At 47.3% G+C, this 60,948-nt stretch overlaps 3 protein-coding genes across 3 annotated transcripts in view; all 3 read right to left on the bottom strand.

The window, feature by feature from the left end:
- Positions 1-210: 210 nt before the first annotated feature.
- LOC115335993 lies at positions 211-33,875 on the bottom strand. The gene is made up of 13 exons (XM_041120373.1): positions 33,238-33,875; positions 33,003-33,179; positions 32,093-32,238; positions 30,022-30,159; positions 29,107-29,834; positions 27,494-27,584; positions 27,232-27,378; positions 23,274-27,095; positions 22,275-23,116; positions 8,383-8,431; positions 6,207-6,297; positions 3,583-3,633; positions 211-2,890 (listed from the first exon to the last, which is right to left on the bottom strand). The coding sequence occupies exons 1-8, from the start codon at positions 33,873-33,875 to the stop codon at positions 26,899-26,901; spliced, it is 2,262 nt and encodes a 753-aa protein (XP_040976307.1). The 3' UTR covers positions 211-2,890; positions 3,583-3,633; positions 6,207-6,297; positions 8,383-8,431; positions 22,275-23,116; positions 23,274-26,898.
- AMDHD2 (amidohydrolase domain containing 2) lies at positions 32,102-42,430 on the bottom strand. Its single transcript, XM_030002291.2, has 12 exons — positions 42,048-42,430; positions 41,435-41,571; positions 40,599-40,738; positions 40,174-40,228; positions 39,524-39,736; positions 38,290-38,378; positions 37,800-37,944; positions 37,421-37,528; positions 36,639-36,707; positions 36,086-36,187; positions 35,569-35,713; positions 32,102-32,183 (listed from the first exon to the last, which is right to left on the bottom strand). Exons 1-11 carry the CDS (start codon positions 42,128-42,130, stop codon positions 35,625-35,627), a joined length of 1,230 nt encoding a protein of 409 aa, XP_029858151.1. The 5' UTR covers positions 42,131-42,430; the 3' UTR covers positions 32,102-32,183; positions 35,569-35,624.
- Positions 42,431-50,168: 7,738 nt separating this feature from the next.
- Positions 50,169-60,948, bottom strand: part of ATP6V0C (ATPase H+ transporting V0 subunit c) — a 12,499-nt gene continuing 1,719 nt past the window's right edge. Inside the window, exons 2-3 of the mRNA XM_030001648.2 lie at positions 52,276-52,459; positions 50,169-50,997 (exon numbers count right to left, since the gene is read on the bottom strand). Coding sequence (XP_029857508.1) covers positions 50,793-50,997; positions 52,276-52,459 — 389 coding nt within the window. The 3' untranslated portion in view covers positions 50,169-50,792. The remainder of the gene's footprint in view (positions 50,998-52,275; positions 52,460-60,948) is intronic.

The following is a 60,948-nucleotide window of genomic DNA, read 5'->3' as shown; positions in this document are numbered from 1 at the left end:
CCACTGCACTGCAGCACCGAGGGGTGTGGAGGGCTCCCTGTGGCCGTGGGATCATGTCTGGACAGTCAGCTGTGGCCACCACATCCAGGTAGTCAGCCGTGGCCACGGGTGCCCTGTCCTGCTGGTCGGGTGGCCAAGCTGCCACTGGGCATGTGGAACAGGGACAGGGCATGGGGAGGCGAAGAGAAAAGACATGCAACAAGGCTCAGCTCGCTAATGCAGGCACAGAATGCTCAGTGTTTATTGGTGGTTTCACTCCAAATGGTTTGTACGAGGAACAAGCTGACTCTGCCGCACATGCAGATGCACGCACCTATTGCTGCAGGCTGCCTCGGCAGCTCTCCTGGCATCCTGGAAGCATTGCTCAGCCTTGCAGAGCAAGGCTGTACCAAACCCCCTTGGCCAATGCTGCTGCGCTGCCTGCCAGGCTCTGCCTGCGCCAGTGCTGCCGGTGAGTTTCCAGGCTGTGCCCCAGCCAGCACCCGCAGCAATCACCAGCATGTGTCTGCGCGGGCACCGACATCCCTCGGTGGTGTGGGCAAAGGACCCGGCACAGTCCGAGCAGCACTCCCCAAACATCTGCTCTGCTGTCATGACAGAGACATCTCTGAGCTCCCACCCTGCAGTTAACAGGACCTTTCCATTTTCATTGCTACTCTACATTGCAGCGATACCTCTCAACTAGCGAGTGCTGCCTCTAAGGCTGCTGCTGCAAAGCAAGTCTAACCCACGCTGCCCTCCCGAACCTGGAGACCTCCCCGCTGCTTATAACAAAGTGCTTTTGGAGTTGCTGACCTGTCCCTTGCAGGCTGAAAGACACCAGGCATTTACTGCTGGGTGAGGGGGGATGTACCCATCGGGGGGCCAAGATGTGAGGTCCTCAGGTGGGGTTTTACAGCACCCAGCTGGGAGATGCTCCCCACCCCTAGGATCAGATGTCAGGGCCTGGAGAGACTGCAGGGGCAGAGTTAGGCGAGCTGTAGCCTCCCCCTGTCCCCTTCCCCTTCTGCAAAGGGCTGGCAGGTGGCTTCGGTCACCACCAGCATTCTGCCCAGAAGGACAGAACCAAACACAGGGTGACCCTGACAGCCACTAGTGCTGGGATTGGACAATACAACGAATAAAAACGTGTGACCAAACCTGTTCCATGGGACCCAGGTGATGCTCCCAAGCCAACCAGCCCGGTTCTGGGGGATGCTGTCCCTCCAGGCGGATCTGCTGCCCCAGGTGAGAGTGTGGCCCTTACCTGTCCTTCCTGCTGAACCCACCCCTGCTCCAAGAGCTCCTGTCCTGGCACCTCTCAAGGGCGAGCAGTTATTGTCCGCCTGGAGGCTATTTTAAGCATCTTTATGCTCCTCACCTGCATCCACTCTAGATGAAATCCTGAGGAAATCCTTACTATTTATCCACTTCAACTTTCTTCCTTCCCCAGTTGCTGCCTATAACCATCATGACTTGAGAGACCTGCCGAGAGTTGTTTTGTTTTTCTTTTCTTGGCAGACTACATTCATTGGTGCTGTGCTTCCCATGGGGTCTCACTGGCACACGTCCCAGGGAAAGGACAGTGGGTGTGGAGCAGTTAGAAAATGCTCCTTTGTGTACCTTTCTGCCAGCCCAGCAGCAGGGACATTTAACTGGCAGACCGTCCCAGCCCAGCCATGGGGGGCGTTTCTCATCTCCCACCCAGCTGCGCTAAGGGTAAGACTCCCCACAGGACTTGCAACTAGTGCAGAAAAGCCAAGGAGATCTAGGGGTCAAAGAAGAGACTACTGCCTCTGAGTCTGTCCTGGAGAAGCGTCACCGTACCAGCCTTCGGGAAGGCTCTCCTCCCTCCTCTGTCAGGTCATGGCACAAAGGCAAAAAGTCTGAGGACATCAAATACTCACTGCAGATCCAGGCTGAAGAAGTGAGAGTGCTTTGGGGACAGCCCTTACATTGCAAAAAAAAGGGACTGAAAAAGCCACTGGATGGGGTTTAGCGGGCTAGATGGGATGGATCAGCAGCCCAGAGCATTTCTACCAGCTGTGTTGGGTCTTATCCCCCACTGAGCCCCTGCCCACTGCTTCCCAGCATCACCGGTCACATCCAACTCCTCTGACTTCCAAGTGCTGCCATGTGGGAGGGGGCTTTGGAAAGCCATTGAACTGGAAGAAAAAGCTCTAAGAAGGATGTGCACCAGTGCTCAGCCCCCGCACTCTCTGGCTTCGCTCTCAGGTCACAGACACAAACTGAAGCCACAGGTGACAACCTTGGGCTGGACCCCAATAGTGGGAAGCACATCCAGCCCCCTGGTTCCACCAGTGTTTGCACAAACCCCGTCTCCCCTTAGCCAGAAGGGTCAAGCCAGGCAGCCACCAGCTATAAATGCCAGCAGTCCTCAGGTCATGGGATAGCTTTGGATTCTGCCTGAGACAGGCAACTACTACTGCGCTGGCCAGGCCAGACCATTTGGTGTTTCTTGAGATGCTGCCTTCTCCTTATAGGCATTGCCTTTTCTCTCAGTGCCGCATGGTGCTGACCAGGGCCACCAGCTGGGTGGGAAGCTACGGCTGCTGAGAGGAGCAGGGAAGGGCTTGCTGTGGAGCAGCCTGTCTTCAGTCAGTGAATGTCTGGTTAGATGAAGACTGCAGCTGTACAAACAAGATGGGATGTTTATTCTCAAGAAACAGCAAAGGTACCTGACCTGGCCTCAACACAGGGAAAGCTTTTTGCCTTAGCCACAACAGAACTGCAATGTCAAGCATTCCCCTCACCCAGGTATGCCCCGATCTTTAGATGCCCTGATCCCATCCCACCCCACCAAACCCCTTGGTTCACTCCAGGTCTCCTCCAGGAAGGCTGCGATGACACTAGTTCTGCAAGCTGCCGCCACACACCGTGGAAGCTGGAGCTGTTGGGGAACAGGAAGAAAAAGGAGATGACACCCGGCTGAAGATCACAGGAGTGGGATGTAGACATAGACTCTGGGAGGAGAAGGAAGAGCAGGAGCAAGCACTGACAGGCCATGCCCTGGTAGGAAGGCGTCTACTCAGGGCCGGCTTCACTTCAAGGCAGATGACAATAATGGTGGCAAAGACCATTTCTCGACTGCTGGTTCAAGTGGCTCCAGAAAGCCCTGAGACCAACAACACCTCTGCCAGCTCTGCATTTCTTACAGAGGGCCAGGCTGTGTCTTGGCAGTGCCAAGAGAGTCTCAAACTGGTGAATAGATCATACCCACAGAAACCACTTAAACACGAGGCTGTGGCAGGAACCCTGTGGTGGTGGGGCAACGCAGGCAGATGGGTTCAGCCTCAGTCCTCCTCTCTGGCAGCATCCAGGCAGGGACAAGCCAGGCAGGAAGAGGCATGCAATGGGACTCCAAGCCCACCAGGAATTCTGGTGCAATACAAAGCACAACCTGAGGTTCAGGACATCAGCCCAGTCCTTGTGCTCTGCAGTTTCTTGATCCATGAACATGGTGGATAGACAGGACAGCCACACGGACCACCCACAGACGGGTGTCACAAGCTGTGGCCACATAACCCCTTTAGTCTGATAGAGCTATATAAAATGGGCAGCAAGTGATGGGGGGACACTTACCAGCTACTGCTCTAAGTAGTATCGGTCTCGGGCTGAACAGCTGTTTCAGGCCTGCAACAAAAGAACAAAACCAAAACATGCAGGCAGTCAGTGGGGGGACGACAACCACATCTTGAAGCAAGAGGAGAAACTAAACAGTGGCATCACCCTTGGAGGGAAGGACACTTTCACCAGGGTAGAGCAGCAGTCCTCAGCCCAAGGCTTGCAGATGGGACCTGCTGATGCTGCTCACGGGCTGAGGATGCAGCAGTTCAAAACAAGGTCACTGGGGAGAGCAGAGCAGCTTTTGGTCAACCCAGTTGCAGAGCTCTTTGCACACTCAATGGCTCCAGCCCAAATGCTCATCTTTGCACTGGTGCAAAGCCTAAATGACTTCAGTGCCCCAAGCTGGACTTTACACCAGAATGAACTGTGACAGAGTACAGATGAGCAAAACAGCAGCCGCAGCAGATCAAGTTGTCAAAGGCCCTTCCAGCATGCAGGGGCCCAGTTCCCACTCTTGAGGAGCATCCCAGCTATGAAAAGCTGAGACAGTTTGTCCAGTGAGTGCCTGAACGTTTGCACATACTTCAAAGGGGGTTGAAACATGCACGTAACCCTTGACACCAGGAAGCACAAGAAGTTCTTGCTTTCAGCTACATGCAACCCTGACAGAAAAGGACATCATATTCCCTGCTCATCAGCTCCTGTGAGATGGACTCTCTGAATCTACTTCCCTTCTCTCCTATGTGCTTAAGGCAAAAAGGGGAAGATGCCCGAACATCTGCCTGATCCTGGACGCCAGCTGAGCATCTCCATATGGAGTGGCAGGGCCAGACCCTTGCGCCCTGTTGAGACCTAGCCCTGTGACCAGGACATGGCTTTGCCAGAAGCAATGCCCTGGGGAAGCAGGTCCCACCAAGCTGCCTTCCCCCTGACATGGTGGACAGTGGATGACACGATTAACCAGGGTCCCACACCTATGAGGTATGAACATCCCTCTTCCCCGCTCCCCATCTTCCTCTGAACTGACTCCGCACTGGTGCAGCTGCTGAGGAAAGGGCTCTAATTATAAACGAGCAGATGCTTTGCATGCCTGAGGAGGGTTATTTCAGCTGTCAACAAAACCTGATGCTTAGGGACCCTCGGTCAGCTTGAAATTGCCATGACAGAGCATGTGGCATGACCTACCTTGCAGAGCCAAAGCAAGGTTAAACCGTGTCATTACATATACATACCACACACACAATATAACTCTATATGACCTAATATATTGTATACAGCTAATGCATCACAAATATCCCTATGGGGATACCTAACAATAAGTGTGCATATGTAAACTATCTTCAACTGTGCTTAATTTCATGAAACCAGCACAAATGTTTAACATGTGCTGAAGAAGGTAGAATTGGGCAGAGGATGTTCTAGATAAATATACACACACATCTCTATATATGCACATACATTCGTCTACACACTGTGCATTATGCCAGACAAAGGGCACTACTACAAGGTGCGAAACCAAGCTCCCCCAAGCCATGGATTATAGGACCACTCTCAGACTGTGTAAGCATTGACTGCTGAAATGGAAAAGAAAGAAAATCCCAAGCAGGTGCTTTTTAATGGCTGAACAATGTAAAAAGAGAGCCACACCCCCTTTTTTTTTTTTTTTTTTTTTTTTTTTTTGCATAAACCCTATATCCCCCTTGCTTTCCTCCATTTCCTGAAGTGGCTAGAAGCTGGACAGCCAGCTGCCTGGCAGCAGGAGCCCACACTGAGTTTCCATAGGTGCCATTTCTCCCTTTCCCATCACTTAGGTCATAGTAAACTTTGGAGCTGGACTGAGCCTGCTGTAACATGGCTGTGCAGCTCTGCTCCATCAGCATGGCTCATTTTGACGTCTCTGAGCCCGCAATGAAGGGGCTCAGCAACAGAAATAAACCCATTCCTCTTTGCTTCAAAGATGTAGCCCCCAGTGTCCCTGCACGGTGACTGAGGCCAGCTCAGACAACACAAGACCAAGCTGCAGGGTTGCCTCCAGGGTCTTACTTGCCATGGCTGTTGCAGCCCATCAGGATGCTGGCCAGGCTCCATCAAGGGCTCAGCTGCCACCTAGAGACAACGCACTGGGAGAGGCCTCTCCATTTCCATGGAGGTTCCCAAGACAAGACACTGTCCCATCCCCTAGACACTCACACATACCAGGTGAACGATGGAAGCCAAGTAGGGCCTTTGCTGACACGTCAGCCAATTCAGGCCACTCATGAGACACTCCCTTCACTGGCCCATGCCAAGGAAGAAAATGATGCCACCTCTTCCTCAGCTCTTCTCCTCCCACATGGCCAGAGCTCCTGCCCCACATTAACAGGGGAAAGTATCCCAGAACCATCTTGTGTTCCTCCACAACTCCCATCTTCACAACTTTACCTATCCCCAGCCCACTCCTCTCCCAGGGCCACTGCACACCTCCTGCGGGGAGCCACCAACATCACGAGGAGCTGCCAACAGTTGTCCTCTCACCCCAACCCAGTAAGGACACAGCTGAGCTTAGCAGAAACAGAGTCCAGAAGAGCAGGAAAAGAAAGGACGAAGGAGGCAAGGAGAGCTACAGCCAAAACAAGATGCCCATGGGGAACTGTCTTTACCGGTAACCCTCACGGTATCTCCTGGAAGCAGTCGGGCGCTGTCTTCTTCTCACATACAGATCTGTGTCTACCGTCTCCTGAACCGCTTGCTCTGGAAGCAGGACAAAGAAAGATATACCTCTGTTGACAAGCTCCTTGCAGTTGTCAGCAAGCCCTGCAGGAGACTGCCTGGTAACAGATGCTCGTGGGGGCTAAGCACCGTAAGAGGTTAGGAATGGCACTCCCAAGCACTGGATCTTGTATAATGGTCCAGAAAACCTGTACTGCAGGCCTCTTTCTTTCCTCAGTTGCCTTTATCCTCTCAAGCTCGATTAAACTTTTAAAATTTGGTGCCTTTTTTGGGTGGCATGTTTGGAAACCCAGCACATTGACCTCCTGAAGATCACAACTGCTGCAGGAGACCATCGCTTCTGCAATCTCCAAGACTCAGGAGGGACCTCTCAACCAGGGGTCATACCTGGCCCCACACAACCAGTACAAGGCAGTCACTGGCTTCCAGCACAAACGCAGCCCTCATGTGCACACAGAAACAATGGTCTCCAAATGACTTCATGGACATCCTTCTGGCCTCCCTTTCCTCCATGCTGGGCAACAAGGCTGGCCTTACACCATAGGAAGGCAGCGCATCCTCTTTCAATACCTGAAGCTGTCCAGCCTGTTTTCCTAGGAAGCACATCACGCGCTGTATTTCTCACATGGGTTCAGACAGCTCAGAAGAGCGCAAAACCAAACGGCCAAACCAAAAATCACTCCCCATTTGGAGAATCGCCATCAGCTCATTGCTGTTCAGTCTGTTCCTTGCCAGCTGGTGCAGCTGAGAGTCTGGCCTTGTGCTTTTTGTGTCACATGGTCCATTGTGAACTGGTATACATACTTATTATGTTAAATATGTGTATGCATTTAGCATAATAAGGAGGTATATAAATAAGCTGTGGTTTCCAAACATAAATCTGCAGGGACTGCAGAATGAGGAAGTGGGTAATGCAGTTTTACCTGCATGTGATAAAACAGAGGAAACTAAAATTAGGAGGGCTTCCTTCCCTTCAAGACACACAATACTAAATGGCTGTAGAGCTGGTCAAATCAAATTTTGGCAACAGAAGATTTCTTGTAAAACAAAGCACGGATTTAATTATTTCTTTTTTTGGTCAAAAATGCTTGTTACAAGTATGGATAGAAGCTACATAAGTTTCCAAAAGCTGCCATCAAGAGTAATTGCCAGCGACATTCTGTGGAGGGCAGTTTTGAAACCCACTGACTAAGGAAGGGCTGGGATGGGCATGAACTCCCCTCCACTCTCATCCTGGCAAACCCTCGTTTATTTAACCAGCTCTGTCCACTAATGACTCAACTTCTGGGCTCACTGCCTTCAAGTGAAGGAAGAGTCACTTTATCAGAGGAAAATATAAAATTTGATTTTTAAGTCAATGACATATTTGCAAATCAGGCTGAGCGGGAAAAGCTTAGGGAAGGGTTTCAGTGCCGGGCTCCCCAGCCAGGCGGGGCAGGGCATCGCAGCGCTACCGAGCCGGAGCCCGTGGAGTGGGCTGGCCTGGAGGAGACTGATCAGAGGAAAGGGAAGGCAAGACCAAGAGTATCCAGATCCTCACTCCCATTTGCTCCCTTAGGAGTCCCTGGTGGTGGTGGGCCAGGGCAAGGACCGCTCTTTTCCTTTTGTATGTGACCTCAGGCACAGCCAGAGAACATCCTCCAGAGCACGCCGGGTGCCACATGGCTGAGCATGCCAGCCAGAGCCATACTCCCCCAAGATTATCTGCTAGGCCAGCAGGAGCATCTTCTGCTTACTGTCCCTGTTTTCAGGGCTCTGTAGGCATAGCCACAGTGTTCAAGAGAATGGTCTCTGGGCATAGAGCTTCATGAAACCAATGCCTAAAGACAGCTCTTGTCTTGATTTCCACATAGGTTTGCTTTCCTTCAAAAACTAGCTGTAGGAAAATGCCCACTTGCCTGGCAGATAATACACAGCACTCACAGCCAGACCCTGGGTGGTAACTAAAAAGGAACCTGAATATTTGGCTGGGTGTACAGATATTCACACATGAGATGGAAAAGCCAGGAGTGTTTTCCCCGTCACTCCTAGTTGAAGTGGCAAAAGCAAATGCCTGCACGGGAGAAGATTTCTCTAGCCATAATCTCACAGTTTGGCCCAACTCACCAATCTCTTCCACAATATTCTCAGTGCTTCCAGGAGGAGTGGTTTTCTCCTGTTCAGAAACAAAACAAAACAAACAAAAAAAGAATAACAACCTCAGATGGGTGCCCCCTTGACCTGCCCGTTTGCTCTGAGAGACGAACAGGAAGTGCTGGGGCTTTCCTGGTCATCGCTGTGATTCACACCACGAATACCATGGGGACAGAACTGCTGCCCTCCTGCTCTCAACACCAGCACCTGCTGTCTTCAGCCACTCCACCCAGCAAAGTGGTGTCCATCCCATCCAGCGCAAGTCCTTCAGTTATGCTGCTATGCAACCATCTCAAGAACTAAGTCCTTCTCCTCAGGTTTTTTTTTTTTCCTTAAAAAAGCAACATTCAGACAACCGTGCAAACTGGCACTGTTTGCTCCAGTGTTTGGGAGAAAGAGCAAGAACAGCCGCTGTTCACCCTTCTGAAAAACACTGCTAACGTGACTGACATACCCACAGAGAAACGATGAACAATGCTGCCCCCAAACCTGCAAACACATACTTAAAGTTATTATAAAAGATACATTTAAAGTAAGCAAATATTAGAGATTTGTGTATACAAAAGGTTTAAACCCTAACGATACACAGCCACTGGCACTGCAAACCCGGTTAAACACATGCTATCCCCCTGCAGCTGCACCCATCAGAGCTGTCCGCAGACACGCTCAGGTCTTCAGGAGCTGGATCTCACCATCCTGCATCGAAAGAACGGATCCGGGAATACTCTCACTCTGCTCACTTGGACCTGTAATGCCAGATGAGGCTTTCCTAATTCCAGTGGAATGCTGAATGCAAATAACTCAAAACATCAGATGTCATCTTCTAATCTAATCAACTCAGCAGCCATAGTGTATATCGAAAAAGATTAATTAAGAAAGGAAATGGGGTGAAATGATGTTATGAATTTCCTTAGGGGTTCACAGAGTTTACCAGTGGAAACACCGACTACATTGATCCCACGGGTGCTGGAGTATTTGGTGCTTTGTTATTTGGGATAACAAAGGAAATCACACCACAGAGTCCATGAAGTGGCACCTTATTTAAAGTATTAAGAAAACATTAAAATTTAGAGAGAAAAAATTTAAGAAGCAGGTTTAAAAAATCAGAATAAAGAAGCTCGATTTTTTTATATGGTCATGAGGAGAAAGTAATAAAATCCTGATTTGATTTAATTCAAGTGCAAGCTATCACTTTTAGTCCTGTGCACGTGTCAAGTACATGCTGTGGTTATCTTTTGTGCCCTCTGCTGTCGGCAGCTTCTCACTGTGACTCCTCTCCCATTAGTTTGGCGTGTTTGCTCTCCTTGCCCTGCTGACCACAGGATCCAGCTCAGAAAGTCTCATGCCTTGGGCAGAAAGAAGCTGAAAGCAGTGCAGAAATTATATTTTAATCAATCACAAAATCTCTTCTGGGCTTTCCCCCATGTCTTGCATTTTCTGTACTCATCCTGCTTATGCCATAAACTTGTAAATGCATATGACTTAAGGAGGAGAGCTGTGTTGGAGCAAGAGAGATGCAAGCAGTTAGGAGTCAGTTTGCAGGTCTCCTGGCTGAAGCCAGCCAGCTCCCTTTGCTCATTCTCAGTGACTGCAAGTAGCACTGACTGCACAGTGTCCTGCAGTCTATCAACAAAACTACACACCAGACCTACAAACCAGAAACCGGGGACACGAGTGACTTCTGAGCTCTAGTATTTAAAGTTAAAGCTGTTTTAGATTGTTTTCCTAGCCTATGGATTATACTGAATGGGCTGCGAGTCCAGCTGCTTGGGTGCTGATGCTGGTAACAGCTGGTTTGCATTTTGGTTCGGCTCATAGACAGGGCTTTCCTGTAAGCAGGTACCCTTCGGGGTCATTCCTTGTACGCCTGTAAAATGAACGTCTCTGAACTCAGAGGAGCTCCTGTTAATCTCCTTCTTTTGTCTCCAAGCACAGCTGTGGCTTACTAGGTTTCGTTGTATGTGAGCTGGTGCAAGGATTCATGTTTCTTTACTTGAATGGCAAGCCCGAGCAGCTGAACAGGACCTGACCTTTGAGCTGAGAAAACTTCTGTTCAGTGTGCAGACCTCCCTGAAGGCAGGACTTACTGCAGACCTGCTATTTGGGCTCTTTGCTGAGCACTGCCTGCCCTCCAGAGGTGTCTCTGAACTTTGACACCCATCCAAGAGCTTTAAGCAACCTGAAGAGACCATCTGAGCCATGCAATGGAAAAGTTGGCTCATCCGGGCTTCACTACTGCCCTCCAGCATCCAAAACCTGATGTTCCTCCAGCAGGTTAGGGCTGATCCGCGAGAGGGAACAACCAAACAAAGGAATGGAAAAATACAGAACAGGTGGGAGAAACATATCCAATTAGCTCCCCAGACTGCACTTTCAGAAGCCTTCTTTCTGGCAAAGGTGCGCTGTGACATTAACTTGACCTCTCTGGTTTAAAGACTGCCAACGGCTCCTGCTCTCGGTTTGATATCTGAACAAGTCATACTGGCACGGTCCTGCATTCCTGTGGGGGCCTGACTGTAACTCAATACTGTTCGGGTCAGGCAGTCCATATACTGCAGCACCCTGCCTTTGGGAGCAGGAGTCCAAGACCCCTAGCTCCTGCTCGGAGGCTGTGCACCCCATGAATGCTATTGGGAGAGTGCAGGCGGCAGCAGCGTGTGGGGGTGATGCTCAAAGACAGGTTTCAAACAACAGACAGGTTTTCCAAGGCTTGAAGTTGAACAAGAGCAGTCAGGAAGAGCAGACCAGGGCATCTGACATGCTGGTGGTGTTGAGCTCAAACCAGCCATCTCCCCCAGGTGCAAACAATTTACAGGAGAACCACAGCAGTACCCACTGCCAGGCAAGTACACACAGGATTAACACTTCCCTTGCACCCAGTAGGGTATAACAAACAAGGTGTTATATAGCTATAGCTACCTCAGCTTTCATGAACTTGTGCTTCCTAAATCCAAAAGGGCATCTGCCAAGAAGTGGCACCCATGGATGCACCACTGCTAGTGGACACAGCCAAGTGCAAGTGGTGGTTTTGCTCCATCCTTCCTCAGACTTACTACAGAGATCAACTTACTGCATCTGAATGCTCCACCAGTCAGCTGAGCCAAGGTATACCCTGACTGGAAAGCAAAAGTGACTTAGAACACCTTGAGAGTGATTTAAGCTAACACCCAGATCTCCACACTTGCAGTGGGCTAAAAGCATCCACATGATAGCTCCTGGAGTTTTATTAAAACCTACAGAATCTTTCACCACTTTTTTGTGATTCCCCTCACTGAGTTTCTTCTTGCTCACTTCTTACTGTTCCCCTGTCACCACTCTGGGCTTGCCCTGCTCTCTCCATCCAGCAAGATCTCTGGACTTAACAGCTCCCTGTCCAAGTTGTGCTTTACAGAGATGACCTTCAACCCTCTTTGTTCACGCTGGGGAAGTTCAATTAGCTATTCCTGACTTCCTCCTTCCATCCCTGTTGTCCCATGACTCCTCAAATTCATCTTATGACTCCTCTCTTCCATCCCTGATGAAACCAGTATTGATAGTCCACCAGTCCATAAACTCTGGTCCATAGACTCTTGTCCTATCTGGCTTGCTGTCCTGAAATACCTCCCCTTTCATTCTTCCTCAGGCACACTCTTGTTCACATTTCATATTCATCTGCTTTTCCAGTTTACTGCCCAATTCTATTCCTCACAGTCCTCTAGCCCTCTCTATACTCACATTGCCTTCAATTATTTTCTTCCAGTTGCTGCTGGAAGTCCCAGTGCCAGCAATCACCTTCTCTACTCTTGAATTGCTTCTCATCAGCTCTGAGCCAAATCAAGAGTCTTTTGATTTCCACCTATTACCTTTACATTGACGTTTTATCTTTGTGTCTCTGCCAAGGCATCATCTCTTGGGTGTCTACACCACCTTTGTCAACTTGATGTGCCATAGGCTTACTCTGTATTTTCTTAGGAAGAACTTGTGCCATTTCCTTTCTGTCCTAGTCACCTTAAACTCCCTCCACAACCTCAGCGTATTAATTGGCAACTCTTGTCTTTGCCTCTGCACACAAGTTTTCATTAAGTCCTGGTCATTCACCTTCCTCATCTGATCTTTGAAGAGCTGTCGTGGTTTAACCCCAGCCAGCAACTAAGCACCACGCAGCCGCTCACTCACTCCCCCCACCCACCCAGTGGCATGGGGGAGAAAATCGGGAAAAGAAGTAAAACTCATGGGTTGAGATAAGAACGGTTTCATAGAACAGAAAAGAAGAAACTAATAATGATAATGATAACACTAATAAAATGACAACAGCAATAATGAAAGGATTGGAATGTACAAATGATGCGCAGTGCAATTGCTCACCACCTGCTGATCGACACCCAGCTAGTCCCCCGAGCGGCGATTCCCCGCCCCCACTTCCCAGTTCCTATACTGGATGGGACGTCCCATGGTATGGAATACCCTGTTGGCCACTTTGGGTCAGCCGCCCTGGCTGTGTCCTGTGCCACTTCTTGTGCCCCTCCAGCTCTCTCGCTGGCTGGGCATGAGAAGCTGAAAAATCCTTGACTTTAGACTAAACGCTACTTAGCAACAACTGAAACCATCAGTGTTATCAACATTCTTTGCATACTGACCTCAAAACATAGCACTGTACCAGCTACTAGGAAGACAATTAACTCTACCCCAGCTGAAACCAGGACAAGAGCTAAAAGGCGTAGATAAGCCTTTATTCTCTCTCCTCTTGCAGCCCCATACTACCCTTTCCTTAAGACTTTCTTATGTATGGGAAAATTGGCTCCATTTTCAGAAGGCAGGCTAAGGTTGTCTCTCCCAGGAGCACAATGTACTCCCCAACCTACCTCTCATGCATTCAAAGCCTTTGTAGATGGCCCACGAGCAACCTGTGTGCATATGCTTGCTAGTGACCAAATGGCCCTTCAGTGTTTATCTGAAAAGAGAACATGCTATTCTCTTTGTGAACCTGATCTTGAGGGCTGCCTCCAAGTGCTCTGCAAAATAAAGCCTATAATAAGACTTACCCAAGCTGAAGTGGAGAAGTGGAGAACAAAACCCAGAACTGCTAAGCCCTGATCATAATACTATCCTTCTACTCACCAAAGACCAGGAATCTAAAAAGAGCTAAATATTAAATATTATTACCTTACCATCAGCTCCCAGATCCTGAAAGGTCAGTCCCACCTCATCAGTCTCAATAAAGCAGGACCTTTGGCCCACTGGAAGGAAGTCATATCATGTCTAGTACATTACCTTTAGGCTTATAATGGTTCCTCAAAGGGTTTAACCCAGCTTGGCTCCACATCTTGCTGTAGGGCTGTGTGCTCTTTCAGAGCACCCCTGTAATGCACCAGCATTTTTCACAAAGCCCTTCAGCTGTCTCAGACCTGAAGACAGATATATGATCAGTGGTAATTCTGTCACGCTAAATGCTGGTATCATTGCTCATTACTGAGATTTGGATAGCTAGCAACCATGCTGGATTCCCTTCTGGTGGCCAGAAGATCCTGAAACCTGGTTTGTCAGAAGTGAGGCAAGATGAAACAAATGGCTCTCTTGGTTTATCTGCAAGTTCACCTTATATGTTTGCTAGGACTCAGGAAACGCTTCCCTTCTGGGCAGGACTCCAAAGGCTAAATATTCAGCACACCTGCCATGTCCTGCCTCCATTCAGCCTATGAAATAGTCTACTTTTCAACTATCCCAGTTTCTAAGGGGACACTGAAAAGTCTTTTTCAGTCCAAATCCAAGATGTGACATACACAAGGTAACAATTTTTTGGGGTTTTTTTTTGTTTTTTTTTTTTAAACTAAGAACATGCAGGACAATTAGCTGTCCTTTTGGTTTCAGGAATTCTGGGACAAAAGTGTTTAAAAGCCTATAATGGCCCCAACTTCTATTAATGCATTTAATTTAAAGCAATTAATACATTTTGTTTCCAGGTCATTCTTTGGCAGAAATCCACAGCTAAACTATGTGGTCTGAGAGTGCTGCTCTGCTTTAAATCTGATGCTTGGCAATTTTGTTGGCTAACCCACATTTTTGCAGGGAAAGAGAGATAGTACACAGTCGTTCCCATCTCACCTTCTCTGTCCTTCAGGTGTTACAGACTTTGCCATATTCTCTTCCTCTGACTTTCCCCAAGACACATTTGAAATTTAGATTCATGCTTTCCAAAATGAAATTGAATTTGCTGTTTGTTTAAAAGCACAAAGATCAACAGTGTCAGAGAGCAAAACCCTATGCATGTCTACAAAACAGGCATGGCCTGGACAGCAACAGCTCACTCCACAGCTTGTGCCAAGACTCTGGCAGGTACCAAACTGAGATAAAAATACCTGTTTACTAACAACTAGACTGGATAAAAAAAGATGTCACAGAAGCCACTGGAAAATCAGATGCAAGGGTGTTCAATCACTACCGAGAAGCGGGTATTTAAGGCATCCGCTTGAAGACTACCTACTGTCTAGATACAATTTCCTGAAATAATCAGGAACCTGCTCAAGTCTGTTTTCAGGCATGATTGGCTCCTTCAGAACTAAGGATCTGCCTGAACAGCCTGAAGCATATGCGCTAATACAGCTTAATGAAGTTCACATCAGGGTAATTTCGGCTAACGTAATCTGGACTGCCATTGTAGAAAGCTCACTGATAAAGAGGAATTCATCAAGCGGCAATAGTTCATCACCTTATGATATTATAAATATGTGTCACACACAAAGAAGAAACAACAGAACCCCAGTATTTCCTTCTGGAATCAGTGACAAGGACCATTAGGTCTTGTAAGTCTTTCCCTCAGGAGGTTTCTCTTTGTACAATTGTCAGTTTACAGCAAAAAATCAGCATAAGACATTGAAGATGAACTACCCTACTGCCTTTAAGCCACAGAATAATCACAAGAACTATCCTGACCAAGTAACAAGCATTTTGTTTTAAGGCTAATGTATACATTTGTTAATCTCTTTGTTAATTTACTTAACTGGTATTAAATGGAATGAATTCTTTCCAGAACATGAGTCTGCCCCCAAGACCCTGAACTTAATGGGAGGACTCCTACTCCTTTATTAACCTGTGGGTCATACCAATTATGCAGATATATTGGGCATTTTTATCCCTTTCACGAGAGTCTGTGGAGCCTAGGAAATGAGCAAAAAGAATTCTAAAACGGTGACCTGCAAATTGGGGAGGAATCTAAAATCTAGTGATTTAAAATAATTGCTAAGGAAAATGCTAGGCTAACTAGCTTGAGTGGAGCAACATTCCAACAGAGCCACACCACTTGTTTCCACCACCAGCTCAGATCTCTCTAAACCACACTATGCTGTGCCATAAAGAGGGACGGGACTCATTGCCCAGCTTGGGCAATCCATCTAAATGGAGATGGTGATGCACGAAATGAGTCAGTCTCTGAGGATGCCCATTTCTCTCCCCAACTACAGATGGAGCCATGGTTAATTAGCTCAGGGTTTAGACATCTAACTTTTAGGTGCTTAAGTTTGGGCACTGGAATTCTCCTCCCACATAAGTCTCGAGTTAGACAAGTTAAAGGTTTAGGCTCAGCCTCTTAAATGCACTCGCAGGCATGGCACTGTTGAAGACTTTGTCATCCCTGAGCTGCAAGTCTGCACTCCCAACTCTTCTCTTTTTCAGTAGTAATGTCATGGCTTATTGGAGTGGTGCAGGCTAGGGGCAAGATAACAGAAGGGAGGTGGTGTATGGTTCATCACACCATTAATTTAGGTTATTTTAGGCATTTTATTTTTGCTACTTTCAACCTTTTGCTACCTTTATTTTTGCTACCTTCAATGCTCCAAATCACACCTCTATCCCAGGGCACCTAAGTTAAATGTCTGCAGTTAGATGGTGTGTATACCCCTGAGGTCACTTCTGCTCACCTTAAGAGGTTAGCAGGGATACAGCTCCAGATCTGGTAACGCTTTTGAGCAGACTACAGAGAACATAGTGATCAAAAATTCCTCTCGGTTAAACAGATTCCCATTTATCAAAGGCTGGGACACCACCACTGTAGAGCAGAGCTTGGAGGACAAACCGATATGACTGATATGACAAACTGACGTGAGAACCAGCGAGGCAGTGCTGGTAGACATGGCTAGCTGTGAGGATGAAACCATGCTGATTTTGCTTATATTAAGAGGTCGCTTGCTTGTTTATGGTCATCTGCTGCTGCTGCTCTTATCTTGACCGTGCCTTTTGGAGGTCTGTAAAGCCAACTACAAAGTTGTGTTTAACAACCAGAGTCAAAGACAGAAGCACTGAAATGGTCTCTGGATTTGACATGGCAGATATGACATAGATGCTATGACCTTCCTAACTATAGCCATGAATGAGTAAACAGGTAGTGACAATGGTTGCAATAAACAGGTGGCAAAACTTTAGACTAAAGCTCAGCACCAGCTCAGCTGCAGATGTGGTACCTGCTCTCACCAACACTGCCTAATTCAAACAGCCAGGAAAGGAAACACTGGAAGCTGGCAAGACTCTTCCAATGAACTCTTCTTCGTTAGTTTTCCCCAAAATAACACCAACTCTTTCTACTCTTTTCCCCAAAGAACCAAACTGAGTTGATATGCCCTCTTTCTCTTTCTTCATCTTGACTCACTCAGCTCTATGAGCAAGTGCCACATGATTAAAAATGCTTCATCAGAAAGCACGATGGTGATACCAAATGGATAACATATGCAATACAGTCAGGTTATGAATAACCTGAAGGCTGAAATTTATTTGCACAATGTCTGCGAACAAATAAAATCCAGGGGCAGGGCTCTTGGAAGCCTTGAGCCTGGACAGTCTTTTGAGAGCAAAGGTCCACAGAGGACTGTAAATATCCAACCTTTGCCTTCTAATATTCCTACTAATTTGTCACCTTATACCCTTGCTTTTATCTCCTTTAACCGGAATCTTACATCCACTACTGAAACGGGAAATCAATTCAACAAGCCTAAAAATGGGAATGTGTACAGGATAACAATATTGACTCACTTATTCTCTGAATATTCTTCTATCAAGTCCTGGACAGCAAGTCCACAAAAAAGTCCAACATGCTGTCTAACAAAGCACAAATGATTAAATGCATGTTCTCCTCTTGCTCCTCTTCAGTCTGTATTAATCCTTCTCTCCTAATGTATGGGGTGGATCCACACACACATCTACATTGCTGAGCTCACATTACAAACTGCTGGGACGTCCTGGATTCTTACAGAGCTTGTGGATCACATGAAGTCTATGCCACAACTAACTGTTCAGCCAACTGGAAGTTAAATCTTACCAGTCAAAAAAATCCTAATCTCCTAGACTACAAATATAGATGTTACTTAACTGTCACCAGCTGCTGAGGTAAGGAAAGTGATTAAAGTAGAAGGAAATTCTGTACCTGTAAATAAATGCTTGTTACTGATGATAGGCTTGAAACCTATTGAACCTCTGATTATCTTGCTGGAACGTCCTAGACTTCCTTACCAGCAAGGAAAAGTGGGGCAGAACTGTCTCCTCACATTAAAAGAGAAACTTGGAAGTTCACCATGTTTCGTGTGCTGCTTGGAATATACCTTATTAAAAGTCAGGCCTGAAGAACAAATGTGAAACTTCAATTTTCAGATACACATCCTGATATCTGCCTAAATTACTTCTCTGGGGTTACAGTGTGTGCTAGAGGGTTAAGAGATTGGGAAATATCTAGATGCAATACAGAGATGGAGGACCTGGATAGGAGCAGAGATATCAAAAGAAACAGTGTTGTTCTTTTTCCTGCACTAATGCTGAAATGTTACTGTGTTAGAGGACATCCATGTATCTAGACAGAGATATTAAAAATCTGACTGGACATAGCCCTGGGCAATCTGCTCTATCCGACCATGGTTTGAGCAGAGGAGCTGGTCTATCTGATCTCCAGACACCCCTTCCAAACTCAACCACTCTGTGATTCGACAAGGGACTATATAGATCAGGGGCACCCTGAAACACAAATGTGGCAGATAGATTATCTTTTCTGAGAACAAATGATGTAGCTGGAGGGCGGGGGGGGGGGGGGGACATGTGGCACGGCAAAAAGCAAGCAGAGAAGCTTCCAGGCACATAAGCTCCACAGGTGTAATGACAGATATCCTCTCTGCCTACAAACCTCTATACTTGAAAAATGACAGCTGCAACACTAACTTAAAAAGCAGCATGATGGCAGGTCTTGAGAGGATTACAGAAACACTCCCTAAAAGTATTATCTCAGGTAATGCCATTTAAGGTGCCTATCACTGCAGCATGAGATCCACAAAGACATTTAATCATAGGACTGCGTTAGCCATCTACGTAGTTTTCAGAGCCTGTGATGGGCTGAAGTAGCAGAGTGAATCAGATGACAGACTGAAGGAGTAGAGCCTCTTGCACCATAACTAAAACCACCCAAAATCCACCAGGAATGCACTGCAGAAAGCTTGCTACTCTTGCCAGCTGGAGAAGTGAGGAGGCCCAGAACTACACCACAGAAGTCAACTTTGTGTGGATGAGTAATAACTATTTTTCCTTGCAGTTCTGCCTATTCATGCCATGCTCACATGAATCACGGCTGTATTAGCACTGACATGTCATCACAAGAATTTCCATGTGTATGACTCAAAGATATGCAGGTTAAGGACAGCACTGGAAGTTACTGACTATGGGAAGCACTTCCAGCAGAAGCACTGTTTTTGCTGAACCTCCTGACCTGCATCAAACACAGCATACACAAATACAGGTCCATCAGAGTCAGGCAAGTTACCATGAATTTACCCGGCAGGTATCTCACATGGCCACTGATGACAGACATCTCCGACATGCTCCTTCTGAACTCGAATGCTTGCTGTCATGGGGCACGCACCAGTACTCAGCCAAGCACCTTTGGAAACAACTCTCAACTCACCATCAGCTGGGGCATTGCACTGGCTTTCCCCCCACGGCATGGCTCAAAGCTGGCACTGTGGGTTTTCTAAATCCATGGCTATGTTAAAGACTTCCAGCTTCTGTCTTGTCCTAACAGGCACATGTGCTCTACCACCCGTGGTACGTACTGCAGACTGGCTGGCAATCTATTTTTCCAGCGTGTAGGAGGCCCACGCCTCTCTGCCATCTGCCACCATTCATTTTTCATTGCTTCTGAAAACAACCTGAAAATAACCCTGCTCTGATTAAGTTTAATGAGGCAGGAAACCCTCTGAGTACATTTTTCCCAAATAATCTGTTTACTGCTCTGTCATACCTACTGCCTTTACCCATCTTACCCTCCTGCACTTCTGAATCCATTCATTTGCTCCTGTTTCAGCTGTAACGAGTGGACTGCTCAGTTTCCATGAGAACATGGAGTCAGTGGGAAATGAGGGGAAATCTAGAAATTATTTTTAGATCATTTAATAATTTAATGTGTAGCCACAAATAGGAATTCATAAGAAAATATGGATTCTACCCTACTAGGCAAGGGCTTAGATGAGTGCAATGAATGACAATCCCCCCCCCCCCCCCCCCAAGCTCCTTCTGAACATCTGTTTGCAAGACAAAACAGCTTCCTCCAGTAGAAAATGGGATAATTGAAGGTATCTACATTGATAGCTGACCAACTATGGCCAAAGTCCATTTAATAAGTCCAACGCCTCCCCGAGAAATCTGCAACTAGTATTGCCTCTTGCCAATATGGCTATATTACTCTGAATTTCCACAGATATGGCTCCTGAATGCCCTTGCCCAGGAGGGCCAGGGCTCCAGCTTGGTGGTGTTTTCTCTTTCTCCATCCATAACAGGTTTTAGATCACTCCTCTCTGCACAGTAGTGCCAGCAGAGCTGCAGGCTTTTTCAGAACTGGGCAGAAAAAGTAAGCAGAGGTCCTGGATGTGGTTGGTTGAGAAGACTGGCACACTTACTGAAGAAGCTTTCACTACAAGCCATCCTACCTCTGCTAGACAATGCTGAGGATTTCATTTTCCAGAGATACTAACTTGGCACATCCTAACAACCTACATTCACTCTGAAAGAGACAAAATTCTGAGAAGAAGGAAGAGAACGCTACCCCTGCCCTGAACAAAAGCATCAGTGTCCATCCTTGACCTGGGAGAGACATGAAAGCCTTCGTACATACCCACACATTCTCATGCTCGTGTTCTGAGCTGACTGTGTCTCCATCATGCCGTGCACCCAGGTAACCATGCTCAAATACAGCTCCTGAAACTATCCCAACACTTAGCCTTTGCCTGAGCAATAAACACCCCCCCACACACACACCCCCAGCAGTTTTGGCACTAATACTATTCCAAGTAAAGTTGAAATTTCCCATTTCATTTTTTGACAAGTGCTTTGTTAGGTTTGTTTAGGTGGTGACTTCTTTCTCACTGCTCCCAAAACACAAAGTGAGGAACAACAAAAGATTATTTCTGCTACTTTGCTTTTGCATGATTACTGTTCATTCCATCAAAGGAGCTTATATAAAAGTTTTCAACTGTCAAAAGGAGGATCATCTGCTGTGAAAAAAGTGTACTCCCTTTTTCTAAGCAAGTGAATGCTCACTGAAGCTAACTAGCATTATATTAAACTGTACAAAAATAGTGACCACAGCACTTTTTCTCCTCAATTTGTATTCCGCAGTCATCTTTAACCATAGTAGAAAAATAAGCTAACACTGTTATTTTGCAACACGATCCATTTCCATAATGAAAAATCATTGCTATTTTTTGATCTGTAATAGATCTAATAAAATAGCACGTTCTTCAGTAAATGAAATATGCCAGTAAGTAAATAATCACTTGAATTATTATTTCTGCCCATGTACTTTGCACAACATTCTCATATTTTGTATATTTGCCCCTCTGCCTTCAGCTGGAGGTACTGATTCCTCCAGATAGCTCAGGCAGCTCCTGAAGAGTTAAGAAGTTATAATGTCCTGGCTCACTGAAAAGGCCATTTACAGCAGTGCTTTCATCGCTAAGAAATCTGTCTCTTGATTCTTCAGCAGGGTGCAATTATTGGCATCAAGGTCTGGCTCTCCTCTCTAAGGTGAAGGCTTCATACTGGAGCTCCCACCTGGACCTAGAACGTGCTCAGTGACAGAGTGGGGCATTGGCACTGCAAGATACATGTCTCAAGAATGAAGAATATAAACAGCTGCTAGCATAAAGTAACACAGCCTCGCATAGCTGCCATGAAACTCTGTCATCTCAAGGGCAAAATCTGATGTATTGCAGTGAGGATAATGATAAAAATATAAAGGCACGCATGTTGTTCCATCCCCTAAAAAAGGGCCTTGGCCAAGGCAAAGAGAATTTTGCAGGTTGCCAATAGCGACTTCCATGTTTACAGAGTACACTATGCATGATCATCGTGCATAGCAGAAAAATTACCTAAGTATTTCCCATGGCTCGATAGCATGCGTTCACCACTAGATCAGTGTCTGCAGTGCTCCTGTACGCTACCAGGCCAGACCCCTAGCTGGGCAAACTGGCAAAACACTGCTGTATGTGGGGCAAATGGGAGATTGATAGCAGATGAAGAGCTGCACAATAATTTCTTGAAGTAAGAAATTATACCTATTTCTATTAATATAGGAAGGAATAATTTACATATAGATACACACACATGCATAGATGGTAATGCCAATGTTGACATCTTACACATGTAATGTACATACAATTCATGTCACGTACAGCTGTCTCTGAATGACTGCTTAATGTTGAAATATACAGTGCAAAAATAGGAATGTATTATACTTCAAAATAGTGAGACTTTCCCCCCACCCTCTTCCCATCCAAATTCATGGACTATGCATTTCAACAGGATTCACTAACTCAGCCAGGAGCTCCAAGTCTGGTTGAGTCTGAAAGTCTTTATAACCCTCATACCTGAACCCTTGTGTAGCTTGACAGAGACTGAGAGCGTGCTGCCTCCTTTCCTGAATGCTCCTTAGTTTCGGACGTAACATCAGCACTTCTGTGATGGTGATGGTGGGACTTCTGATCATGGTGGGCATCCCTTTTCTTGGCTTCTGTGTCAAACAAGACGTGGGTTAGCCTGTCCAGATAGTTCTCTAGCTCTTCCTGGGTGTGCTCCAGTTGTTTGCCGACATTACTGGGGAAAAAGGAAGAGGGTGGTGGGGAGCTTTTGCTTTCCCTCTCCTTCTTGGCCTCTTCCACATGTGGGTTATGCCTCATTAGAAGAAGCACTATGATAAGCAAGATCAGGCAGAGATACACGACCCAGACTTCTTCCATCTTGGTGGTGAGATACCAAGGAGCTAGTAGTGCCTGTTGATGTACTCAAAGGGAAGAAAACAGATGGGTCAAATACAGTAGCTGGTCAGCGCTTCCCAGCTGTCAGCATCCACGGGAAGGACTGTTGCCAGTAATCAAATCACTGTGGTAGCTGATGTCAAAGTTCAATTTTCTAAAGCAGTGTGGCTTACAAACCTTCCCGCAGTTCTGAATATGAAAGCAGCACAAACAGTGAGCAGCAAAAAATTTTAAGCAAAGAAAATGAAATAACTTCGTCCTTAGAGTTGAATAACTTCAGCAGAAAGATACACAATGATCTGTCACAGCTCCATATGATCTTAAAATAGCAGTAGCTTTCCTCTTTTTTTTGTTAAGAAACTGCAGGTTCAATGCTTATTACTCTTCAAATAACTTTCCTTCTGTTACAGTGTTCGAATTGTTGTCTTGCTTGAAGTGGTAAGCTTTTCTTCTTTCTAATTCAAAGAAAAGATAAGTTAGGATTGGGGTTTTCCTCCCCAAAGGAAGATAATAGAATATTTTATCCTTTAGGGGACCTTAGACGCCGAGTCCAATAGTCTACCCTCAGCACCCTTAAAAAAAATTTAAGTGTCAGAAGGGAGTATTAGTCACCTGAGTTACAGATTCAGTAGGACCAATTTGTTGGCTTCCTTCTGTCTTTGCTGGTCTTGGGAGAGGGAGTCCTCGTAGAAGTGGCTGCTGGGACTTGGGAGGTAATTTCAGCTGAACTTTGCGGGGATCCCTTGGAGATCCTTTGTAGGCTGTTCCTCAGTGACTCTGCCCCCTGATTACTCAAAGCAGAAGATGGGCAGCCCAGGGACCAATAAATGCATTTCCACTGACCAAGCCCAAGGGAAGGGATTGGAAGAACTTAGCAATTAGTGACCAGCATCCAGGTTAACAGCCAAAATGCAAGCGGGGGCCGAGCAGCTATCAGGACAGGGCCAGTCTGTGAGGGGGGAGGCTGGCCATCGCCTGCTCTCTCCCCACCCCCCCCCCCCCCCAAGCAGGCTCTGTCTGGAACAGGATTGCATTTCCTAACCTTTGCTAGGGGGATCTTTTTACAGATGAGGGTGCCAAGCCTAAAAGGAACAGAGATCACACCCAGATTTCTGCTGCCTCTGTGTGGAAACATTCTTGGGCTCACTCTGCCACAGAAACAACTCTAAAATTCTTCACTTTGTTCCCAAAAGTGAGACCTTTCCTCTGCTTTGCTACAGTGAATGGTCTGAGAAAAGTTATAGTGTTCCTTCATGCCGTTACTCACTTTAGAAATTGATCCTCAGCTTTTACTTTTTCAAGACCAATGCTATTAAGCAAGTTTTGCTCTAGAGGCACTGTTGTACTTCATATCCTCTTTTTGCCTTGACTTTTAACTCATTCCTGAGGTCACGACCATGCTGAAGATCTTGTAAGCAGTTTGCTGCCTACAAGCCTAGGCCTGGCACGGCTGCACTACATTTAGGTGGGCAGTCACCAGAGAGATACGGTACCACAAATCCAGTCACCCCTTTTGCACCAATCATCTCAAATGCACGGCACGAAGCTGAGGAGAAAATGCAGAAAGACACAGGCAGGTCAGAACTGAGCTCAATTTTCTACCAAAACTGAGATACATTTCCTTAATGCAAGAACACTGGAACAGAGAACTTCAAGCAGATGGGAACATCTCCTTTCTCCCTCACTGCTGTACATCATTAATGCCTTAGGGCATGGACCATACCTCCAGTCACATGTATTACAGTAACTAGTAGAGCAAAGCCCTGACCCAAACCTGACACTGCTGTAGTAAGAGACATCACTGAAACCCTAAACAGCATTGAAATCCTAAAGAAAGAAATGCTGAAAGGGGAAAACATAATTTTTTCAAAAATGTCATTAAGACTGCATTGTGGCTCCTATAAAGGGGAATGGGCTGATGCAGCAGCAACAGCATTTCCTAACTTCCAAAAACATTGCTTGTTTCCTTTCAAACAAATGATAATGCAGCAGAGATGCTTCAAACATTGCAAAGCTTAGGAGTGAAGTAAGGACTGCTGTAATTTTGGATGCAAAATACTATAGAGTTGCCTCTTCAAGACACAATCATTAATGAAGTAACTCGGGCATGTCTGTCAAAAATGCAGGAGGCATCACCTTGACTATGAAAAGAGGGAGTGGACACAGAAAGGCAAAATGCCTTGTCCAAGATCACACAACCAATTCGTGGAACTGACCCAGCCGACTCTGGTCTTGCACTCAAGTCCACAGGTCAAGCATGACACTCAGGGCTATGAGTTCATCGTATTGATGACTATTTGCCTTCCAAGTCCTCCAATAATCAAGCGCTGTGAAAGGAATATGGACTGGCTTTGCAGGTCAGCATTATGTGAAGACCTCTGAAAAACCACAGGAGCCATTCACATATTAGAATGCATCTTTCTGACCTCTTTGGAGATAAATCAGCTGGATTAGGTTACACCAAATGTCCACCTCACTGGTATCTTTATTTGAATTGTGAATGCCTAACAAATAGTATAAGCACGAGGCAATTATGTAAGAATGCTTCCCAGAATACTCCTGCAGCCTTCCACAGCACAGGATTTTTATAACGTTTTAGCAACTCTAGCTTTACCTGAAACACGACAAGGAAAGAAATAACTATTTCCCAGACATAGGCTGCATAACCAGCTAGGAAAGAAAACACCTGTAGTTCCAAGGTCGCGTACAAGATGCTCTTTAATCTTAGTAAATAGCATGAAAACACTAAAAGTTTGTCAGCAACACAGCTTTTGTAAGTTTCATATAAAATCCTGGAAATCCAAAAAATACTGTTTAGTGTTGTTCCATACAGTCAAAGTAACAGCAGTGCTCCTCAGCAAGTAAAATAATAATCTGCTAACCTACTCATTTCCAGAAGGGTTAAAGTCTTCTCTGTATATTTCTCCTCATCAGGCATGCTACCCAGGTTCAGTTTCTCCTTAGGCCTAGACAGGCATTCTTTAAAATATTTAAAACAAGAAAAATATCACTGCAGATGCAACTGACTGCATCAGAGCTTAATAATAAAATAACTTTTTTTGTAGCCAACATCAGGTTTTTCGAAGTCTTTCCCAGCAAATGTTTTCCACCATCTCTCAGCTGCTCTCAGTACACCCTGGAATCTGCCTACACTCCCATTTCTCATTTCTCATACAGGATGACTGGACTATAAAAAGGAAGGAAAGCACTGCACCCTAAGGACACCTGATACCATGTTTCCTTTTAAAGGACTTCTGTTCCTTCAGCTTTTTTAGGCTTAGTGGGAAGACTTTCTGCATGAACATAGGAGATAGGTTCAGTGGCTGAAGCAGTATCAAAACACTGGAGACACACACTCAACTGTTCAGAAAGCAAATATTTAATACACATCAAATGCAAGAGAGTCTTTGGGCTCTCACAGTTCATTTCACCACCACCCAAGGTTTGGCATGCAGCTGATTTATCCTCCAAGTCACTGGTGGTTGTAACCGGGCTACTTATAAAGTAAACTTTTTTTAAGAACTGACTGTACATCCTTCCTAGCTGGCTAGAACCTGGCTTCAGCAACAAAAATCTTTCCCTGTCTGGAAACAGCTGTCCTTACATCCCTACGCTAGATTAAATCAGCATTTGCAGTTCTCTTTTAAGTCTATACCTGTCAATTAAAAGAGATGAATGAGCAAGGATGATTCTCACTCATTTTCCTCCAAGATCCTGAACTCATACTCTCTAGATGGCAGTGATGACACACACCACCCAGTGCTTTCTGTATCCATTATACTTACACTGCTGGATCTTCACCGAAACTGGATCTTCATTACAAACCATTCCCTTCTCTATGCATCACTGTCCTATCTGCTATAAAAGGTCTGCTCTATTTAAAAGCAATAGGAGAATGGGAAAATCTCCCAGTATAAAAGACAGATTCTTAGGTTAATGTCAATTCTACAGGAAGAAAACCAGATCCTTCCAGACTCTGTGCTGGTCTTTTGCAAAAGTGCCTTTCTACAGTGTGAGAACAGAGGACGACTATGTAGACTGAGTCTTGGGGTCATATGCGTACTGGGCACATCTGTTTTAAACCTCTAGATAAGGCACTCTGAAAGAGGAACCTTTCTCTAGGAAATACAGAGATTCTTGCATAACATCTTCTACTGCACAGCATCTTTCCACAGTTCTTAAGTTTACGGGAGATTTGGCACAGTTTTTAGCCACAGTTTTAGTCTAAAAGACTTTCCTACAAGAAATTAAAGCAAAACTCTTCTTGGGAATTTATGAATTTGAATGAGCCTGTGTTAAGTGTCCTGGATGACTCTGAAGGGGATCCTGCTGAAACTTGGCTTTTCCTGCAAGCTCCTGAGCACTTCCGGATGAACCGGCAGTTCTTGTTGCGGATGTTTCCCTTCACTTCCACGATCCTGGCAGATTTCACAGCTTAAAGAGGGGAGAAAAGAGCAATAAGAGATGTTTACTCATCTCATATAGCGAGGTCCCACTCTGCAAAGCGATACGAAGGGCAGGAGTGAAGCCTTTTCTTCTTCTCTTCCCCCACCACACAAAGTTCTCCTACCCATTTCCATGAGCTTCAGCTCTTTGCACCACTCCTCCTCCATCTTCTTCCTGTAGTCTCCAAACATGGCTCTCATGAGCTGACGCTTCTTCACCAGTGGAGCCTTGTCATTGCGCAGTGTCTTGATTGCACGGAGAGCCTCCTCGACTGAAGCAACGCAAAAGACAAACAATGCACAGTTTAAGACTCCCCACTGGCTCTGCCCCTGCATGCCTGCCAACCCTTCCCACAGAGGGGATCTCTCATTTACTTGAATGCTTACCCTGCTTTGGAGTGGATTTCTGTGTCTTCAGGCCAAGTTCCAGCTGTTCTACACACCAGTCCACCTCTTTCCACAGCTGGTCATCTGACTGCTATGCAGCAGGGAGCAAGCAGAGTGAGCATGAAGGGATAAGTCATCCAAACGTTAGAGCAGCAGTTGCTACACAGGAAAAAAGGTATCTGCATAAAGTCAGGACTATTCAAAATTTCATGTTCTGGTGATCACTTTATAGACTTAATGACACTTTCCCTACAGTGTTTTTCATGGGATAAACTTAAAGCACTGGACAAATGTTGAGAGGCAACTCACTGCCTCTATTTGATGGATTTAATATTTGGCTGCCATTCAGATGATGCTGTTTTCTGGAAAGCTGTCCAGGGCCTTTCCTCTGAAAGAAGCTGTGAAATCAACTTACAGATGGGAGGAGTAAGCATTAACAACAAAAAACCCCTACCCCCAAACCTGCCCGAAATCAAAAGCAAACAATGGACAAAATTGGAAGCCAAGTCTTGGTGTCTCAGCTCCTGTATGCTTGCTCAACCAGAAATGCATGAGGACAACGAAGCTGAAGCCCATGAAGATGGAAGAAGCCAAGTCCCACCAAGCAAAGCCAGCTGGCTAACTGAGCAGTGGAAGGGAGAGGGAAACAGGGCTGCACCCTGGGGCTGAAACAATTCTTAACTGTTATGTACATGTAAACACAAAAGCCCTCATGCTGTCTCCTTTTCCTTACAACAGTCTCCTTCCAATGGACTGGAAGAGCTTTACATCACCTTCAAATCTTTCTAACTTTCTGGTACTCAGCAGTGTTTACTGGTAGGGTTGTTGGTGAAGCAGCACTTTGGATGGAATGCTTCAAGAGGCAGGTGAACACTCAGTGCAACTTCCATGTAGAATATTAACAAAAGCAAGTCTTTTGTAATTTTGTATGTCAGTATTGCTCAGCTGGCATTGTTTGTTAATAATAATTACATCAGTGCTTGAAAGAAAAATAAAATGAAGACCGGGACCTTAGCAGAACATTAGAAAACCTCAGGGTGTGCCTTAATAGTGTGTTTACACATAACTTGCAACTTCAGTCGATTTCTGGGCCATGCCGTACAGCGGGAACCCTCTCAGAAGCACCCTTAAGCTTTGCACCAGATCCTGCCGCAGCCTTGGCTACACCAGGTAGCAGCCCTGCACCTCAGCTTTGCTATTTGCATTACATGAGCAATCATCCTACCCAGTAACATGCAAATCAGGGGTACAGTGGCTGGTTCAGCATGCACAGATACCAACTTGGCACTGACTGAGGACTGTTACCTCCGTTGTTTACTTTTATTTTTTTAAGAAAATGTGGCACCCAGCTTGCCGGGATTAGCTGTCAAGTCTAAACATGAAATGTTTCGGCACAAGTCTGAAGCAGACAACGAAGGACCATTAACTTTGTTTCCACTAGTTAGGTTCCTCAACCATCTAGCAGAGAAAGAAAACAGCTGCTGTAAGAAATAAGCAGCAATCCCTGTCTTTCAGCTTTCATCTTAAGCCAGTATACTAACTGTTAAACTATGCAAAGAGATAAAGTTTCTCTTTTGCTCAAGGGTTTATAAATTATGAGATCACATCAATACCTGACAGGTCTCATCTTGGTGGGAATTATCTTTATTTTGACATCTATTAGCTTCTGCCTTTGCCTTCCTGTTGATCTCAGTTTCTTCTTTCTCCTTTTTACTGACAGATGTTTTTTGTTTCTTCTTCTTTTTCTTCTTTTGGGCAGCTCCATCTGCTGCTGACTTCTCTGTCACTGTCTCATCTCCAGGAGCAGTCTCTGGTCGGGGGATCTTTAACGTGACATGGCTTCTATCCTCTTTGGGTGCACTATCTGTAATTGGAGTCAACTCAGGCTCCTGCAAGGCTGAAATCCGTGGCATACCCGCTGACTCAGTAGGCAGTGAATTACCCGGCACTTCATGATCTGCTGTACGCTCTGTATGTTGGCTTGCTGGAACTAAATGAACCAGAGGACAGTCTTCATCTGGGATGGCAAAGTTGAAAGCAAACTTGGGTTCTTGTCCAGAGGCAGCAAAACTCAAGGCTCCATTCCAGTTCTCCTGCTCAGTGGCTCTTACATTGGTTTGTATCTGCTCAGCACCACTGACACCAGGGACTGCTTCCAAAGGTGTATCAGTTCCTTCTGGGTCCATCTCAGAAAGCGTAAAATCAAATCGGAAGCTGTTGTCAGATGACATGAACCACTTTGGCTTTGCCTCAGAGGTTTGGTCAGATTGTTTCCCATATACCACACCATCTGAAGCCTGCCCATTGCTTTGCTGTACTTCCACATCACCAGGTTTCACGTCTAGAAAAGATAAAGAATAATGTTTCTATCAATATGCCAGTTTCCTACTATGGAGATGCCACTGCTATTGCAATTCCCTCTGTAAGGTGCTGCCACAGAGCAGCGATCCAATCAAAAGCTGCAGTGTAAGAAATCTACAGAAAAGGATGAAATATCACCATCCCTTGAAGGGATAGTTCCAACTCACCTGCCTTCTTCATGCTCTTCTGATCCTCAGCCATCTTGAGACGATAATCCCCAAACACATCGTTCATCACTTGTTGCTTCTTCACAAAAGGAGTCTCACGGGAGCGCAGGACCTTGAGAATGTGCTGTGTCTCCTCTGCTGCACTCAAGAAAAAGACCAAGAGAGACAAGAAACAGGTTATGGTAGGCCTTACAACGTTACTGGGTGGGATGCTGATGACTGGGTCTCCTCTGAACACATTCTGTGTTCATACCACTTCCAAATAATCCATGACTGGCATTTGATCGAAAGGAAACTCCAAGTGCTTCTAGAAGCTGAAATACCATGAAATGTTCTCAAAAAAAAAACCAAAAAACAACCCCAAAAAAAGGTCTTAACTGCTTATTATATACGGTAAGAATCTTACACTGCAGTAAGGGCACTACTAATGGCACAGAAGCTACAGAGGGCTTAACAACCCTTTACCCAAAGCAACTGACAAATCCAAGAGCCTAGCTCAGTGTCTCTTCTCTAGAAAACTGGAAAAAATCTGACCGAGTAGCAAGCACACCCTGAAAAGCAGGACCCTTGCTTGACTCTCATACAAACTGGCCTGACCACAACAGTAATCCCAATTCTTTGGGTCAGAGCAAATTCTCTAAAAAGCATAGCTGTTCTTCTGTGACAGCAGTCCCCAAAGACCTCAGTTTGGGAACTCCAGAGATGCAGTCTCCTAGTGTTTGGCTCACACATTTCAAACCACAAAAAAGCTTGATGTACTAGACTAGTATTTTGGAATGGGCACACACCCATCTCTCTTGGCTGCAGTGCACCTCTCTGGAAACTCTCCAAATGAGGTGTATCTTGCCGATCCAACACTGAGAGTCCCATGCTCCAGTTCCTAGGAACAAAGTAACAGCATGCAAATGCAAAGCAGAATGCTGCAGTGGGGCCGTAGCCACCCACAAAAGTGGGACATATCTTCCTAGCACCTGGGTGTCAGGGTCCTGAGCACACATTTCCCCCTCCTTCAAGGTGTTTAGCTGGCTGCATTCAAGGCCTGCTCGCTAGTAAGAGCTGTTACAAAGAAAGAGCTAGATAAAGTTTCAGGGGAACCTCTCCCCTCCCTCACTTATGAGTTATTTTAAGCTGAGGATCTCATGCATGGCACTGCTGCAGCCAGATACCTCACTGGTCCAGACCTTGAATTCCTGGCTAGAGCTTGGATCTGCCTCATCACCAGAGACTTCTCTGGTGATCTGGACTCCAGGCAGAGCCTGGTTACCATCAGCAGTACCGTTTTGCTCTCCTTGGTGCAAACGGGCCCTTTTCTGGCCAAGTCATTGCCTCTGCTTGCCTTGTCACTGTGCTCAGCTCCTGCCTCCCCTCGAGGAGCAGCCTTTCCCTGCTGCTGCTGGACACTAGGTACCAAGCACAAGATACAGGTGTAACAAAACTGTCTGATGCTCAAGCATGGTGTGTGGGCACATATTAATCACTGCTACATGCTCAGGTGCACCAGCGAACACTCATCTAGGCATCTTACAAAAGGTAGCCACACCCCTCCTCTAAATGTTAAGTACTAGCCATCAGTAGGAGCAGGATGTGTGTCTTCATATATTTAAAGTTGGACTGACTACATCAAACTGTGATCTTCTGAAAAGTATTTTATAGGATTTTTTTCTTTCATGTAATTTCTCCCTGGAACAAGAACAATAAAGAACAAGCTTTACAAAAATAAGCCTACTGGTGTTTAAGGGCCAGACACACTAATGCAGAATTTCCTTAAGACTGGAAAACAAAAGCAGAGCTGTAGCAGAACCAAACAACAAGCCATTAGATGGGAAAATGAGAGCATGAGAAAGAATACAGAAAACAGGGAGAATGAACATCACAGGAATGAGAGATAAAGCTGCTTCCAGACAGACAGTTCTTAAAGTTCAATGCTTTATGTTGTTTTGTATTTAGAACAAATCCCATATAACAGAAGATTAGAAAACAGATGGGAGAGAAGAAACACAAAAACATTCAGGTCTACTAAATCAGAACTGAGGTTGGAATATGGCTACAGACGGTGGAAGAAGCAACATACCTTGTTTTGGGGTTGGGTTGACACAAAGGAGATTTGCTTCCAGCTGTGAAACACACCACTCCAGCTCATCTTGGAATGTGCCTTTGGGAGCCTTGGACATGGGACAAGGGAAGGCACAATGTTTAAAAGAAGCACAAATCTCTCCCCTGTGAAATTGATTCCAAACCTGAGTTTTCTGAAGCCCTCTCCACTCTTATGGGAGACCAGACTAGCAGGTCATAAACCCCTTTTCTGGCTTTACGCTTGAGGTGTGTTTTGTAACTAGTCCCATTTTTACCATAAATCAACGCAGCACAGGGTGGGACACATGCCCTGCAATATTGCCTATTTGAAGGGCACCAAATGAGCCCTTTTCATTACAAAAATTATAAACTGCTACTCTTACTAGCAGTAAATCACCCACACCTGGCAAGCAAGGACTTCCCACAGGTGTTTGTTTTTTTTTTTCTTTTTTCTCCTCCTCCCTTTTTAAAGGCCTCAAATGGAAGATTTCTCATTTTTCCTGACACTTATTCTATGGCATAATATGTCTCCACAGCAGGAAATTTCCCTCCAGCGCAGCTCTGGCAATACACAGAATTTATCTTTATGCTAAACACAAGTCCTTAAGACTACCTTTGCTGTATTTTTACCCTCCCTGCCTCCTGCTAAGCAGGTGGAAAGTAAGCCTTAGAAGCCCGCCTGTGAACAAGACAGTCAGAAAGTGAAAAAAACTCTTGCCTTAGCAGAATAACGAGGTGACCAGGAATTGGGAAAGGCAGGCACAAGTGCTAGCGAACTCCTTTAAAGAAAACCTGCCGGGAGCGGGGGACGCTGCCGGGAGACGGGTGCCTCGGCAAAGGGCCGGCGGAGCAGAGGGTGCCTCAGAACAGAAGGGAGAGGCAGAGAGGGGGCCGAGCAAAGCTCTTACCCGCTCCATGCTGGGCAGTCTCCGCGCCGGCACGGGGAGGAAGCCGGGCTCCTCTGCCACCACCCACCTCCGGTCACAGAACAGCCTTTGGACGCCCGGACTCCCGCTCCGCCGGGGCCGAGGCCGGCACCAGCGACTGAGGCCCAGGACCGGCCTGCCCGCCCGCCGCCCCTCGGCCTGAGGCAACCGCCGAGGCCCGGGGGACGAAGGCGGGAAGGGCCCGGCCGCCGCGCACCGCTCAAACACCTCCCCCCGCCGCGGTCCGCCCGCCGCCCCTCCGGCCGCTCCCCGGAGCCCCGCGCCTCCGTTCCGCCCGCCGCGTTGAGGGGAAAGCGGGGCCCGCCCGGGCCCGCCTCGCCCCTCGGGGCCCCGGCACCCAGCACGGACCCGCCGGCGAGGAACGGGGAAAGGCCCCGCTGTCCGCCGGGGGCGAGGGGCTCGCCACCCACCGCCACGGGCCACCACGGCCACGGGAGGCAACCGTGGGGAAGGCCCGGCGAGGTCAACGTGCCTGCCCTTGCCGAGGCCCGCGCAGGGAGGGCCGGGGGAAGGCCCGGGGTGCCGAGGCACGAAGCCTTCCTCCGAAGCCGGGTGAGCCAAGGTTGGGGACGCCTCGGCGGGAGGCGGCTCAGAGGAGACGAGCTCCCACCTTGGCGGTGCCATCGTCCCCCCGCCCCCGAAGCTCACCTCCCTCTCCCCCGAGCCCCACAGGACGCTGCCGGGCCGCATTTGCGCCGCCGGGCCGCTGGCTGTCCGGCTGTGGCCTCCATCCATGGGACCAAATCCCCGGGCACCTTCGGGAGCAGCCACGTCAGCGTTATCCCCGTCAAGGCGCCGAGGTGCAAGGGCCACAGTGCAGCTGGCAGCTGGCATCCCAGCCTGATAGACCCCACAATACACCACCGTGGCTAGGTACAGCGTATTTTCAGAAGGCAAAAAGAGGGTAATACACATATACAGGTATTGTCTAATTCCATTTCTATTTTAGACTTCCTTTTGATTATTTCATTTTGTAAATAAAAAAAAGTTAGACACCTTGTTTCATATGCATTTTTTTTCCCTTGGATTTTTTTCAACAGCAGTCAAAAGTGCCCCCGCCGAGATCTGTACTGCTGTAGCACGTCACATGTCACAGCACAGTATTTGATGTCTCTTTCAAATGCTTCAAATCGTGGAGGTTATAGTTTCTGCTGACATTGGCAGTTGATGTTAGAAATTCTCCAAGGCTGCCAGTTATTCCAGCAGGGTGCTAAAGTGCTAGGAAAGCACTTCCAAAATGTTGCTGTTAAAGGTTATAAAAAGGTACAGGAAAAATCGGCACACTTCTGCCAGTCCCAACCAGATTTTTGTCTTGCCTTACAACCTCCACCCTTGCTAAGACTTAGCCCTTGTCTAAGCCCTTCCCTCACTACAAAAACCATCTAATTGGTTTGAGGCTTATCAGAGATTGTCTAAGACTTATCACAAGGCTTTTCTGACTGCGCTACGTTTGAAACCGGCATCAGTCTTCACATAGAAGTGTCCAAGTGTCAGGAAAAGAGCTGACAGTCAAGTATTGGATTAGATAATAATGAGCATGGGAATAATGAGCTATCAGCAACTGTCTTGAAAGGCCAGAATCCCACTGCAGTTCTCTCCCTCAGTCCCTGAGCTGGATCGAGGGCTCATGAGCCTGTCGCCACCAGTCTGGATGCATCCCCTAAAGCAAAAGCTTCCTGTCTGTGGCCTGAGGAATGTGCAAACCCATCAGACGATGCAAAGGCTCTACTAGGTACGGCTGGGCACAGAACCTGCAGAACCGATCTAGCCAGAACAAAGGGTTAAGAGGAACATTGCCTTCTGTGGCAGGATGCTGTCCATGTCTCCAGTCGAAACTACATGCTGTGGACTCAATGCCCATGCAGGGAAAAGGCACAAAGGACCAGCAATGCCTCATTTTTCCTGGGTTTGATCTCTGCCCTGAGGATTCATCCCACATGGATTCACAGCCCCACAACGGCACCGAGTCGGCGAGCTGTGACAGCCTTGCTCTGAGGACACACAACAGTGGGACTGCCGGGGCATCAGAATGTGATCCTCAACTTCTGCTGACACAACAGGAACCTTTTAATATGAAGAGCTGCAAGCTGAGCTGGTGGAAGCTGATGTCTAACCAGCCACGGCTGCCTGGGAGCAAGGCAAACGGCAGGCAGAGGGATGGAAATGGCTTGAGCCTGCCTCAGGCACAGGGCAGGTTAGTGTGTGCTGTATAAAACAGTGCAAAGGCTGGGACAGCTTCACACTGCTGTAAGATGGCGACAGGAGCACCTCTGTCTGGGGACTCCACGCAGGACGGCTGTAATTCGGGTCACTCCAGGGACTGACAATCCCCCCCAACACAGATCTGCCTGCTTTCCCCACTCCACCAACTGAGCACCAACAAATTTGTTGCAGGCATGGCTGTAACTGGAAGCAGCGGTTGCGCTGGAAAACGCAGCTCTTTGGTATGAGGCTCCTTTAAGGGAGTTGCAGGAAGGAATTAAAAAAAAAAAAAAAAAAAAAAAAAAAAGAGAAGTGGAGTGGTTACCAAAGCTGCTAACCACAGTGCCAGGGAGCCTCGGAGGGCACCAGGACAGCCCAGCGTCACATGCCTAACGCATCCTGTCTCCAGACTTCCTCCCCTGCGATGTATGTGGCTTGCACATACAGACCATCATTCAGCATCAGGAAATCTGCATCAGACAAGAGAGAAAGGAAGCAGCTGTCAGAGATATGGAGCAGCTGAAGCTGGCTGGGAAGAGCTGGGCTCAGTGGGGAAGAATTTCTCCCCACCCCAGAAACAGCAGGATGGCAGTGCGGTGCCATCCTTGCTATGGCAGCTCTGCTCCATGCCTGGCTGAGATGTGGGGGTCTCTCCAAAGGGCTCAGGAAACACCACCAGCATCCAAGGGAAAAACCACTGGCGCAAAAGCCCAGAGCAAATCCCAGGCAGAGCAAGTCTCCCTGCAGCTCCCACTGAAGCAGGGGATGAAGATGCGTTCACAGCAGCCCATGCTTTGCTCCAGCACCCGGGAGCCCTCACACCATTGTCCCCATACCAGTACCTGCATCAGAGTCGTAATTTAGTGTCCCCTTTTTGTGTTCAATCCCCAGGAGCTGGGCGGGATGCAGAGACGCTGCCTCCAACGCGGTCTCTACCGAGCACCCTTGGACAGAGAAGAGGGGAGACATTAGGGCAGCAAACAGTCCTGTTGCCAGAGCAGCCCAAACCCCCCTGGCTAAGGCAACTGTTAGCCTGGCAGGGACCCGAGCTGGAACACCCTCACCACAGCCAGATGGAGATGGGGAGGAGAAACATCCCTACAGGAGACAGTGGGAAGAGGAGAACTGAACATCTAGGGTATGGGGAGGGGGGAAAATCATTCACCTTTGTGAGAAAGGAGCAGGACAGTTCAACTCTCATTAGTGCTGTGGGTTAAAATGAAACCTCCCCTCAAAAAGGTGCTCATCTGAGGCCAGTGCCACTGACGCCAGCGCTTCTCATCAAGACTCAGGCGAGAGGGAACGGTCCCTCGTGGAGCGGACACAGCTGGCAAGAGCGAGACTTCTTCCCGCGTCAACGTAGGGAGCAACAGCTTGTAGACAAGGCTTACTTACCTGTGGCTTCTTGGAAATGTCGCACACACGTGTCCATGGTCGCCACACTACCGCTCAGGGTCTTTGTGCCTGGGAGAGGAACAGGATGGCACTGAGTCAGTCCCACAAGTCAGCAAGGAGAAGCGGGGTGGTGGGAAAGCATAACATGACCAGAAGGGGCAGAAATCCTGGGTTGCATGAGGAGAAAGTTGAAGGGCCTGAAGCCATTGCTGCCGAGTGACAGAATGCTGGCAGCGCAGAGAGAGGTACTGGGTGTCACCCCACAGCTCCACCGTAAGACCAGCTGGACTGGGTGAAACTAGCTCACAACGCAGGCATCTGCTGCCAGAGACAAAGGAAGGGAACAGAGAAAGGAATGATCCTTCTCTGAAATACCTTCCCAGTCTCCAACTGCTTGCAACTTAGGGAACTTAGTTAGCAAGAAGTGGTAGTGTTACAGTAAAGACAAGGGACAATAAATATCTGTAGATTTCTCTGTCCTTTCTGGCCCCGCTGGAACCTCTGGCATTCATGACACTGGGCAACAAGGTGTTCAAAGGTGTTGCAGACAGCTACAAATTGACAGATACCTCCTCACTCCATGAAGATGGGGCACTTCCCCTCTTTACGAGGTGCCTCATTCTCCCCATGGCCAAGTCACTGCAGAGCCATCAGGCACCAAAACCCAAGCGGGTGGCACAAGTGCTGCCTCACACAGATAAGCACTGCAAGGTGTGCTGAGCTCTTCAGGAACAGGCACGAGTGGCAGCACTGTCCCCAGCAATTTAGCCAGAGACAGTTACCTGCAATGTAGGTGTTCAGCCCATCGATCTCCACCACCTGCTGACCCAGCGTGTGCCGACCTGGTGCCAGCCCCATGCCAGCAATTGCATCTGTCACCAGCACCAGGCCTGAGGAATGTAAGGAAAGAGGCTGCGTTAGCTTTGCAGCTGACCTTGCTGCAGCTCCAAGCACTGCGCCACAGTGGCCCTCCCACAGGGGAGCCAGGGTGTCTCTAGCTGCATTCAACCAAAGCAAGAGGGCTAGTGGATCAGCACACATGGCTATGACCTCTTTCAGGCAGTGAGGGCAGCACGCCACAACACTTGCACAAGTGTTTTGTGCGAGATGGCACAGCGCTTGGGATGGCTGGTGACACTGCATGGGCCTGGCATGGCTCACCTTTGGGGTGGGCTCGGTGGGCGATTCGCAGGGCAGCAGGGTTGGTGTGGATGCCATCAGAGATCATGCCGTAAAAGACCCTCCGCCCAGCAGGAATCTTGTCACTCGTCAGCAGCCCCACGATCCCAGGGTCACGATGGTGGAACTGCCCAAGGGGAGAGAGAACAAGCTGTGGATCATCACTAGGATTTGTGGGCTGAGACCCTTCCTGTCAGGGGATGCAGCTGCCATCTCTATCAAAGAGTGCCTGGCAGCTGGGTGCTCTGTGCTTTACCGGACAAGTCTGAGCATTTCCTTGAATTTCAAGTCTGCTACAGCCTTGACTCTCTTTTAGATCAGGCAGGAGAAACGCGAAGCCAGAGGTTTAGTGCTGAAACCTCATTGCAAGGCCTGTTATGAAGCAAGCTGGGGAGAATATGCATCTGTGGAGAGCAGGAGACAAAGCACCAAAAGCAATACCAGTGCAGGGCAAGTGCCCTCAGCTACTCACCGGCAACATGGCATTGAAGAGGTGAGTGATGAAGGTAGCACCGTGCTGCACAGCCTCCTCAGCCTGGGAGAGATTAGCCACCGAGTGACCTGGGAACAAAGACAAATGCATGATTTTTCTGCCCATCCCTCCATTTATTTCCCTACAGGAGTGAAGACGCTCTGTCACTATGACTCTACGCTGATGCCCCACCCTGGGCCAATGTCTGAGATGCCAGCCTTGGCACAGAGGTGTCTGGCCATGACCGTGAGGGACTCTGGCAGTGCATGTTTCACCTGAACATGTTCACTATTCACATCACAACTGTCACAAATGCTGCCTTGCTCACAGAGAGTTGCCTTCAGGCTAGGCTGGAGGTCCAAATACATGCCCTTCTGCTTTCCTCAGATATTTAAAGGCTTAATAGAGAGGTGTCAAGGGAGTAGAGACAGTGGGGACTTTGCCAAGAAAGAATATGGGGATAAAACTACCCAGAAGGAAAATTCTGTTTTCCCCAACATGCACAGCAGCTCTAATGCTGTGTGGGCAAACTTTGCTTTTCTGTGGTTCTTTGCTTTACGTGGCTGTGAGATAAAAGATGCTCTGCTGTATGAATGCCTTCTTATTTAAGGTTTAATTTCACCCTGAATAACTCCCCCCCTGCCTTTTTTTTTTAACAAAAAAAAAAAAAAAGGATTTCTTTAATGGTCTGAGGCAAAGAAGAACTTGTGAAACAGAGGACAAGAAAAATGCAGCCAGTTTTAAGTCAGTGGCCTGCAAGGCAGTGGAGTGAGGTCTCCTACAGCACTTCTGGTTGAAACAGAGTTCTCAAAACTCAAGAGTAACCTTTGGAAAATTATTTCACCTGTCAAACAAGGCCTAAAGCAGTTGAACCTCAGAGTTTGAACTTTCCACGTCATCAACCTTCAATTACATCTTTATTCAAGTAACACCGCTATTCTTTCCTGCGTATTTCCATCACCAGATGCTGCCTTGTGTTAAACTGCAGGGGCTTTTCAATCAATATGAAGTTTGGCCCTTACCGTACAAAGGGTGACAGATTTGCAGCATCAAGTGAGGTCCCCATTTGTGACAGGTCTGTCACCTCCATATAGGCCCGGCAAAAGAAAATCCCACCCCGTCCAGTCACACTGAGACACCATTGGAGATGCTACAGCCCCAAGAGAGGGGCTGCCTGGCTCGCGTGGCAGAGGGAAACGGAGCTTCCCTAAGCCTCCTCCGCCCCAGCCCTTACCGAGCGAGACACAGATGCCCCGCTTGGTGAGTTCCTGGATCACCTCACTGCTCCTCTTCATCTCTGGGGCCAGGGTGACTATCCGGACACAGTCCAGGGACCCGTAGGTGGCAAGAAGGTCCTGGAAAGCACCTGCCTCGAAGGTGCGGAGGCAGTGCTCCGGGTGCGCCCCTTTCTTCTCCTTGCTGATGAACGGTCCTTCCAGATGGGCCCCTGCCCAAACAGGAACACAAAGCCATGACCCTTCCTCTCCCTGCCAAGGACCAAAAAACCTGCTGTGCCTACCCTGCTCCAGTCAAGCTCTTGCCATTCTCCTGCAGCAAAACACATGGCTCTGGTAACTCTGAGCACAGCACAGTGAAAGATGCAGTGCTGGCAACTGGCCAAGCCAAGCCACCCCACTGCCGTTACCCTGTGGGGCCCAAAAGGGCTGGAGCAGTGCATGTATGATGGCAGAGACCATGGCAAAGGCCAAGCACAGGTTGAGGGAGAAAGCGGGTCTGTGCCCACCTGTGCATCCCTCCCATCAAGAGAGCTCCAGCCCCCATTTGTGCTGTCCCTACAGTAGCTTCCTTCTCCTTAACAATGAACAAGATAATTGCCTACCTAGAGTAGCACCAGAGAGGACAGTGAGGGACAAAACCACTTACCCAGGATACCTGCTCCGTGGGCTCCACCATTTCTTATGCTGATCTGAGGGAGAACCTAGAGAAAGGGGTTTGTCAGACATGGCGCCCCAGACACAGCTCCCCAGCCTGCCAAAATAAACCCAAACCTTGGGTCCGGAGAGAGCTTTGTAGCTGGACCACTTGGGACCATCAGCCAAACACAGCCCACAAAAAGTCAGCTGCAAGCCTGATTGTGCAAAGCTGGTCTGGGAAACATCGCTGTCTCAGTGGTCTAAAGGTTAAGGGCAAGAAATCCAGGGGTAGTGTCCAGCTCCTCATGCCCATGGCTTTTCCGCCAAGGCAGCTATCCCAGTCTCTGTAGGCCCAGCCTTGGCCCTCTCACCTCTTGGTACCAACCTCTCAGCCCTTTATCACCTTGAGGATGAGAGGGGAAGAAAGGCACTTACCTGGTGGTACACAGATGGAGGAGAGGTCACCAGGGTGGGACAGAAGGAGGTCACTCCATGGGACAGGATTTTCTGACTGACCAGGTCAATCCCTGATTTGAAGTCATCTGTAGCCAGGGAAAAGTCCACCCCAAAGCCTCCTGCACCATGAGCAAAGCAGAGATGAAATTGCAGCTTCCCCAGTGGACGTTTTCCCACCCGAAAATGCCAAAGAAACATTTTGCATGACCAGAGTGAGCCTTTCCATTTGTATGGCACTGACCAGAAGCAAACGGCTCTTCCAGCACTGCTCCTGTCCTATATTCACAAGGCTCTGCGAGTACAAATCCATCCAATGCTGTCCTCCTGAAGTGCTTTTCCCCACAGCATCCCAGCATTTTGCAAGCAACAACTTTTCCTTTTGATGCAGGGCAAAACCTGAGGATTCCCCACTGAAGAGGGGCTCTGACTTCCAACAAAAGCTACCTTAGAACAAGCCCCTCTCAACCCTCAGGAAAGAGCTATAGCAGGTAATGTTTGTTCCCTTGAGAAGTCCTGCTCTGTCCTCCCGGCACCATGGAACATCCCTGTGCAGGGGCAGGATAAAATGTTGATAAAAATGAGGTTAAGAGGAAAGCTGGGCTGAAAACCCCACCGAGCCAAAGGGGATCAGTTATGTGACAGCAGCAACCACGGGCAAAATTGTTCTTTATCATTAGTTCAGTGACTCACATCTCCCTCGAGCAGCTGAAATGCATTTGGTCACGGACAGTATGCACACAGCAGGGTTTGAAGGTCTGGGATGGACAAACCCGGGACTCCCCACTCCCCTGCAAGCGCACATGGCTTCACCGTACCATTGATCTGGACGTCGATGAAGCCCGGGGTGATGATGCTGTCCTTGCAGTCCAGCTGGATGTCAGCAGAGCCCTTCTCGTCAAAGAAGAGTTTCTCCGGATTGAGGATCTTCCCCTCTCGCACCCACAGGTCCTCCCTGAAGGGACAGTTACACACTCACCAAGCTCCAGTGCCATCTGCGGTGGAGCACACGGGAGCAGGTGGCCGTGGCCCCAGTGACAGGGGTGGCCTCGGGCAGAGCAGACCCCACCAGCACCCTCCAGTCATGGGCTCTCCAATGTCTACTAGGGCAAAGCTGCTCTTCCAGCAGCTTCCCTCTCTGCCTGGCCTCTGGCCTTACAAAATTCACGGGAACGGGGTTTTCATGGGCTGCCCGTCAGAGGAGGCAAACGAAAGACGAGGGGAGCAGGGAGGGGCCGTAGTACTTCACACACACCTCATCTCCTTCAGAAATCAGGCGGAAGGGACGAGGGAGGGACGGTGGGAGCGCAGGGGGCGAGAGCCGACGGCTGATGCACCGGGGGACCTGGGGACAGTCGCTCCAGGTTCCAGGTCAGCTCTGCAGCCCGGCCCTGAGCCCCGGCACCCCCCGGCACCCCCGGCAGCCCTCACCTCTGGAGCTGGTGGCTCCTCAGGATGCGGCAGTTGGTGAACTGGACGATGGGCGCGTCCGAGACGGATTTGTTGGACGGCATCGTGGGGCCGCGGGAGCCGGCGGGAACGGGGCACCCAGCCGGTGACCGGCGTCAGGGGCACGGGGCAGGGACCAGGGGTGGCGGAGCGGGGCAAGGCCGCGGCTCCGGTGCGAGCGGCTGCCGCGGGAACGGGGAGCCGGTGAGGGGCGGAGGGGCCGGAGCACCGCCCCGGGGGCAGGCGGCGGGTAGGCCGCCACTCCTCCCCGGGGCTCCGGGCCGACGCTATGAGGAAAAGGCCCCGCCGCGGGACCCGTTCAGGGCCGGACCCGGTGCGGCCCCCCCCCGCCCTCCGCGGGGCAGCGGCGGGGACCGGGACACCCGGGGGCGGAGCCGGGATGCGGGGGCGGGGCGTGGAGCGGAGCGAACGCCGGCCTTACCCCGCAGCGCCGCTGGTTCCCAGTCACGTGAGCCCGCTCAGCTGACGCGCCGGGATTCCCCACCCGCCCCGCCGCACGTGACCATCCCGCAAGGAGCCGCCATCATGGGAAGGGCACCGCCATCTTGAGGAGGTCGGCGGCTCCGCAGAGGCTGCCGGGCTGAGGGGAGGGGGCCGGCTGCGCGGCCACGACCTTGCTTTGAAAGCCGGTGGCGAAGGAGAACCGGCGGTGGCGGAGCTCACGGCCACAGCTGTCCTTGGCCCCGGCTCCCCCTTCGGGCCTGGGGGTCTCCTGCCGGCCCACACAGGCCGCTGGGCCTGTGGTCTGGCATTGTCGCTGGCACGGTGTCGGTGTCGGAGGTGGCTGCGGGGACGACACCGCAGAGAGATGCCTGCTCTTGCCTGGGAAGCCAGGGAGGGTGGCAGGTCCCCCCTGCGCCCTGCAGGCCTGGGGTCTCGCTCGGCCCCTGGCCTGCTGCCCTCCCTCCTTTCCGGGAGTGTCTCAGGGGATTTGCTCTATCTGGTTTAATCACACTAAGCATTAATAGAAATGAATAACGTTCCCTATCGGAGCCTCTAAGGGGGCTGGCAGCAATATGTGCTGGTGTTCCGCTGTGGCGTGTTAATGCGGAGCTCATGAAATGCTCTTGAAAAGGTCTGGTACCAGTGGGGAGTGACACATGTCCTAAGGGAACACATCTTACCCAGGGAAACTCCAGACCTGGCGAGCTCAGGAAAGCTGGAGAGGGGTGGGGAAGAGCTGCTGCGCTGACCATGCAGGTGTCAACATCTGCTCGTCACAACCACCTCCCCAAGACCTTCTTCTTGCCAGTCTGCACACACCTCCTGCTGCCTCTTGCCTTATGCTCTGATGAGAAATGTTTGGGGCAGAATCTTTTTCCACTGTGTCCACTGACTCCAAACCGGAGCTCCTCAGCACAGGTGGTCTAGAGCATCATCACTCAAGAACCATTACTCAGCCCCAGGACAGACTAGAGTAAGCTCAAGCCACCTTTGCATTCACAAGTTCACTATTACCCGGCATCTTCCAGCCAAGGATTCTGCAGTCCTTAGTGAGCCATGATGCAGCTCTTGTACAGGCACTGTCACCGCTAGCTGGGCAGCCACGTCACACTCCAACAGGTGAATGCCTTTGTGGAAGAAAATGTTAACTTCAAAGTATTACTTTTTATCAAAAAAACTTGAAAGGCCTGAGAGGTCAGGGAAGATGAATTAGTGGTTCCTAATGTTGTGTGAAACTTAATGTCTCAAACATTGTGGTGGGGCAAGTTCTGTCCAGCCCGGGTCGTGACACTTTAAAGTCTGTGAATTTGTGAGTAAGTAAGCTTGGCTTTAACAGCCACAGTGGACTTGTTCCTCTTTGGGCAATGATTCTGCCTGGATGAACTGCTCTGCTCACTTTGCGGCACACCGCACGTGCATGGCACAGCACGCGCGCAGTACTGTGAGGGGCCAGCGGGCTACATCCACAGTGCAAGGAAGCAACTCTGCAGGCCTTGCTTCATCTGACTCATCATTATTTACTTCTTGAATGGCAACCCCAGGCAGACCGAGGTGTGCTGGATGGACCTGTCACAAAGGACCAGCTGATCCTTGCCTCTAAGAGCTGGTAGACGAGTGTTGCAAAGCGTGTACCTGCTTGGAAATCTGGGTGGGCACAATAATAATTACACTAATAAAATTAAGTTTGAACTGTTTATTGGCTCAGGCAAAGTAAGATTTCTGGAACCCACCCTTCACTGTTCTTTTCTCAGTCCCAGCTATAGGGAAAAAGAGTTAACTGCAACCTGGACAGGTAAGTCATTACTTCTTTTAAACGTTACTTTCTAAGCTGACAGCATCGCTGCAGGCAGGCTCCTAAGGTCATCTGACAAGTCAGCAGCAGCCTGGGAGAGAAGACAGAAAGCTTGTTCCGTGCTCCGCAGCCAGGTCCCTGCCTTTTCTCTCCAGCAGACCATGCCACCAGGGGTCCTTATGTCTGCAGTCTCTGTGGCCAGAAGAGCAACAATGTCCAATCTCCAAAACATTACAAGCAAGAACTACGCACTGTTCAAATTAAAGCCCACATCCTCGACAGTCGATTTACTCGATTTACTCCTGATCATCTGCTGGCAGATGCTTCAATTTCCCCTCCATCCTCTGCTCCACAGGGACTGCTGGGTGCTGCAGCAGTCCACCTAGCACTCTCACTCGCGTGTTTATCCTGTTTGGTGTCCCACGGTATCGCAGAGAGAGTCAACTGTCTCATCAAGGACTGTGTCTAGGCAGGGTGCTGATGTGAGCTCTGTTGATGAATCACACCGAGAAAAGATAAATGATGGGGAATGCAATTGTGCATGAACATAACATCCCCATCTGGCCAGGAATTGAATTTTAATGAGGTTTTATGCTGTACTTATCATTCCATGATGTCAGTACTTGTCCACACTACAAGCTGCCTCTTACTGTCAGCAGGGTGACAGTAAAGGCCCCTGAAATGGAGAGCTGAGAATAATGCTAGTTGAGGCCAGGAAAACTACATGCAGCACTGTTTTGGGAATTTGAGGCTAAGAATGGCTTCAGGCAGGTTTTCATCATTGTGGCTGAAATTATCCATGTCTGGGGCACCCAGCAGCATATTGGTGGGAATGACTTGTGGCTTCAGTACAGGTGAAGTCAAGGAGACTCCAAAACTGGAAGATTAGAAAATGAATCCTAAAAGCGGATCTCAGGCATGCTTATTTGAGCAAACAACTCTGCGAGGAATAAGTACCCTTCCAAGCTGCTAAATTGAATTCAGATGTCAAAAGGCATATACAGCACCCAAACTGCCTGTGGCCAAAACAGGGCACCTTCATATGAACGTACCAACTAACAGACTTGTGACAGTAACTTTTCTTGGCAGTGGAAGAGTCATCTAGGTAAATGCAAATACTGACTGCTTAGAGATAGTAACATCCACTATAAAAGATCCTGCCACGGGGTCCACCCCATTGACACAGCTTCACCAACCCTTCAGCAATAAAGAGATCCAACATTTTTCTAGGCCACCAGCCCCAAAGTGAACCACTAAATCAGAATGCTGGAAAATGGCCCGGACCTTCCCCTGTGCTGCTGGGAAGAACAGAACAAGCCTGTGCTGAGATGCAAGGTATGGAAATTTGCCTCATCGTTGCTGTAGGTATGTCACCCAACCCAACTTTATGTCACTTATCTGTCCTGCTTTAAGTCTTATCCCTTTGGATGTTCTTCTATTTCTCACTATTAAATTAACCCTGTCTTGCATCACCAATAATCACACACTCCCTCTCTAATAATTGCATATTCTTTCTCTCTAGAGCCCCAGTAATAGGCTGAGGGAATCACAAGCTGTAGTTTCACTTGCATTTTCTGTAGGAAACGTTTTTTTTCTTCAGGTTGAGTTATTTTTAACCTGGCTCAATTCCCAAATTAGATTCACTGCCTGGCAGCATGCAAAGTTGTACCAGCGCACTTGGGAGGAACAAGGGAGTGTGTGCTACAGATGTGAAAGAAGGTCTAGGTGTCCAGAGGGAGGGCTTGGGCTAGCACTGCTGCCAAATAAAGTGCTTGTGGAGATCCAGCCTTGGCTTCTAATTTTTCACATGCATTCAACAAAGAGGTCTACGAAATTGTCCTAACGCACACAAGAGCCAGGGAGGCTGTTTACATCTATAAGTTGAGAACACACTGCCCATTTTGGTAATGTATGTGATTTCCTAAGATTTGTCCTCAGCCATTAGGTGTAGGTGGTCATTATCACTCTCTGACACCTGAGATCACCGCTTTACCCTCTCCCAGAGGCAAAGGAGGAAAGCAATAGCACCGCTTAGGTGTAGGTGGTCTATCACTCTCTGACACCTGAGATCACCGCTTTACCCTCTCCCAGAGGCAAAGGAGGAAAGCACAGCTCTAATAGCAAGGACAGTTCAAAGTGCCAAAAAAGGGTCCAGGACTGAAACAGCCACCAGTATCCTCTTGGTAAATCCAGAAGAGCCAGGACTTGAGCCTGTGGTGAGTGCATCTCATCCCCTCAGCAAAAGGAAGATGGGAAACAAGCCACTGATTCTCCAGGAACATCACCCTGCCCTCCTGCTACCCGGCTTGTACTCTCACAGGTCTGTAAGACCTCTCAGTGGTCTGTAGATGCCTCGTGGGACACGCTCAGCAGTTTGGCCCCTAGGAGCTTCCAAACATACGCACTGTAAGGTTGGGGGAGGATTTTTTTCTGTGTGCTTTGGCACTGTGATAGAGCAACTAGCTGGACAGAAACTCAGTGATGAGAGTTGCAAAGCTGTGACTGTCTCAGGAGCTAAATGAAGCGTGACTTGCAGAGAAAAGGAACAGCATTCATTAGTGAGTAATAGGAACAAAAATGGAGAAGCTTTTTCGGGACACAATCTTTTGACCATAAAACAGAAAATTCCCACTCCAGGGTAAGTGGCACTGGGATGACTTACTCTGGGTTTAATTTAATTACATCAAGACAAAAGTATGTTTAATACCTGTAGAGCAGAGATATGCTAAAAGCAGAGGTGGCAAGTCCTGTGTGTCAGAGACAGAGGTAATTCTCACCTGAGAATAGTGATGGTTTGTACAGTAAGGCCAGATGGAAACAGCAAAAAGCCATAAAATCAATATCCCCATGGTTAGACTGCGAGGGCAACAAGGTTTACTGAGAGAGTTGTTTTCATTAGATCTGCTCTTACCCTGTAGTTGAAAACAGCAGCTTAGTTTCTGGGATCAGTTTCTCTTAATGAGGTTTTTATTTCCCCAAAGCTTATTTACTTTTCCAGGTTACTACGCTTCTCTGTAAACCAGGTCTCCCAAGGAAAGACAATCCCTGAACAATCACAGACAAAATCCTACTATTTAAAAATGCTTCTCCAACAGAGCAGTAAAAAAAAACAAAACAAAAAACAATCTGCAGCCTTTGAAAAAAGGCCAGTATGAAAGAGTTAAAAAAGCGAAAGGTCAGCAAGCTCTATGAAGGCATTGTCTATGCAGGCAGCATCTGGCAGCAGGCATCCCTTAACCTTACCTAGCCTGAACTGACTGCTGCTGCTGCAGAGCCACCCTGCTCCATTCTCTCTGCAGGGCTGACTCACTCTGCAGTGCATACTCACAGGCACGCAATCTGCCACATTACAGAGGACTATTTATGTGCCAGCAGACACCACCTCTTTTAATCAGGCACTCTACAAGTCCTGTAATTTCATGCTCTGAGGCTGCCCGTTCCCCTTTTCCAAACCAAAGTCAATCCCTGCCAGATGGGACTGCACTGTGATCTAGCACGCTGCTATCAGTAAATAAAGGAAAGGGACCAAAAGGTCCATTATTTTCTTAATGCTCTGAATCACTTCAGAAATTTGCTGATGCAATAGCATCAGTGAAGGACTTGAAATGCAAGTTTTCACCTGGGAGTCATCAATGAGGATCTAGAGCATCACTGTCAGGAAACACTTGGCAAGGCAACATGCTCAGATTATTAATTTTACTCCCAGCGTATTTGCAGGTACTCAGCACAAAGCATTTCTCCATCTCGGCATGCTAACCCCAGCATCTGCTTTATGCTCTGTTCTCCTGACTTGCCTGGGCTTATATATTAACAAGGAAGGCTTGATGTTCCAAGGCATGAACCAAAACGCTGTTGATGGGATTTTGCCTGCATTTAGTTACGTAAGTATCCATCACCATCCTAAGGCTAGTAACTGCCTTCTGCAAGCTACAGTGTCACCAAGCTACAATGGGACCTTAAGAGTTCCTATAGATCAGTGCCTTTAAATTCCTTATTAATCTTAAGAGATGAGAGCTACCACCAGCATTTAGTTGCTCTCAAATGCAATTTGCTCATATTCTTGTAAATTGGCAAAAAAGGCTGGCAGCATGTTCCCCTTAAAGAAGGGAAACCCAGATCTTAAAACGTATTTGCAGCCCCAGCCAGGACATTCTCCTGTCCTGCTACACAAGCGAAATACAATTCCTCTCACCAGAACTGCAGGATGTAAGTGGCATGCTTTCCAGAGAGCCTGAATTTGTGATTCACCCCCTCCCAACTACAAGCTCTGTCAGACTCTGCATGAAAGTACTGGGAAGGTACTCACTGCAATCAGTGCTGAGAGAAAATTATGCTATAGTTTCCATAAATGTTTATGACCCCTGGGTAAAGTCCAATTCAGAAGTTTAGAGTCTACTACTTTTGCTGAAGAAAAGAATGATCAACACAATTCAGATCAGGAATTCTTCCCTTACCCCAGGCAACACTTCAGCATACATCCAGGATTTACCTTAAATCAGCTTATGCCTCTATACAGCCCAAGCACCACCACTGCTCAGACTGCCATGAAAAGCCCTTCCAAAACACCAAACCAGCAGTACAGCCCACCCCAAAGCCAAGCAGCTGACAGGCTATTAAATGAATGCAGACAGATCAGCTTTTTAGCAAAGAGAATAAACCAATTAATTTGTTAATATTTATCAACAATTATTAAAACTACATCTTCACAAAAGTCTGTGAAAATCCATACTAGCAGAATGATTGGCCCATAGCTGAAGTATCTGGAATGGTCCCCAGTCTGGAGACCAGCTACCCAGAAGATGCACAAAGTGCCACCAGGCCTGGGCTGGTGAATGCTCCTACCAGGTCAGAAGCTCCAGACACAGCTTCAGTTGATTCCTCATGCTCTGGGCATAGCTCTTCATGGTACTTACACCAGACTTGTTTGCTGCACAGGTATACACAAGATACACAGGTGAAATACACATACAGCACCACAGTTCCCTTCCCAACCAGGCTGACAGAAGACGTTCTGACAGATCACCCAGCTTAGTTTGATCACCAAGGCACCACTAGTACTAGGTATCCATAATACTAACATTTTGGCTGGAACAAGGTAAAAAGCTCAACCTGTCCTCCAAACTATACAACTAAGATTAAGGTGATGTGCTTCCCAAAGGCAATTGGAACAAACCCTATATTCACAAGGGTCCAACATCTATTTCCCATATGAGTTTCAGCATTGCTTTGCAACACTCAAATCCTCAGGACAAGAGAAGATTGCTACAGCAGTCACTAGCTGCAAAAGCACAACTTTTCAGCTCAAGTGCTCCTGATTTACAAGTTAAAAAATACAAGTTCTTGAATGAACGAATTCTGTTAATGAGACTATTGTTCAGGTACTTTAGAGGCAATTGCTGCTAACAGCACAGCTTTCCAACCAGCCAAGTTTCTGCACAGCCATCACAAAGACAAGCTGCCTAAAGGCTCTTCAGCAGCTCCTACTCCTTGTCACATGCTGAAGCCTGCACCCTTGCTCCCTGACCCTGTCTGCTCAGGCCATGCTGCACAGCCTATTACATGTCATTACCATGTGCCAGAGCAAGTATGTGTTGCTTGATCAGGGTGAGCATAGCACTGCAACAGCCTTGCATTCCTGCTCACCACAAGTACTACCCATGCACAGCAGTTGGAAACAGCATTGCTACTTGCCCAGGAGAAAGAAGGGAATGTTTTAGCAGTGATGACAGCATCACTTCTGCATGGTGCTCAGTCACATCAAGAACCTGCCTCCCCGCTAAAGGAACCCCTCCTCTTCCTAGAGAAGCAAAAGCATGAAATCAGAGGCAGAGGACTCATTACAGCAATGTAGTGAGGAAGTTTTATTTGGAAACATGGTATAAGTTTGTAACCCAACACTGGGTGCACGACTCTGATGCCGGAGCATACGCGGTTACTACTGAAACACAGGAGTGTTTCGGACAATTGCTGTAATAAAACACAAAATTCTCATACTCCAATACCAGGACACTACAGCAATCTTTAGAATCAAAGTTACATCCAAGGAATTCTCTGCACTTACAATTGACCCCACAGTGTAATCTACCTATATATAAGATTAATATATATAGCATGGGAAATTGAAAATCCTTGCTCCATAGATGTATGAACATGTCAAGTCTTTTATAAATAAACATCCAGTGAAGAGAAAAAATTACATTTCTAGTTCATATTTATACATAAAGTACTAACAGCAATGGGTGGAAAATTGCACACAGGCCACCCCAAGCCATGCAGCAGGCTTGGAGCAGCCCATCCAATTTAATATTGAAGTACACACAGGACAGACAAGTCACTAACATACATTGCGCATTTACAAGAGATCAACTACCAAATTGGGACAACTGTACACATTGGAGAGACCATTTTCGTTCTGGAGCTTTTTTTTTAAACGTGGATTTGTTACATCTCTTTACATCATACCGCAGTGTTTACTTTGTGGAGAGGATAAGGGCAACAATGAGGCCATAGAGACCCAAGACTTCAGCGAAGATCAAGATCAGGATCATGCCCACAAATAACCTGGGCTGCTGTGCTGTTCCCCGTACACCTGCATCACCCACAATACCAATGGCAAAGCCAGCAGCCAGACCACTGAGGCCCACACTCAAGCCAGCACCCAGCTGAAGAAAGCTCCTGTAGGACAGATATGAAAAGAGTTTCAGTGGCAAGTAACAGGACACCCAACCCTTCAACTTCAGGCTAGCCTTTCTTTTTTTTTTCCCTCTCCCCAAGGCAAGTAAGAATTAACATATAAACATTTAAAGGGAACCTTTTTCCTGCAGAAAGAGCTTCTATACTCTTTAGGCAAGCACAGTATTCCTCACAAAGCAGATGCTTCCTGAGACTCCTAGCTCTGATACTTAAAAACAAGCAGCTATGCAAGATCTTTAGCTGATACTGAGGCATGGCTCATACACTAAGCTAAGCTACTAGGCCTGCAAGTTCACATGGCCACCCGGCTTGTCTGTAGCCACTTCAGTCAGCTGCAGGCTTAGCATGCTGCCAGAGCTGTATTTACTCCAGCCATGTGGGCTAGCACTTGCAGTAATGCCTGTCCCACTGCTGTGTAGCCTGTTAGTAGCTGCTTTTGTCTCCCACCTTTAGTAAACTTATTATGCAGCTATAGCACATCCAGGTGATTATTAGGTCTCTTGCACTGCAAGAGTTGGACAGGAAAGGTCTGGTTTTCCAGGCAGGGGCACCTGAGGAGCAGTGCCTATCAGAATCTGGCCACCTGGTAACTGCAAAGGAGCATTTGTACCTGTGTGTCTTAGATCATGGCTTATTAGGCCAACCACACTGCTCATCAGCTATAGCTTGTACAGTGACACAGATATCTACTTTAGACCTCAGAAGCATTGTTTCATTCTGAGAGGTCTCCAAGCCAGTCCCAGCTATTCTCAAAAGTCAAGTAGATTAAGTTTCAGACTGTAGTTGATGTAGAGGCCTGATGTATAGCTTGAGGATTGATTTACCAGCACATAAAGCAGCAAGCAATATTAATTATTCACTTGCATCTCCCAGGCAACAGAAGAACTATTTAGACAGTCTGATTAGACAATCTTGGAAAGACCTGTGTATTCCAGGTCTAAAATTTGGCACCATGAAACAAGCTTAGCCTCCTATCCCAGTACTGCCTGTACATTGTTTCTTTCAAGCCATAAACCACTGCATTATCTCTACTAGTGGGATGTCTGATCTGTTAGCTAATACAGCAAACTAATCAGGCAGCACTACCACTGAGGCTAAGACATCAGGTAGGACAGCTGAAATCCAGTCCATACTGCTAAGCCTAGGTTAGGAGCATTTAGCATCGACAGTACTTCCTGGAGTCTTGAGCAAAACCCACCCACTCAGAAGCATCAAAATAGTGACAGGACAAACTTAAAACTGACAGATGCAGTAACTTACTTGAATAGTGTGATAGAAGGTGAGAGGGCATTGGCAATGAGGACTGCCACTACGAGGCCATAGATAGCTATAATACCCGCCATGACAACAGGGATGATTGACTTCATGATGAGCTCAGGCCTCATGACAGACATGGCTGCAATACCCGTGCCACTCTTTGCTGTTCCATATGCAGCTCCCAAGGCTGGAAGAGAAAAAAATGCATTAGACACATCCCCAAATACTGCAGCCTAGTGAAGGAGATTGTATTAGAACAGTTGAGTCAGCACAAGGAAGAATTGTGCAAAACTAACATGGTCACTTGACTACTTCGTTTGTCAGCCAGGGATATTCCCCGAAAGGATGAGGAAGTGAGCTATTCAGAGTCCTAGACCAAAGCCAGACCAATAAAAAGGTCCTGTTCAAACAGTACTGATAACAGCATGCCCTCTCCAAGCTAGCTTCACAGCAGCGTATACTCCCTAGCTGACATTCATTCCCTATTTAGGAACCAAAACCCAAGGTCCAAATCTTAACTCATTACTTCAGAGTCTGTGCCCTCACAGAGCTCACATTGCAAGGATCTACTCAGCTGAACTGCAGAGGAACACAGCAAAGCACATCCTTCTACCACAGCAGGATGTAACCCAGCTGAAAGCCAGGTTTTACAATCACTGAACTTTGAGCCACTTGGGCTGAGTTCTCAGATGCACCCAATGTTTAACAAGTCACCTTCATGGTACCTCATCTTCCACAAAACCTATTATCTGCCTATACTTTGGCCTGGGGTTAAACATGCCATTTCAGCTTCATCAGACACATACTGAGATAGCAACAAACTCACATATTATTGCTGCACTTAGTTCCTTGGAGAAAGGACACCCTCTTCATGTGTCAATAACCCCATCTGTGAAGGATTCAGGTCCCAACACATGTTAATCCAACCACTGGAACCACAGAGTAGAGTATGGCTTCTAGGTTAGAGAGGACCACAACCACCTTACCCCTAAGGTTTGCTGATGACCCATCTAAACACTTGAGCATGCAGAGACCAAGACAGGAATCCAAAGCTTAGTTTTCAAAGCAGGACATGGTTTTATCACTTCCAACTGAGAGCTGCCAGAAGAGTCCCAAAGCACTACCCCAAAAAGTAACTTCTGCCTTTAAAACTTCATATTAGTCTCACAAAAGCTTTCACAAATACCTCATTCTTTGATTCTGAATTACTCGGAAAGACCTCTTTCCTTCCAGCCTTGCTCTGGAGTACTCTAGGGTCTCCTTAACTCTGAACACTCACCATCACCTAAGAGATGATATACAGGTCAGCAGCCATCCCGGACTAAGTCCTTGAAGCAGCACTGCAAGGTGTGTGGAAGGGTAGGTAGTCTCCTTTTTAGACACCATCAGGCTGATATTCAAAGGTAACAGCCCTATTTAGCATGAAAATGCTCATGTCTGCTCTGAAAGGCTACTGTAAAACATTAAAACCATAGTGATTTCAAATCTTTGTACTGTTCAGAGACTTAAATATTTGAGTTTGCTCCACCCACTTAAAAACTAAGGTTTCTACAAGGAAGAGAGCGCTGCTGGTTCCACAAAGATCTGTAGCTGCCTTACACAAGGATCCAAGCATGAGACTGTGCACCTTGCCCAAAAGAGTTGCTGGGAAGTAGTCAAAGGATTTAGGATATGTGCTTTCCTGCTTCTCACTCAGCATTTATATAAAGCCTATCTTTGAGCAGTCAAGAACTGAGCAGTAATCCTCCTGGCTCTGCACTAAGAAACTTAAGATTAATAAAGATAGCACCACTGCACTAACACAAGACTCACTATCAGAAGGAAGTTCAGTTATAGTTACAAAAACTTGGAGAAAGCCTCATTATCAACTACAAATTGGTTCTGTACTAGGAAAGCTCTTGAACCTTGACTGCCACTGAGCCAAATGTAAAGGGCTGTTCAGTGCAATTCAGAGCTAGAATCCAGCTTAGCAGGAAGGCTGAGCCAAGAGCAGATGACAGGTTTTACATGCAAATGCAAGCTGAGCCTGGAAACTAGCACACAGACTTAGCTAGCAATATCAATGATAGTATTGTTTGAGGGTCTAGCCCCTAGGAAGTCTTGAAAGAAATCAGTAACTTGAATTAGGGACCTTTTCTGTTAGATGAAGCATCTTCTGACAACTGGAAATAAGTGGAATCAAGATTCAGGCTATGTAGACTTCTAGACTGGCTATCATATTTAGCAGAAACCACTTATCTTGTCTGGAATCTTTTATAAACCTCTCCAGAAACACAGAGGCTCATGAGGGAAGTTCATTATTTAAAATTAGATCAGTCATTACTTCCTCCAAGTCTGAAGTTACTCAAGGGTGTTGCAATTAATGCAGTGATGGATTACAAAAACTGATTTTGTAATCCCACTTACAGAAAGCCAGCCTGCTTAAGCTTTTGGGGAGGAGCAAATCAGCACAAGTTTGTCAATTCCCAGTTAAATCCCAATTCTAGGCAACAGGCAAGAGCTTATGCCTTGAACTTGGTCTAGACACATTAACAAATAAAGTCTACATGTACTCTGTGGCAGCTAGTTTTCAACATTGCAGTTTTTAGATGGCACTGAAGATCTGTTGCACTCCCACCAGTGGACAGTCACAGGTGCTACACATACAGCTTCAGAGCTTGGCACATCTGCTCCTAGTGAAGTCTTTATCAGCATCCTGATCAACAGGCTTACACTGGAGTCCCCTGCAGCTGCATCTCCAATACCTCACAAGGCAGCTTGTCTTACTGCTCTTCACTAGCCTGAGAAGTTCTCCTTGCACCTTTGACAATACCCCAATGTTAACAGTCCAGGTGGCAAAGACAGCCACTTCCCACCACAACACAGCCATCTAATGGCACAGCTATTCAGTTATGGGCTGTCTAACACTTAGGTCAATCCTCCCGCACATCTTGACTTGTACCTCTTGCCAGGTGTGAGTCTGAAGCACATATGCTACATTTAAATACCCCTGAGTCGGAAGGACATGTTTTCCAAAATCTTCTCAGTGAATAGGGTTTAAAGAGATCTATGTGGAAGACAGTGAAAGTGGAACAAGAGCTGTACCACTGTTACACACCAAGACTCCATGTACTTGCTTCAGATCATACAGCTCCATCACCTCTAACATACAAACCAATTAAGCTGCAACACAACCTTTAAAGCATACAAACAGGGCTGTCAAAACATTTACCTGGCAGCCAGAGAACCAGCACTTTGCCTACCTAGCTTTACCACAGAAGAAAGCCACTGTGGTCTATAACCAGGAACTGTGCCATTTTTAAGTTCAATGGTGTTGTAATACAGAGAAGTTGATTTACACACATCATTCAAGACCATCTACTCCCAGTAAGCCTGTTTCAAAGGTGAACTTCATTTTTAAATACTTCCAAACAGTAACTCCTTGAACTCACAAGCCAGAGTTGATTTAATACTGCTTCCTGGGGGCAAAACACACTCCCACCAGGCTGTGAATATGCTGCCTGGCACCTTGCCACAGCTGTTACTTTCTATTAAGCAAAAGTGGAAGCAGAGGTAGTGTAGCTGTGCAGCTCCAAGAAAGTATGAACTAGAAAGTAACTTGCCATATAGGCAACAGCTTCAGTAAGGACTGAAGGCTAGTTGTAGTCTTGCCGCTGCCAGGACTTCCAGTAGAGCTTTGCCTCAGATTTTCACCTACAGTACTTGAGCAGTCTATGGTTTAGATCAAGTGCTAGTCTAAGTATTAGGACCAAACTTTTGTAGCTACAGTTACAGTGCTCAGTAAGGTCATGCACCAAGAACATTAATCTTTCAGCTAAGTTAGCTGCAAGTCACCTCATGCAACACTCCCTCAGTATAGAAAGAGGCTACTGCCAAAAGCCTGGCATCAGTTTTGCCAAGCTTTGCAGACAGATATGCACCTATGGACAGTGACCATATTACCAGGGGCCTTCAAACCAGGGAACCATGTGCACAGATGCAGTTTCAGCAGTTGCAATACATTCAGACATGCTCAGCCCAAGATTACAGAGGCTCAGAACCAGCCACAGGCACTCCAGCAGCATTTGGTCCATTCAGAGGCAGTGATTCCTCCTGTCCCCCACCATGGAGAAGCACGTTTTCACACTGCAACATCAGAGATTTCCAGAGCACTAATAGGCAGAATTTCCCTGCGTTAGGAAGTGAGCTAGTAACACAAGTCAACTTTCAATTAAGATACCATGGGTTACTATCATAGCAAGTCTGAAAGAGCATTCCGGATGAGTACTTACATCTGGAGCCTTTTATAATTAATCCATTATCAAATGGGCTGCCCTCTGCAGCCAGTAGGCTTCCCTTGAAGCAGACAACAGGCATCAATTCACCTCAATGCCTGTTCATCCTTGAGCAGGTTGTTCTTAAATGGTTGGAGAACTGTTAGAGATGATATCCAGGTCAAGTACAGTCCTTGCTTTGCCATGCCAGAAACCTGGGCATTTTCAAAGAAACAGGCTTCTTCCCACTGGTATTCTAAGGTCCCTCCCACACCACCACATTTAACACACAGCTCTACCTCAGATTACAGTAATGGATACTCCATGGCTGCCTTGGAAAAACCCTGTTGCTATGTCTAGTTGCATCTCCGCAGAAGAGAGAGCCACATTAGCGGAACTGTATCTGAAGCCTATGCAAATTCAGATCACGCTGACTGAAGACTGGCTATAGACAGTTCCCCAGTCACAACTGGAGGGGTAAACAGATAAGTTACCCTACAGGAAGTTGTAGACTTTGGAAATCTTTAGTGAGTCACCTGTTATAGGATTAGGGACAGCATGCTTTTTGTTCTCCCCTGATGTTATGAGAGGGTGTGAGGATTTCAAACAAGTCTAGCACTGCCAGCTTACAGCATTATCAAAAATAACCTGCAAGGCTAGCAGGCCATTTGCTCCTCTTCAGTAAATTTGAGAATTTAAAAGTCTACCAGCTCCTCAAGAGGCTGCAGCAATAGCAGCAGTCCAAAGGAAAAAGGAGCTACCAGTCAAACAGCTGGGCCTGCTGCAATTGGTACTCTGGATTGTCTGACATAGCACACAAAGCCAATTTTTTTTGTAAAAGCACGGTAAGGCTGACACTTTACAGAGTACAGGCTTCCTCTTCTGCAAGCAGCAAAGTCCAGTCACTTGTTATTTATCTTTCTTTATCATCATACAAACTCCCCTGCAACCTTAAAGATGACCCATTTCACAGACTGGGCAGGCCACTGTAATCCAGGTACTGACTAGCAGAGTAGTTTGTTGTACCAGTTAGCAGGAGCCCTTTTCATCTAGTTGGTCGAACAGCAGCTTACATCACTCACCAGCAGGCATCCACTGCTAAGCTGCCTCATTTCTGAAGCATGGGAAAGCCAAGGTCATCTGACTGCATCCAGCAGTGGCCAGACCAGCCTGACTTGAAGCCTCACACTCACAAGATTCACAGTCTGAAGGAAGGAAGCAAGTTCAGCAAGTTATGCCTTGCTGTTTGGTGAGGACAGCAAGCAGGTGGAAGCATACACTTCTGTGAAACCACTGGTTTAAGAATCACCAAGCAACCTGATCAGGCTGGAGAGTTTTTCAGCTTGCAACTGCTGCTTGAAATCAGCCAGGCTGTCTGGACAGATGGAAGAGGCTAGTTTTAGGAAGGGAAAAAGGAAGTTGACTAAGAGGTCCTGAGGCAGGGGACATTCATCTGCACTGCTGCTCTGAATGTTCCCATCAAAGGGAAAGTACACACAGACTTTGTAGTCTACAGTGACTTTAGAGTAAGACAGAAGTTCCAGTTCCAGGTACACCTGGAAGCCATAGTACAAGCAGCAGCCTATTTGCTTAAGCCAAGTTTTGTAGACCCAATAGTTTATCCAGATGCTCGATCGGGTTTTCAGATGATCCTAAGACTAGAATTTAGTGAGTGGAAATGATACCCTTGTTGAGATGTCTTCCCTTAATTTAACTGAGCTATAGAAATACTGCCTATCTGGCTTACTTCTGTTACAACACTTATGTCTTAATAGGCCACTAATCTACCTGCTGTTAAGGATGAATGCTTAAGCTAGTCTATCCTGTAGACAGTCTGGTAGCTCAAACATCTGACCCACTCAGTTTTTCTGCTCATACCAAGATGCTCTTGAAGTACTCTTTAATGATTTGGAACAGAAGACTACCTTGAGCTGCACTCTTCTGCCATTTCATTTTTACCTGCAAGCTACAGCTAATGAGTCCGCAAGCTCCTCTTAGGATGGGGTCTACAGCTCCTTACTGAGAAGCAAGCAGCTCTCCTCTCTACCACCTCCCCACCCCTCAAGAGAGTATTTCAGGAAGCACAGGTGTAATTTGCCTTCAAAGCTGCAAGCTGTTTATAGTCACAAAGCCTTCTAGAATCGGACTGCACAGAGCTGTCAGCTGCATCAAGCTAGATGTTCTGAGCCAGCAATTTCACTATGGAGGTCCCTTAATAGCTAACCAACTGCTACATATCTGCAGCCCTAGTTTAAAATAAGTACTATTTTGTTTGCTCTGCAGCAATGAGAAGGCAGACACAGGACTAACCTTAACACTGCTGGCTAGAGTTCTCTTCATTAGCAGTCTTCCAGAAGCTTGATAGTGAAGCAGTATTGAAGGCACTGAATGCCCATCCAGAGTGCAGGTCTAAGTAAAACTCCTTACCATATTATGGAGGCCACAGTGGGGTGTGCCTGGGGCATCATGCTTTTCTACATGGAGCATCAGCAAGCACAGAATCAGACAGCTTTGCCCAATACCATGCTTTTCCATTTTGGCATGCCAAAGTCACATGGAAAAGCTGCAATAATTTGATCACTCAACAGCACCTGACACTGAGCCAGCTACATTTTACACATAGGAAATAAAGGAACTTTAGCTATCAGAACAAGTTGTAATCAGCAAATGAATAAGCAGGCTCAAAGATAGCCAAGGTCACAGCAGCCTGCTTTAGTCTTTCTAGCAGCCATCAGTACCAGCTGACCAGAACAAGTTCTGCTATCTATTTACCATCAGCAGTTAATGTTCAAACATCAAACCATACTGCATAAAGTCGCTTGTTTTCACATCAAACTAGCCTGGACAGTATAGAACTTGAACATGTTTACTAGAAACAGGTCTCAGGACTACAAGCTCCACAAGAATCTGATCTTTAGATACACCACGAGTCAGACATGATCACCACACTAATTAACACTGATCTAGGACAATTTTAGATAGTTTTACACTGCTTGTCCAGACAAACTTAGCTCCTTACTTCTAAATCAGGGTGGGTTTTTTAACAACTAATGTTCAATTAACATCAGAACATGCTGTAGTGTCACATCACTATTAGGAAAGCTACATGACACTGCAAGTTTTAGTTTCCCCTATATGGATGCGTCTGCCATATTGCCTTAAAAATCCAAGTTGCTTCACTGAACAAAGAGTTCACTAATGTTCACAACTATGAAATGATGCTGCATCAGCAGTATCTACAACCTGTTGTGCCAGTGACTGAACCCATCAAATGCACTTAGGCCCTAGCAAGAGACTAACTTCATGGCTCAGACCTGCTGGTATTAGGGCCATCTGACACAGATTCTGCAAGAAGGACCAGTCATGTACCAGCAGCAACATGATAGTTACCAAGCCTTCATCAATATAGCTTAAGCACTCACTTTGAATCACCCAACTCAAACCTTCCCCTTTAACTTGCAATCCCACAGTACCATGCCATGAAACCCACAGCTTCTAGGAAATGCTTCACTTCTAGTTTAGACATGCCAAGCAACACTTTGAATTCCTGTTAAAATGCTGACTCAAGTTCGCATCCCTCATTGATGTTTCCACCGAAGCAAGCTTGCATATCACAAACCCAGTGTTTAAAAGGCCATACAACCATATTCTTTTGCTTCCAAGTTCAATTTTGCAAGAGGAATCCAGTGACTCCTTCCTCAGGAAGAAAGTTCAGTATTTAGGACCTTAATCACTGCTGCTTTGCAAAAGGCAGTGATCTGCTGACTGTTTTTTCCAACAAGTAACTACATCTTAGTCTATTCCTCCATTATCTACACTAGCAAAGAGGCAGGTGGGTCAGTAGTCCCAACATTGGCTCCTACAGCATTCCAGCCATACTGTTTTCAGCAAAGTCCTTACCTGTCAAGTGCAAGTACAGTGTTTTAACTCTGAGGTGGCAGACTACTAATTGCCCTCAGCACAGGACATCTGCATCCCACCACTGGGTACTAACTGAGCAAGACTAAACACAGCCAGCCAGGCTTTTTTTTTTGCAAAGATTAAAGCCATGAGCATGGCTGGTGTGAAACCAGCTAATGGTGCCAACATCAGTATGGCTAGACAGCTTCCTCTCAAACACTAGTTTTAATCCACTGCCTACTTAGCTATTTACACAGTTTAATCTACCACACTAATCAATCAAGAGCAGCTTCCACAAATTTGCCTTGCAGACCTAGCTACCATCTCAGAGACTATTTTAATATGAGACTCCAAGCACATGAACAGCTATATGCAACCCCAGTTACAGCCAACTCAATAGTTGAGTGTTTTGATTCCTCAACTGGGAGCCAAATTAGGTGGCAGATGAAGACAAGTCAGTATGCTCATGCAGGTGGAGACACTGGCTCAGTCTTCAGAAGAGAAAACCAGACTGATTCCTAGT

The sequence above is a fragment of the Aquila chrysaetos genome, chromosome 25 (genome assembly GCF_900496995.4).
Source record: "Aquila chrysaetos chrysaetos chromosome 25, bAquChr1.4, whole genome shotgun sequence".
Taxonomy (NCBI): Eukaryota; Metazoa; Chordata; class Aves; order Accipitriformes; family Accipitridae; genus Aquila; species Aquila chrysaetos.
Note: the sequence above shows the minus strand (reverse complement) of the source record. Positions and strands in the feature narration are given on the sequence as shown.

Bases quoted from the DNA above. Each gene is read 5' to 3' on its own strand.
- AMDHD2 (XM_030002291.2), bottom strand. From the start codon at position 42,130: ATGCCGTCCAACAAATCCGTCTCGGACGCGCCCATCGTCCAGTTCACC. The intron at 37,945-38,289 runs GTGAGTAGCTGA...CCCCTTGGGCAG, and splicing joins TCTTCAATGCCATGTTGCCG to TTCCACCATCGTGACCCTGG. The intron at 36,188-36,638 runs GTAAGTAAGCCT...TCTCTGTCCAAG, and splicing joins ACATTTCCAAGAAGCCACAG to GGTGCTCGGTAGAGACCGCG.
- LOC115335993 (XM_041120373.1), bottom strand. From the start codon at position 33,875: ATGCCAGCTGCCAGCTGCACTGTGGCCCTTGCACCTCGGCGCCTTGAC. The intron at 32,239-33,002 runs GTAAGAGCTTTG...TCAATTTCACAG, and splicing joins GACTGCCCAGCATGGAGCGG to GGGAGAGATTTGTGCTTCTT. The intron at 29,835-30,021 runs GTGAGTTGGAAC...TATCTTTTCTAG, and splicing joins GAAGAGCATGAAGAAGGCAG to ACGTGAAACCTGGTGATGTG.